At 38.1% G+C, this 72,089-nt stretch overlaps 1 protein-coding gene across 2 annotated transcripts; it reads right to left on the bottom strand.

The window, feature by feature from the left end:
* Window positions 1-27,203: 27,203 nt before the first annotated feature.
* On the bottom strand, window positions 27,204-47,844 carry LOC108980594 (carnosine N-methyltransferase). 2 transcript variants are annotated; one of them, XM_018951567.2, is made up of 18 exons: window positions 47,548-47,844; window positions 46,091-46,163; window positions 36,653-36,696; window positions 36,434-36,476; window positions 36,124-36,345; window positions 35,892-36,008; window positions 34,714-34,785; window positions 31,379-31,423; window positions 31,204-31,283; window positions 31,004-31,068; window positions 30,846-30,912; window positions 30,565-30,678; window positions 29,138-29,211; window positions 28,346-28,443; window positions 28,207-28,266; window positions 28,056-28,124; window positions 27,916-27,969; window positions 27,204-27,475 (listed from the first exon to the last, which is right to left on the bottom strand). In XM_018951567.2, the coding sequence occupies exons 1-18, from the start codon at window positions 47,655-47,657 to the stop codon at window positions 27,407-27,409; spliced, it is 1,476 nt and encodes a 491-aa protein (XP_018807112.1). In that variant the 5' UTR covers window positions 47,658-47,844; the 3' UTR covers window positions 27,204-27,406. The 2 variants fall into 2 exon arrangements, with proteins under 2 accessions (XP_018807112.1, XP_018807113.1); XM_018951568.2 differs by having other exon boundaries at window positions 36,434-36,443; window positions 47,548-47,810.
* Between the last annotated feature and the right edge of the window lie 24,245 nt (window positions 47,845-72,089).

A 72,089-nucleotide genomic window follows, 5' to 3' on the forward strand; every position in this document is an offset into this window, starting at 1 on the left:
GGAACTTGACTTGTGCACTTGACCATTTTCAAAAGACTTGTAACAGAGACTTTAGCTTTTTAGAGAAACTTCTTAACTTTTTCTTAATCACGTGTTCTTAATCAGAACTTGCCATATTAGAACATATCACAAGATTTGTATTGAGTGATCCTTAGCACATAAGATTATATTTTTGTTCAGATGGTGGACACAACACTGTTCCCCTTAGCACCGCGTGTTCCTACGAGTTACCGCACCATCCATGGTCCGTACACTATGATGAATACGTCATAAATAGAGATTCATATTAACTCAACCTTACTTCATCTGGTTACATGCCTTATGCACCCACTAGCATTAGGCGCATCCTCGCTCCGACATCCTTTGAAAAGAATCCATTCGAGCCTGTCGATGGTACTTTGTCAACCCAAGGGTTACCACTCTATTTTTAAGTACTCCAGAGTGGAAAAATGAGTTCTACTAGGACATTCCCCCGCCCTAGCATTTGGGGTCGTGATAAAACTTATAAACTCTTTTTTTTTTTTTTTTTTAAAACACTTTCTTTGAAAACACTTTTCTCCAAATGCATGTGACATAAGATTTATAATATGCGTACTTACACTTGACATATGACACGTGAAATGTCGTGTATGAAATAACTAAGCATAACATATTCATTTCATAGTATCATAACATAAACCATATGAGATATCAAAACACATACACGAAGTCATGGGAACTTGCTTAGGCCGAAACTCGTAGGTACAAAAACATGAAGATTCATCACTTAAACATGTTCCAAACTTCAAGGATATAATATAGAAATTAAGGCATAGTGAAACAAAACATGGAATCATAGGTTTTTGACCAAGGTCCGAAGCTTCCAAGACATGTTCAGACTGAAATATTATGTTGCATAAACCATCAACCTTAACCAAATGAAAACCGAAACTCATAGGTGTATTTCATGGCATTTTTATCACAAATCTGAAGCATATAATTCCTTCTATAGATTCACTCAAGATCATATTAGTATATTAAAAGAAACAACTTTAATGAAGGAAACTTTGCGAGAAAGCACTTATAAAAGCTTTGAAACAGGCATTCAAAAGAGGTATGAAAAACTGTCCGAGAGTGTCTTTTGTATTCTATGAAGGAAAAGTGTAAAGGAGAGTTGCTTTTCATGGGAAGTGGACTGGAGAGCCTCTTACACAAGTTATGGAAAGTGATAGGACTGAAGGAAAGGTTGAGTGTTGGCCTTTTTTTCTCATAAAAATTAGTCCAAGATCTTTTCTCAAGGTAGAGTGTAAGAGTGAAAGAGTGAGGTGGCCTTTTACCTTTGTATTTCAAGAACCTTCTAGGCCCTTCTTGTACAGATCTGGCCAGCCAAGTGGGGGTACAAAACTTAGCCATGAAGCAATCCTATAGTGACCAAATTCGTGGGCCTTAATGGGCCTAAACCGAATGGGCCTAAATTTTCGGGTTTAAAAAGGGTTTGGGTTGCTATCAAGCCCAAATCTAATATCACTTGGCCCAATCAATTTTTCAAGGTTAACAAGGTTGGATAATGATGTTCTAACACAAATTTGAAGGATTAATAGCATGTGGAAGTGATTTAATCAAGTGATTAAACACAATACTAGAAATCGGATTAGAAAGGGTTTGAAGGCCAACTTTAGGGTTTGGGAAGCCATTTAGGGTTTTGGTTTCAACCAAGCATTTGGGCTTTCAATTGGATTCTCACCATTTGGTTGAGCAGATGAAACAAAGTTTTGCTTAGGTGGTATGATCTCACACCTTGATTCCTTCAAATCCAACAAACGTTCCTCATGGTGCCAAGTGTCTAATATTATTCACTAGGTGTGCCTAAGATCTTGCCAAGTGTCCAAATAAAACTTCTATAATCTAATTTGGACATTCCACACTGTAATTTTGAAACACTGCAATTAGTGCACTTACCGAGGTTACTATTCACTCCGAAAAAGTAAATCTTAAACTTCGCACTAAAAATTCCTAAATATTCATATTAACCTACAGTGAAAATATTTTACCGAAATTCAATCTCGAAGTGCCCATAAAAATAATTTCACAATTTCCAACAGACGTTTCGTCCGAAATTATGAAAATAGGCTATTGCACCATAAAATCCTAAATAATTCACTGAGTCTAATGGCATAGACCTTAATACATTCTGACACTTCTAACCACCTCAAATAAATAAAACTCATATTTCTAGCACCATAGTGAGTGATAACACTGACTATGTTGATAGACTAAAACCTATGTAATTTGTCGATTCGTAAAAACTTATGGGGCTTTTACGAGATTCCTAAAGTCTATAGAAATTCTACCAATGAATTTCTAGCGGGCTGTTACAGGAGTATACTCTATGTGAGACACAGCAATTGTGACACCTAGAATACGTGGGGCCACAACAATTGTGGAGTACGTATTAATGCACTCACAACTGGTATAGACACCTCTGTTGTGATGCGGTAATCAGCAGTGACACACGGTTCAAGGGGACCTGTGTAGCACCCGTATGGTCACTTTATGATTATGCATTCATGCTTTTACTGCCATGCATGCATCATTAATCTGTGTGGAAGTTTCCTATTAACTTACTGAGATTTGTAATCAAATCTAACCGTGGTAGTCTCAACTACCATTCTCTCTTAATGGTAGGCGATGTCTCAGGATCAGAGCAAGGAGCAAACACTGGCAGTCTGGAGGAGGTTGACTAGACGCCGTAGATGCATCATGGAGCTTGTACCCTCCATAGTTAGATCTTTGGATAGTATTCCGGCATCGTTAGTCAAGTTACGCGAGTTACTCAACGAACTAGCCCAATAGTGTACTCTGACATTGTAATTATAGAGCCAGGTCTCCGTTGTTTTGAGATTACAGTCTTCTGAGACCTGTGTTGTAATCATGGTTGTTTATTTTGTTAAGTATGCATGGATTATGTTTTAACTATTTGAGATATTATAAGTTTGGTGCATAGTATTGCTTGGAAAAAAAATTGTCCGCTGAGAATATTGCATAATGCTAGATGCATGTTAGGAACATTGCATCTTATATGTCATGAACGGGGGCAGGTAACCTTGTGTTGCATGTCCCGATGCTTCAGATGTCCATCTGATCCCAAGAGGAATCTGGGGGCGTCACACTAGGCGTATGAGAAGATGGGCTAGCCGAAAAACCTTTTGTCTTCCTAGGTTTATTTTGCCCCTTGATTCATCTAGAATGTTTCTAGTAAGTTGACAAGTGGCAATTCTTCTAGGGTAGGTGTGCAAGCCACTTCTTGGTGCCTTCCTACCCTCTTCTCTCCCCTTTATCCCACTATCAAGACTAGATTCTTTGTGTAACTTTCTCATGACACATGGCACTGGTGACTTAAGATTTGGGTCCTGGGCCTAAAGCCATTGGGCCTAGGTTTCTAAATAGGACCGAAAATTACAAGGTAATCTAAGCTCACTCTCCTCTTGGGCTCAAATTACTAAATCAAAGATTCTAAGGCCTTCCAAAGTAACTAAGGCTCCTAAAATGCCATGGCAACCTAGAACGAATTCTAAAGGCCAAGTCTAGACAATCTCGGGTCATCACAAGTACTTCTACTAAAATGCTCATGGCATAATCATTCTGATTGTTAGGGTATCTCCATTTAAAATACTCATGGCATAATCATTCTGGGCGTAATCATTCTGATTGTTCACCTATTTTTGACAAAACAGTTGACAAAATTACTCTGATTGTCAGGGCATTTCACTTTCATGTTAGTTTAGTTCATGTCAAGTATTTCCAATTCATGTTCAGTCCATGTCACGTTCATGTCAGTTCATGTCAAGTTTATGTTAGTTTTAGTTCATGTTAAGTTAAGTTTAGTCAACTCATGTCACGTCCATGTTTAGTCAAAAATTTTAGTCAAGCACATTTCATGTTTAATTAACTAGTTGATTTATGGAACAAGATTCCAAGTTCATGTTCAGTTTTAGTTCACGTCATGTTTAATTCAGTTCAAGTTAAGTTCAAGTCAGTTACAATTCATGTAAGCTTACAAGTTATGTCAGTACATGTCATGCTATTTGCCAAGTCATGTCATGCTCATTTATGTTCACGTACACATTCATGTCTTTTTACTGTCATGCATGCATTTGTAAACCATTAATTTAAGTTGGTTGTTAACTTGTTAAGATTTGTAATCAAATCTTACTTAAAAGTCCCAACTACCATTCCCCCCTGAATGGTAGGCTGTGTTAGGAGGATCAGGAGGACCCACGGAGGATCATCTGGACAAGGTCAATTAGATTGCAACGCAACAATGAAGAACTCGTCACGTCAATCCTCAAATTTTTGGATAGGATTATGCTAACCTGGTCAAGTTGCGCAAGCTACTCCTTAGGCTAACCTAGTAGTTATTATGTTCGTTTTATTAAGTACGTGAGGAGCCTCATCTCCATTACTAGTAACGTTATTGACACTTTGGACAAGTATTGTAAGTTTTGGATGTTAGTTATTATATGTTTATGAAGTATGCTAATGTTAATTTGAGATAGGTTATATTTGGTGTGTAGTATTTCTCAAGAAAGAAAAAAAATTATTAGATGTGAATATTGTATATTGTTTGATGCATGCTAGGTCATTGTATCTTTATCTGTCATGAACTAGGGGTAGATAACCTTGTGTTGCATGTCTCGACACTTTAGAGTCCGCTAGATCTCAAGCGGAATCTGGGGGCATCATAGGTAGAGAGGAAGGTGGGAGTGGGCAGCCATTTGTGTTGGACATGATGCTCTTCTCCACTACCTGGAAGAGTAGCTGGACGACCTATTCCACAAGCTTAAGGGAGAGTAGGAGAAGCTAACACTGAAAACCCATAAGGCCGACCATCTGAGGGAGGAGCAGGACTATGAGTGTGGCGTCAACAAAGATATGGTGAATGATTTGAGTAGAGGAAGGGCTTGCGAGTGTAGGCATTTCGAGAGAGCCATGTAGGTCGAAGCTTTCCATCGTCAACTCCTGGCAAACTTCCAAGCTCATTGTAGCAAAGTAGCCCAAAGGGATGCTTACCTTGAAGATGCCATTTAGGAGCTTAGAACCCTTCGATTAGAGCAATCATTGCACAATGCCACTGTGGCAACTTTACAAGGGGAGCTTGTTGCATCTCAATAGATTGCTTGATTGGAGGTCGAACTGGCATCTTCATTGGAGGAGCTTGTGCGATTGTCCCCCTAGATCATGGTAGCTCACGGTGTCCGCGACCAGGCTTGGTGTGATTGGCTTGCCCTTGGGAGTGAACTGTTGAGGACCCACCTATTGAGCCACATAGGGATCGACCTACGCACCCTTGAATTGGAGTCAATGCGGCCAAATGACATTTTCTATCAATATTTGGACTCCATAGGTGCTAACTCAATGCCCAACGCCTTCCTGTGTCCAGCTGTCAATCCTAAGCCAAACTGAGCCCTTAATTTAGAATTTATTGTACTTCCCTTTGTATTGCTTTTTAGATAATTCTACTTTTTAGTCGATGCTCTTGTTTGAACCATACCCTTCTTATTGCCTTGATCTGGGTTTGTCTCCCTTGCTTGGTCTTTGCCTACTGCCTTTGTGCGAATCTTACCGTTTGATTGCTGAATGCATGTGTTAGCCCTGACAATGAGCTTGCTTGGAAATAATTGGCTTAGGTTGAGTGACGAGGGTTGACACCCTTCAGGAAGTGGTGTGATCCATGGAGATTCGCTTGGTGTGAGTGTAGGGATAACTCGGCTTAGGTTCGGAGAGAGACGAACTCGACTACACTAGTGATGGTTGACACCCTTAAGAAGGTGGTGTCATTTGTGGAGATTCGCAGGGTGTGAGTGTAGCAACCACTCTAGAGACCACTCGGCTTAGGTTCGGTGGGAGACGGACACAACCGCACTAGAGAGGATCGACACCCTTAAGAAAGTAGTGTCATCTGTGAAGATTTTTCAGGTGCAGGTGTAGCAATCACTCGGGTTAGGTTCAATGGGAGATGGACTCGATCGCACTGGCGAAAATTGGCACCCTTAAGAAAGTGGTGTCATTTGTGAGATTCGATGGGTGCGAGTGTAGTGACCACTAGGCTTAGGTTTGGTGGGAGATAGACTCGACTACACTAGCGAGGATCAACACCCTTAAGAAAGTGGTGTCATCCAGGGAGATTCTTTAGGTGCGAGTGTAGCGACCACTCGGCTTAGGTTCGACAGGAGATTTGCCACTACTAACTGGTATGCTTGACAAGGGAAAGTATATGAAAGAATGTCAATTTCTTTACAATACCAAGTTACATCAGAGAACTTACGCAAAATATTTCTTGAGGTGCTCGGCGTTACATGGTCGAGGCAGTTCCTCTCCTTCCCCATCCTTGAGGCGGTATAATCCCCATTTGTGGCTAGCCTCAACCACATACAGTCCCCCCCAACGCGGCCCGAACTTCCCTTCCATCAATATCATTGCTCCCGCTTCTTTCAACTTTCTCCCACTTTAATGTCATGTGCTTGACCTGATATGAACCCGCGGGAAAGGAATCCCTTTGAACCCACAATGAATTTGAAAACTTCCCAAGAAAGCCAAAATCAAGCCAATGGATGGAGAACCTAGACCCGATGAGAACTCGTTTCAAGAACCTAGATTATATTAAAATCTAGACCCGTTGAAGAACCCGTCTCAAGAACCCAGATTACAAAGGAGGAACGCCACAAAGGTTGTGATTTACCTTTGATAAGTTCAAAAGTTCAATTAAGAACAAGAGGAGTAAAACTCAACTCACAATGAATAAATTCATCAAATTTCATAAATTTCATAATCTAATTAGAATGAGGCTACATAGAGTATTTAAAGCAAAACCTATTGAAACCCTAGCCAAAATAAACCCCCATCTTCCAAAAGTGCCCCTGGATGAATAGTGCCGCGGCTACAGTGCCGCGCTACAGTGACTTGGCTACAGTAACACTAACCCTAGTTCAATAAAATAATAACTTTCCCAACATGCCCTTACATAGGTATAAACCCAATTATTCTAAGCAAATAAAATAGGTTCTTGAAATTAATTAAATAAGTTGAAAGCCTTCAAGTGTCCAAAGCCTATAAGTTATGTTGTTGCCCTTTCCATAGTTTATGAAATGAATCAAAGCATAATCTTCATCGTTTAAGCCATTGAACTTGTATTTGGCTCATCTAGAACTTGCAACATATCTTTAAGACTAGGCCCACCTTGGTTCCCATCATTCCCCCTCTCCTCAAAAGGATTCGACCTCGAATCTCCACCTGGATCAAAGGGAAAATGGTTAGTAACATTGAAAATAGTAAAAACAAGATAATTACCTGAAAGATCTATTAGACATGCATTTTCATTAATTTGTTCAAGAGTTTGGAAAAGACCATCCAAGCTACTCCTGTCATCAACAGGTAAAGGTGTTAAATCTAAAGGGGTAAATGGATCAAGTCTATAAACAATTTCAAATGGTGAAAATTTAGTAGTAGCATGAACACTCCAATTATATGTAAACTCAATGAATGGTAAACAATACTCCCACAAATGTTCATGAAGCACATCTAAAGTCTTCCTCGAACCAAAATGACCACTCCAATATGCAAACTCAATGAATGGCAAATGATACTCCCGGAAACGTCCATGTAACAATTCAATGAATGGCAAATGATACTCCCACAAACGTTCAAGAAACAAACCTAAATCTTTCCTTACACCATGGTCACCCAACAAACCACCATGTCCATCACACACAAGCAACTTATGCATAAAACTAGTAGGCACACAAAATCTATTCTCTCTAAACAAGTACCAATCTAGTTTATAGAACTTACCAAATGATGCTTTCTCACATGTTCCATACACACTAGCAAAGTCATCATCATTAGCATGCAATTCCTTCTCATATTCAAGTCTCAACAATTTTGCATCTAAAATGAAGATAAGGACATACCTTCTTGCTAAAGCCTCAACCACAAAATTTTCCATACCTTGTGTGTATTTGAATACATGAGGAAAAGTCTCAATACAATCCTCCCACATAGCATGCATTCTAGTCAACAACTTACCTTGTCCCTTTAAGTGTGTCAAGGACTCATGTTCTTCCAAGAAAGGTCGGGTAGGGATAGTCGCACCTGACACAAAATAAATGTAGTGCTCTATCTCCCTAATAGGTGGCAATCCACTAAACACACCGCTAGGAATCACGACCTTATATCCCTGCAACAAAGAAACAACAACACTAGGCAAAGAGTCATTAAATTCATTAGTATAAAAGCTTGCCTTAGTATAAAAACTCACTTTTGCCTTTTTGTTTCTCTCTGTAATCTCTTTTTCTTTTTCCTCTTGTGCAACTCTTTTTTCTTGACTCTCAGCCACCACTCTCTTTTCTTTTTCACTCTTTCTTTCTCTAGATGTTTCGGCCTCCTCTTTTTTTTTTCTCACTCACTTTTTCTGTTTCACGCTCTCTTTTTCTTCCACTCTCATCTTCACTCTTGCTTTTCAGCTCATTCTCACTTTCACTCTTGCCTGTTTGCTCAATCTCCTTTTCACTTTTTCTTTTTTGATCACTCTCACTTTTACTCTTTCTTTTTTTATCACTCTCATTTTCACTCTTTCTTTTTTTATCAACCCCACTTTTCAGCTTCAATTGATCCCCATGGACATGTGTTGGAGTTAAAGGAGCAAGTTTGATTGTTTTTCCATCCTTTTCAAAACAGTACATGTTCCTTAACCTATCATGGATCACCTTCCTATCATACTGCCATGGCTTCCCCAACAAAATATGACGCACTACATCACAAAGGACCATATCGTGATATTTCCCAATTGAAAAAGAAACTAGCACTTGCTTATTTACCCTAACCTCCCCAAAATCACTCAACCATTGCAACATGTATGGTTTAGGGTGCTTCAAGGTACGTAAATTCAATTTCTCAACTAAAGTAGTGCTAGCCAAATTAATACAACTCCTCAAATCAATGACCATACTACATACCTTGTTGTTGATGTGGCATCTAGTATGAAAAACGTTCTCACTCTACTGCTTTGTATCATTCATCTTAATTTGTGTATTGAGTGTATGCCTAGCAACAAGAGACTCACCATACTCTTCTTTCTCATACCCATTCTCAATACTAGGCTCATGTCGCCTCCTACCTCTCTCACCTTGCAGATTTCTAATCACTGCTTCTTGATTATCCATCCTATAACTCACTTCACCCAACACCAAGTTCAACCGCTCAAACTGTTGTTGCATGGCTTGCAACACAAAAGATGAGTTATCTGCCACACCTTTTGGTGATGAGTCACTTCTATAAGACATCATAATATGCTGTACAAAAAGAATGTTAGTGAAAAACCCCACACACTCTCTTACGTGTTTACACTCGAATAATGGCACTCCACTCGTGTTTCACTCTTAATGGCTTTTTCCCGATAATAGTCTCACACCCTCTTACCTTTTACCTCAATAGTTTTCTCGCTCAAGTTCTTTAAGAACTAGTTGAACTAAATCAAGACAATACAACCTTGTATTATTCCAACCAGTAATATAGATCCAAGAAACAATGAAGGAATAAAATGACATGAGACTCAAGGAATTTATACGAGAGAAAGAGTAATTATAAAACAAGATACAACGAGAAAGATGTAATCAGCTCCTATGATGATAAAAGCTCATTTGTTCAACAAATACTTTTTTTCTCTTTGTTGTAACTATGTAGCAACTTTGAATACGCCACCTTTCTTTTATTCTTCTTCTTCTTTCTGTTTTTTTTTTTTTCGAATTTTTTTTTCTTTTCCTTTCTTTTCTTTTTTTTTTCTTTTCCTTTCCTTTCCTTTCTTTTCTTTTCTCTAATTCAACCATAAACAGCAATCTTCAATTGTGAAAACCAAGCAATTGAATTCAACCACACAAGCATGGACAATGAAATAGAAGAGAATCAATGGAACGACACTCCAAGCAATTCACAAACTTAGAGATGCAGGAAACCCTAGAATTTTGAAACCCTAGGTGATGCAAATTTCAGCCAAACCCAAAACCCTAAGAATTTCGACAGCCTACTTTTTGTTTCTATTTTTTTTTGGCAACCCTAGAACAATGAAGCCCTAGAATTAAATTTAAGGATGCTAAAATTAAAAGATAGAATCAGACCTGATTGGAAACCTTGCTCTGAATACCAAATGATATGAACCCGCGGGAAAGGAATCCCTTTGAACCCACAATGAATTTGAAAACTTCCCAAGAAAGCCAAAATCAAGCCAATGGATGGAGAACCTAGACCCGATGAGAACTCATTTCAAGAACCTAGATTATATTAAAATCTAGACCCGTTGAAGAACCCGTCTCAAGAACCCAGATTACAAAGGAGGAACGCCACAAAGGTTGTGATTTACCTTTGATAAGTTCAAAAGTTCAATTAAGAACAAGAGGAGTAAAACTCAACTCACAATGAATAAATTCATCAAATTTCATAAATTTCATAATCTAATTAGAATGAGGCTACATAGAGTATTTAAAGCAAAACCTATTGAAACCCTAGCCAAAATAAACCCCCATCTTCCAAAAGTGCCCCTGGATGAATGAAGCTAGTGCCGCGGCTTACAGTGCTACAGTTGGCTACAGTAACACTAACCCTAGTTCAATAAAATAATAACTTTCCCAACATGCCCTTACATAGGTATAAACCCAATTATTCTAAGCAAATAAAATAGGTTCTTGAAATTAATTAAATAAGTTGAAAGCCTTCAAGTGTCCAAAGCCTATAAGTTATGTTGTTGCCCTTTCCATAGCTTATGAAATGAATCAAAGCATAACCTTCATCGTTTAAGCCATTGAACTTGTATTTGGCTCATCTGGAACTTGCAACATATCTTTAAGACTAGGCCCACCTTGGTTCCCATCATTTTCACTAAAGTACTGCTCCGTCTTTCTCTCGTGGGTGGCCATCCTTATCTTTGCCCCTTCCCTTTTTTCTTCTAGTAGCCTCCGTCCATTTTATTGAATAATCCACTACAATAACCGCGACCTTCACTCCCACTTTTACCCTAGGGCATTGGTATTACGATGCCAAATCCCCACTGCGCGAAAGGCCATGGCATCGTTATCATTGTCAACTCTTCTGGCGAGCAATGAGGGCAATGACACAGTCATTAAGGGCGTGTGACCAATAGTAGCCTACCTTAAGGACCTATTCTGCCAGGGCCCTTCTGCCAGAGTGATTCTAGCACACACCTTCATGTATTTCTATCATCACGTTTCACGCCTCTTCTATCAAGATGCACTTTAGGAGGGGTGTGGAAAAATCCCACCTGTATAATATTCAGTCCACAAGAGTGAATTGAGCTACTCTGTTCCTTGTCTTTCTAGCCTCCCACTTTTCCGCAGAAAATTCGCCACTAGTTAGGTACTTCACGATACGTAGTGCCCATCAAGAGTCCCTAAAGTTACCCCCAAAACTTTGAGCCCAATTGATTGAGTTTCCAACATCTGAACCTTTACCTCCCAGGCAAGGTCATCTTGTCCATGCCCGAGGCGACTCTCACTAGTTTGTCTGCTTTCCAGTTATCCACAAGTGGTATATGCTTGATGATGAAGCATTGGAAGTGATCAAATACATACTTGTTGCAAATACATCTTCAGTTTCTCTTCTTTTGCCGTGTATTCGCCCATTACTTGACTTAACATGACCTTGGAATTTGCCCCGACAATTACCTCCTTTACCCCTATTGCATTTGTCATGGCATGCCTGCTAGCATTTCCTTGTACTTAGCTTCATTGTTTGTGACTTTGAATGTGAGCTTTATTGCATAATGGATCTTGTTATCAACATCGGTTATGATTTGAATGCCCACCCCGCAACCTACACGGCAAGAGCAACCATTAATGGTGACCTGCCAAGGCCTATCGTTAGGTGGTGCCCATACCTCCTTGGGAAAGTTGGTGAACTCTACCACAAAATCCACCAACATTTGTCCTTTCATAATACTCCAGGGAGGTACTCAATATCGAACTCGCTCAGTTCAATCCACAAGTTCACAAGGCATCCCACCGACATATCAAGCCTCCGTAGCAGCTTTCCCAAGGGGATCTTCGTCAACAACTTGATTGGCTGGGCTTGGAAGCAGGGCCTCAACCGCCAGGCTGTCGTTATTAGCGCAAATGCTAACATATCTACGCGTGGGTAACGAGCTTTGGCCACCTTCAGGGTGCAGCTTGTGTAGTATACAGTCTTTTGGGTGTTCTCACTCTTTATCATTAGAGCGGCCAACACTATGTGTGGGGAGAGACCGACAGATACAAGTATAAGGTTTTCCCTTGCCCAGCTTGACTCAAGAGGAGCGGGTTGGCTAAGTACTCCTTTAGTCATCCGAATGCCTCATCGCATTTGCTGTTCCAGCAGTGAGCTTCTCGCAATACTTGGTAGAAGGGAAAACTCATGTCCATTGATCTGGACATGAACTTGTTGAGGGTTGCTATGCTGCCAGTCAATCTCTCTGCACTTCGTTGAGGTTCCTAGGTGCCTTCATATCGGTAATTGCCTTTATTTTCTCAAGATTGCCCTCGATTCCCCTTTACTAGACCATAAAGCCCAGAAACTTGACCGTATGCACTCCAAAGGCTCACTTCATCGTGTTGAGCTTCATCTTGTACTGCCACAGGAAAGCGAGAGCCCTGTGTAGGTCTACTATGTGGTGTTCGAGCTCCCTACTCTTCACAAGCAAGTCATCCATGTGTTCTTCTATGTTGTGCTTGATTTGGTCTTTAAACATGAGGTTCTCCAACCTTTGCTATGTGTCACTGACATTCTTCAACCCAAAGGGTGTCACTTGGTAACAATACAACCCCTTGTCCGTAAGGTAGGAGGTCTTCTCCTGGTCACCCAGACTCGTCCAAATTTGGTTGTAGCCGGAGTAGGCGAACATGAAGTTCAACATTCGGTGGCCTACTATCAAATCAAGTATGAAGTTGATACAGGTAGAGGCAAGCTGTCCTTTGGGCACACTTTGTTAAGATTGGTGAAGTCGATACACATCCTCCATTTTTCATTTGACTTCTTCACTAAGACCACATTGGAGAGCCATTCTGGGTAATGGGCTTCCCGAATGAGCCTCACAGTCAAGAGGCATTTGACTTCTTCCTTCATCGCTATATATTTCTCAGGGGTGAAGATCCTTCTCTTATGGTGAACCTTCATGGCCACTGAGTCAACACAGAGGCAATGCTCTACGATCTTAGCATCGATATTGGGCATAACCTTAGCCCCCACGGGAACACACCCATGTGCTAGATCAAGAGTTGCTTCAGTCAGCACCTAACCTTAGCCCCCATTCTTGTTCCTATTCTGGTTGTGACCTCGGGGCAATCTAAACCTAGGTTTATGAGCTCCAAAGGTTCTTCAACCCCTCCCTGCTTCAATTTTTGCTCATCTCGCGCCTCAACCCTGTGCTCAATGAGTTCGGGGGGTGGTGGTGATAGCGTTTCTCTGCCTCTGTTACACGTACATCCCTTCCTCCATTCTTAAGTTCTTGCACGTTGCTCTTGTATGCCAATGCCTGCTCGCCATGGACTTCGTCGACGTTGGCTTCCATAGGGAACTTCATTATTAGATGATAGGTGGAAGTGATGGCTCTCAAGTTGTTCAAAGTTGGTCGGCCTATATTCTCGTTGTATGAGGACTGGGTCTTAACTACCACGATACCAACATCGATACCACTAATGAGTCATTGAAAGAGATGGCAATGAGCCTCTGATCCTTTGCTTGCCTTGGTGTATCTCACCCTTCGAGTGTATGCCTTTCGACTATAGGAGGTTGTCTCACCCTTGGAAAATCCTTCTGCTACTATCCAGATTTCACTATGAGGCACAGTGTTCTATATGGAGCTTTGCCACTATCCTCTAGTTCCTAACTCTCCTACTTTGCCACTATCCTCCACTTGAGGTAGACACAATCTTGGGTCTTATGCTCCTCTGCGTTGTGATAGGCGCACAAGCAAGGAAACCTCCTGCCATACTCACTTCGCTCGAGATCCCTTCATGGGCACTCTTTGCTTCCCACTCTCACGTTCAGGCTCACGTGTGTCAATTGGGGGCCTTAGCCCCAAGAGGACACTTCCCCTTCTCTCCTCCTTTTGTATGGATATTTCCTCATCTTTCGTTCCTTCTCGCAGTTCTTGTTGCTTTTGGCCTCCTTTGACCCATGCTCCGTTTGCTCCAATTAAGGATTCCCTTGGGAAAATTAGGGCTTTTAGAGTATCCTCTACATTGATGAAGTCGTTAGCCCTATACATGAACTCCCACAATGTCTTCAACATCATCAAAGTCCTTTTCACCAACTCTGCCATGAACAGGCTCCTAGGCCAGATGCCTCCAGTAGCGCTATAGTGTAATTTTCTCATCCTAATCGTCTCCTGTCATATGCTCCATGTTGAAACTACTAAAGTATACCTTGAGACTCTCATTCTCCTGCTGCTTTGTTTAACATAAGTAGGGAACTGACCATCTCCTCCACTAGATCTCCTCCCCTGTTGATGGAACTCGTTTGCAATGCTCTGAACCAAGCCCTTGCCACTCCCTTGAGGATCAAGGGGAAGGCTTGACATGTGACTTCTCCTTGGAAACTGTGGAGCATCATGTAAGCCTTGAACGTCTCCAAAGCCTCAACAGGATCCCCAGACCGGTCATATGGCTCGATTTGAGGAACCTTGAACTTAGGTGGGAGCGGTGTTGTCATCACCATGTCCATCCTCAGGTCTATCATACTGAGTAATCGACTGATGAAGATGAGCCTACTTGCACATGAGGTTATGCAGATTGTCATGCATTCTTCATTTCTTTGTTATCAAAGGTGGGTTCGCCTTCACCTTCGAACTCTGCTTCATTTTGCCTGTCACGACTGGACCCTGCCTCCAACCATTTTAAAGCTTGGTTATCTTTTTAGAGGTTCTCCATCTCCAAGGCCATCGCTTTTAGCCTTTCCTCCCATCTCTACACACCTCCCATCCATGCTGTCATTCGTTTGTTCGCCCACAGCGACGGCTTCCTGGTTGTAGGTTGCTTTTTTTTTTTTTGAAAGAGCCGGTAGCCACACACATAGTGGCCCTGTCCCAAATTTATTAGTATGTCCTCACTTATGGTGGAGGAATACCATAGTTACAAGCAAAGCATCTGGTAGATTTACAAATAAGCAAATAAAACCCTCCCAAATACAAACCAACAAACATAAAGCAGGTAAACAAACTAAACAAGCCTATAATAAGTGTGACGCCCCCAAATTCCGCTTCGGATCGGACGGACATTTGAAGCATCGAGACATGCCACACAAGGTTACCTGCCCCCGTTCATGACATATAAGATGCAATATTCCTAACATGCATCTAGCATTATGCAATATTCGTAGCGGATAATTTTTCTTTTTAGCAATACTATGCACCAAACCGAAATATCCCAAATACTTAAAACATACTTCATTCATAATGACGTACTAAAAAACTGAGATCACAATAATAGTCCATATGGTTGTGATCAAAAGAGTGCTGGAGATTGAACTCCACAAATACAAGTAATAACTTGAGGTAACTACTGTACTACCATCTACGTCGCACCATCGCTTAATCGATCGTTTCCAGATGGTCGATTCTCGATTCTCCTTCAGATCCTGTAATAAGATCTACCATTCGGGGGGAATGGTAGTTGGGACTACCACAGTGAGATTTGATTACAAATCTCAGCAAGTTAACAAGAAACTTCCACACAGGTTAATGATGCATGCATGGCAGTAAAAGCATGAATGCATAATCAAATCATAAGTAATCATAGCATAACTTGACATACAACATAACATAACTGGCATAACTTAAACTGAAACTGAAGCTTAGCATGAACGTGACTTGAAACATAACATGGATTTGAAACATAGCATGAACGTGAGCTTGGAACATAACATGGACTTGAAACATAGCATGAACATGAACATGCATAATTTGAACTTGAACTTGAGCATGACATAACATAAATGTGAACTTGGAACATAACGTGAACGTGAACATAACATAACATGAACTTGAAACATATTCTTGTCTTATGGGATTACCATGATTGCGTGAACGTAAACTTGAACATAACATAACATGAAACATGACTTGAACTTGGAATCTTATTCAATAGACTTAATCATTAACGTGACCATATGGGTGCTACACAGGTCCCCTTGAGCCGTGTGTCCCTGCCGATTACCGCATCACATCACAGGTGTCTATACCAGCTGTGAGTGCGTTAATACGTACTCCACAGTTGTTGTGGCCCCACGTATTCTACGTGTCACAATTGCTGTGTCTCACGTAGTGTATGCTCCACAGTTGTTGTGGCCCCATACTTCATGCTCCACAGTTGTTGTGGCCCCATGACTTATCTGTTTGTGCCACACTTGCTGTGGACACACATAACATAATGTGTGGCACCATCGGCGTTAGTGCCTGGCGCGCTCCGGTGACCAGCTAATTAGGCCCCATTCGCAACCTGTTGACTGTACTTCGTCAACCCAGGGAATTTCACACCTATTTAGACACTCCAGCGTGAACAAAGGAGTTCCACTAGGATATTACCCCATCCTAGTGCTTAGGGTCGTGATTGACATGAATGACTTAACTGGCAGACATGACATTTCGTAACGTGACGTAACATGAACGTGACATAAAATACAGAAATCTTGACGTAGCGTAACGTGACATGAACGTAAGACGACAAACATGACATACTTTGAAACATAAATGTAACAGACAACATTTCATAACATGGCATACATGTAACAGGCAACATTTCGTAACATAGCATATCATGTAACAGACGACATTTCTTAACATGGCGTAACATGTGACAGTGAATATTACGTCACAAGAAATACATATAACAGATGGCATACTTAACTTAACATACTTGCAATGTATAGCAATACATGACAGAATATATCTTGTGTAACAGATGAATAATTCATGACAGAATAAATTCTGTGTAACAGATAAATATGTAATGACTTGGCATGACACATATGATAACATGCATACATACACTTTAGTTCCCTTACTTATCACTCATACACATTAAACTGATAGTAAGTTAAAAGCTAACTTACCTCGATCTTCGCGCTTCGAGACAAACTCAAGTGCGATCACGAGAAACTGAAAATAGTGATTTCTAAAAATTAGAACTTAATCACTAACAATTAGGAATATGGAGAAATATCAACTTAGAGTAAAATTACCATTTTACCCTCTACATGTGGGAAAATGACCATTTTACCCATAACTTAAGGATTTTGCATCCTAACTCCAAAAATCACCAAAATTTGCATACCTTATGTAAATTTTGTCCTAAGCTCAAATATCAATTCAGAAAAATTTAAAACTAAATACAACCATCAAAACTCTATATGGCCGAAACTTACAAGGCTATTTCCTTTGCTTTTTGTTGTAATTCTTTCAAATCTCAAAACTCATGATTAAACCAAAATTTTTCTTCTACTACACTCATAACATATTCTTAAGAATAATCATGTTTTGAATCATGAACAAAAGTCATCAAAATCACTAAAACCATACTTGGAACTTTTTGGTTTTTCTTCTAAGTTCAAAACAGAATTTGTTTCCAACTTGTTTTGATCAACCTCTTGATCCATGACTTATAAAGATGTGATCTTCAAACCAAAACATCACATGGTTAAAATGATGTTCTAAAACAGATCCAAGCTTCAAACTCAAGATCACATGGGTAAACATCAACCAAAACATAAATTTAGCCAAGAACATCATCACTTTGGCCTAACCGAATATCTCCTTGCATAAAATTTCATATGTTCGAAACTAACATCAAATATCTTCAAAATAACATTCTAACATGTATATAAGATGCTTAGGATCTTCCAATAAAAATATCAAAGTCATTGGAATAAGATTAAACCATAAAAGATTTAAACTTTCTCAAAACAGAAACTGTTTTTCCTCTTCCAGTTTCTAAGTTTCTAGACCTAAGAAAATATTTCACCAAAACTTTTAATCATGCAACAAATCCTCAACCAATAATCATATACACATGTTAACAGTACTCCATAAAAATTTCGGACCAAGATCTATTCATTAGCTTGGTCAAAAACTCCAAAATATAACACACTCTCCAGTTTATCGCCCAGAATGACCTTTCTGGGGTGTAAATAACTTTTTACCTACCAAATGATCTCCAAATGGAACGAATATGGTATCCACGTAAACTAGACTCTAAAATAAAGAACTTTCATGAAGGAAACTTTTCGAGAAAACACTTACAAAAGCTTCGAAACAGGCGTTCAAAAGAGGTAAGAAAAACTGTCCGAGAGTGTCTTTTGTGTTCTATGAAGGAAAAGTGTAAAGGAGAGCTGCTTTTCGTGGGAAGTGGACTGAAGAGCTTCTTACACAAGCTATGTAAAGTGATAGGACTGAAGGAATGGTTGAGTGTTGGCCTTTTCTTCTCATAAAAATCAGACCAAGATCTTTTCTCAAGGTGGAGTGTGAGAGTGAAAGAGTGAGGTGGCCCTTTAGCTTTCTCTTTCAAGAACCTTCTAGGCCCTTCTTGTAAATATCTGGCCAGCCAAGTGGGGGTACAAAACTTAGCCATGAAGCAATCCTATGGTGACCAAATTCGTGGGCCTTAATGGGCCTAAACCGAATGGGCCTAAATTTTGGGGTTTAAAGAGGGTTTGGGTTGCTATCAAGCCCAAATTCAATATCACTTGGTCCAATCAATTTTTCAAGGTTAACAAGGTTGGATAATGATGTTCTAACACAAATTTGAAGGATTAATAAATAGCATGTGGAAGTGATTTAATCAAGTGATTAAACACAATGCTATAAATCGGATTAGAAAAAATGTTTAGAGGCCAACTTTAGGATTTTGGGGAAACTGTTTAGGGTTTCGACTTCAACAAAGCTTTTGGACTTTCAATTGGATTCCCACCATTTAGGGTTTCATTAGGATTGAAAACCTCTTTGGTCTGACACAATTTGGTTGAGCAGATGAAACAAAGTTTTGCTTAAGTGGCATAATCTCACACCTTGATTCCTTCAAATCCAACAATCGTTCCTCATGGTGCTAAGTGTCTAATATTATTCACTAAGTGTGGCTAAGATCTTGCCAAGCGTCCAAATAAAACTTTTCTAATCTAATTTAGACATTCCACACTGTAATTTCGAAACACTGCAATTGGTGCGTTTACCGAGGTTACTATTCACTCCAAAAAAGTGAATCATAAACTTAGCACTAAAAATTCCTAAATATTCATATTAACCTACAGTGAAAATCTTTTACCGAAATTCAACCTCGAACTGCTCCTAAAAAATAATTTCACAATTTCCAACAGACGTTTCGTCCGGATTTATGAAAATAGGCTATTGCGCCATAAAATCCTAAATAATCCACTGAGTCTAATGGCGTAGACCATAATGCATTCTGACACTTCTAACCACCTCAAATAAATGAAACTCATATTTTTAGCACCATAGTGAGTGATAAGACTGACTATGTTGACAGACTAAAACATATGCGATTAGTCGATTCGTAAAAACTTATGGGGTTTTTACGAGATTCCTAAAGTCAATAGAAATTCCACCAATGAATTTCTAGCGGGTTGTTACATTAAGAGCAAGACTAAATAGGCATATATAATAAAACCAATAACCTCTAAACAAGCCTAAAAAAACCACAATCAAAGAACATAAACAAAAAGAGCAACCAACCAAGATAAAACTGACCAAAATTAATGTCTAATAGCCGGCAAACTCGACTTATCAATTCGAAGAATACCCTGTAATAATCTCGGCAACTCTTGGAAATCTTCATAAATAATAACATTACTGCCACTTTCGCCTAACTTAGCCAAGAAATCTGCCGCTTGGTTCCTCTCACGAAATTGATGAACAATTCGAACATTCATCCCTTGCATCTCTTTAATACATTCATCCCAAAAGTCCCATAAATACCATAGAGTGCATTTACCTGCTCGAAACCAGTCCATAACAATTTTGGAGTCACTCTCAATAATTACATTAAAGTAAGATAACCTCTTGCATAACCGAATTTCATCAAACAAAGCCTTTAATTCTGCTCTATTGTTAGAGCCAACACCGTAGTGACTCGTGAATGCTCTTATGAAATTACCATTAGCATCCCTCAAAATACCACCACCCCCTGAAGAACCTGGATTATTGCGAGCACTCCCATCACAATTGATTTTAACCCATCCACAAGGAGGTTTAATCCACCCCACTAACATGCATTTTTGGACAGCAATGCTGGATGGCTCCAAGTTAAGTTCATTCAACAGGTGAGTGTCCTGAGAAGTCAACTTTTTATGCACCTTCAATTTTGTTGCCAAAATTTTAAGCCACGTTTTAACCGACCTCCACACTTGCTCTGTATTAGCTTTCAACCCCTCCATTCTAGCTTCGCATCTGCAGTTCCATAAACACGAAGTAATGATGCACAAAAGCATACCAGTTTGACTACCAGATAAAGAAACCTTCTTAGCCGAAATCATCCATGCCGAGATTCTTGCCTTCCAAGTATGAAATAACAAACATGACACATTCAATAATCTACTCGCACGTTCCCATATCTGAGTTGCAATATGACTCGTGACTAAGACATGATCAATGAACTTCTTGACTTGCGAACTATAGCAATCACACGCTGACGCAAGCAATATACCCTTATTTTGCACTCTCTCATCCACCGCAAGGCTATTGAACCAAGCTCTCCAATTACATATAGATTTTTTTTTGGCAAAATCCTATTCTAGAACCAGTCATGCCATAGCACTATCCTATTTTTTTCGAAAAACCTCCCAAGCGGAAGCTGTAGTGAAATTACCATCGGGAGATGGCTTCCATACACAAACGTCTGAACCACCATGCCCACTAATTCTGGTCTGCATAAATTTCTTCCATGATCTCATCCCCCACAAAATCCTTCAAAATCTCAATATTCCAGGCTTTATCCATCCAACAGTCTTTAATACGAAGTTTCTTATTAGGAATATCAGTAATCCTAACTGAGAGAGGTCCTAACGCCAACCATCTATCATACCAAAAGTATGAATTCCCACACCTCAACAGAACCTGAACATTCTCCATGACTTTCGGAACACTAGCCACAATTGATCTCCAAAATCGTGAATCAGAAGCCTTCATAGTACACGACATAAGATGGTCATCTCTTAAATACTTGGATTTAAAAAAATCTACCCACAAGCCTTCAGATGTCAGAAGCCTGTATACAAATTCCATGTGGAGAGATTTTTGTACTGCTTGTAAATCTTTCAATCCCAAACCTCCTTCCTTAATAGGCTTACAAATTTTTGACCAAGCTTGCCAATGCAATTTCCTCTTTCCCTTCCCCTTCACCCCAGAAAAAATTGGCCAGAGTAGAATTTATCAGATCTATAATGACCCACGGGACATTAACCACATAGAGAATGTGAACAGGCATACTAGATAAAACATGCTGCAATAATATCATTCAAGCACCTTGGGAAAGCAAACTACATTTCTTGCCCGCCACCTTTTTCCTGATCTTCTCAACAAGTGGCTCAACAATACGAGATAACAATCTGCCATAAACTAGAGGTGCACCAAAGTCACCGGAAAGTTTCCTTCCTTAAAACCTGTACTTCTCAACAACTCACGTTTTAGAGACAGATTAATAAATTTAGAAGGAAATAAAGCCGATTTTTCCTTACTAATTTTTTGACTCGATCATCTTTCATACGTCGCAAGAGTGTCAACAAGTCCCTTTATAGACTTTTTCCAGCCATTAGCAAAAATCAAAAGATCATCAGCATATAGTAAATGAGATCATCAGCATATAGTAAATGAGAGATCAAAGGCGCCCCCCATCGGATGAGTGAATTTTCCAATTCAACCTACTTCAAATTTTTTTCTAAGTAACCTTGTCAATACTTCTTCCATAATAATGAACAGGTAAGGCGATAAAGGGTCCCCTTGCCGCAAACCCGTGTTGATTGGAAAAAATCTTTAAAAGTCTCATTCATCATCACAGAACACCACGAAGACTTAACGCATTGACTTATCAAATTACTGAACTGGTTAGAAAAGCCAAATGTATGTTAAACCTCCAAAAGGAAACCCCAATGTACTCTATCATACGCCTTGGTCATATCTATTTTCACCATCACATTACCACCCACATTTTTCCTATGCAAGTAATGAACCGCTTGTAAGCCACATGATACAAACTGATAGGTCAAAATTTATCAAAACTAGATGGATTAGGCACTTTTAGAATTAAAACAATGAAGGAAGAAGAATAAAACCCGGGTAACGACGACTCCCAAAAAAAATCTCTAGCAGCCTCAATAACATCTTCTTTAATGAAATCCCAACAATTCATATAAAAATCTGAGCCGAATCAATCTGGTCCCGGACTATTTTGCTTGGGAATAGAATAGTTCTTTGACTTCCATCTCAGCCAGCTCTAGGCAAAGTATTTTATTATCATCTTTCGTATAACAAGATCAAGAATAGAAGCTAAAGTACCTTGCTTCACTTTGACGGACGTTGTAAGAAATTTTCGAAAATACTGTGCAGCGCCTAGGTGCACTTCTCTAGCATTATCAAGAATCGTTCCATCATCAAGAACCATCCAAGAAATCTGACTCTTCCTTCGCCTCTGGTTTATTACTGAATGGAAGAATTTCGTATTTTGATCACCTTCAATCAACCACTTCTTCTTAGCTATTTGACCCAAACGAATTGCCTCTCTTTTTTCCAAAACATTAATTTCAAGTTTGGTCACCAAGTAATCCTCTTCCACATCTTCGATATAACAAAGTGCAGCTAATTCTCTAAATTTTCCAGCCTCTCCTCAAGAGCTTTTAAGTTGCTATCAACACATCCAAACACATTCTTATTCCAAGCTCGTAAAGCAAGTTTGGTTCTCTTGAGTCTAATAGCTAATTTCAACATCCCGGATCCTGGGTCTGGTCGATGCCAACCTTCTTGAACACAAGACAAAAAGTTCTCATGTAGACACCACATATTCTAAAAACGAAAAGGGGCTGGACCATCAGATAAAAATGGCCTCTCCAAATTCACAGTCATGGGACAAAGGTCTGAAGTTTTGCGACTCAAATACATTAAATGAACCAATATATATTGAGAAGAAAAAACATTATTGATGACCACTCTATCCAACTTCGCCCAGCTCCTAGCCACCCCTTCATGTCCATTACACCAAGACATAGCTTGTCCACTACTCGGGAGAAAAAAAAGCCCACACTTGTCAAAGTAGTCATTGAATTCAGACATAGAAATTAACGGCCTCGGCTAACCACCAATTCTTTCAAAATCCATACGAATAGCATTAAAATCACCCAACACCATCCAAGGGCAATCATTCATCTGTCTATGTTCCAAATCAGCCCATAGTGCCCTTCTTTCAGTATAAGTACATTTGGCGCAAACAAAGGTGAGAAGCAGCCTTTGATTAGCTAACACAGCCATCCAGTAATCATTTGGGCAGTGCAAGACAACACTTGAAAAACCTCCGGTTCCTTCCAAAAAATCCAAAGTTTACCCCTAACAGTTTCATTCGAGCAAAAATAATTAAAAGTAAAGAAATTTCCCATTGCGGCCATACGATTCTCTCCAGCAAAGGGTTCAGCAATCACACAAATGGATACATTATATTCTTAATGAGTAACGACTTCAATCTCTTCTTCGAACTCCCCAACCCTCTAACATTCCAATAGAAAATGGTGTATATCATAAGTTCAATTTCTGAGATCGGGTGTGAACCCACTGAGACTTCCTCACTGTTCTATCTCCATTATTTGTTCAAGGAAAATGAGGTGTGGTTGTAGGTTGCTTGAGAATGCATTGTTACAGGCATGCGAAAAGCATGTTGAATTCCGTCGGATCCCGTAGTTGGCACCAAATCACGACGGCATTTGTTGCACAATGTCCACCTGCTTACACTTGAAATCAAGAAAGCTAGCACGACCCATTCGGCCGGGAGATACCTCCGATGCGTAAGTTAGTGCTCATTGGAGTTTCCATAATCGCTTATATGGAAGAGAGAAAAATGACAGATAGTGATCCACCTGCCTTAGATCTTTTTCTTTTTGCCTTTTCGTATCCCTTGCTCCCCTACGGAGGGGTCTTGTCTGTTGTTTGTTAACAGTCTGGTGGCTGACCTTTTTTACAGACGCTGACCTTCGTTTATGTCCCATGGCTTGGTCGAATGGCTGGCCCTTGGGCATTGTCTCGACTAATTCTTTGTAGGATTTGTTCTGGACGCGCGCTTACTTAAACGTCATGCAATCGCACTAGACAATTGTTAATGAGGCCTCAAATTTAACCTGGTGTTCTTGAGTTTTCTACCTATATTTAACTTTGTACTCCATGGTGGTATCAGATAATACTAGCCTTGAAAATGGTACAATCCCCCATATTCACATATTCATGTTGGAACCTTTGGAACACTTACGGGGTGTACAACTCTATAGCCTGTCTTGACATCTCAAAGTCAACTTGTAAAACATGTGTTGTTTGCTCATTTGAAGTCTGCTTGTAGTTCTTGATGTCACTTATCAAACCAATTAAGACTCAAGCGTAATGTCTCGAAAAGATCATGTTTTGGTTTCAAGTACTGCAACGCGTTGTTCATAGACTCAATGCTTTGGATATATTTCATATCAGCAATAAATATATGTTATACCATAGCCCATTTTTCTTTAACATCAAATATCACACTCAACCATTTATTACTAACAAGACTTTACTTCTTAAGCATATTATCCTATGTAAGTATCCATTCATCTCCATCTTCGTAATCATATGTATATTGCCAAAATCAACTACAAATTACTTTGATGAATGAAATACATGAGTCGTATTTTTGGCAGCATTTTGAATCGAGTTTCATCAAAAAGTAATGCTGCACTAGAGGTAACAATTGCTTATGCATTTTTACGATCGATAAGTTGTTTCAAAGCATATCAAATCACCGAAGTGTTAGTAATAATAATCAACAATTGATCTGGTGTGCCCAAAAAGCATTCATGATAAGATCATTGCCATCAAGTTGTATTGAATAAAAATAAAAGGGATCTTCTAATTTCATCTTGTGAAAATATTCAATCACAATGACCACCCCTTTCGTCAAAACCATCCTCCTAGAGTACTGTACATAAATTTTACAGTCGGAATCCAAAAATCCAAGATTTTTATGACCCCCCTAACTTGCATGCGTAACACATCTATATTTTGTTCGGTTGATATTCCTTATTTCTCAAGATTATTTGCAATAGCTTTTTGAGCAGCTGTAATATTTCTTTCTTATCTTAACATATTCATTGGAGAGCTAGCAAACTCATGATTGTGTTGCTCATGTGTAACATTCCGTCTCTCTAGGGTTAAGAATAACGTTAATTTTAGATTGTTCTAAACTTAATAACGATAATGGAATAACGTTAATTTTGAGTAATCCGCCCCTTCTAATGTCATCCGTAAACTTTCTTATCTTAACGTTTGCGGATTAATCTGCCCCTCTTCTAATGCCAGTCCCTTTATTAACGTTTTTCTTTAACATCAAATATCACACCCATCTTGAGGAGATTGGTTTCTTAAAACTTTTTCAAATTAGTAAGAGAGATACAAAAGAATATTCTTAGTATTTGTTGATGCCTTTTATTTTCACAAACTTTCATCATGTAGACAACTTGAAACTTTTTTAAGCTTAAACTTGATTTTATTCGTTTATTATCATCAAAATTCATAATCAAGTATTGAATCATAGGGCACTTGGGGTGGCTCAACAATCTCTCCTTGACAAATACTTAATAAAACTTTGATATTAGCAATAATGATTAAGCTGCTCCAGAGAATATGCATTGATTTTTCAAACAATTGGTACAAATAAACTTAACCATATGGAAAAAGATAGCGGGCCGCCTAAGTCTTATCGCTCGGTGTGCCCGCTTGACATGGCATGTATATGTCATATTTATTTTTTTATTTTTGAGAAAAAGGAAAAAGCTACGGAAACCAAAACACGTGCATTTGAAACCCAATTAGAAGTTCCCCTCGCCTCCCTTCCTCCCCTTTCACATTATCAAACTCCATTTCCGACAGAAATCTGAAAGTATACCCTCTACAGATCTCCCTCTCTTTTTTCCGATCTCTCACGTGTGGAACGTACACAGTAGGTGAAAAATCTGATTGTATTAATAAGATCTCCCTCTATTCCATTTATTTCTCATATTCATTCTACCAAAAATGAAGAAATTTTTTTTAGAGATATGGGGAGGGAAAAAAACCTAATCATCGCCTGGCCGGTACTCATCTTGCACTTTCTCATCAACCCAGTTTGTCATTTCGTTCATCTTTGAGAACCCAGATGATAAGATCTTGATTCCCATTATAATCTCTCTTTTTTTAGTTGTATTCCATTTTCAGTTGGTTTTCTAGCAACAGATAGATGGCAAAATACATATGCCTTTGTCAGATTGATCACTAGCTTTGATCATGAATCTAAAGAGAAGTGACTATTTTGTTTTTTTGTTTTTTTTTTTAGAAACTGGAGATTGTGTGCGGCTAGTTTACCATAGGTGTACTCTATGATTTTCTTTCAGAAAAGAAAATTGAGATTTCCTTGTTAGATTGGCAGTTGATTCGATGAAGGTGCTGTCCGTGATTCTGGTTCCATAGCTGCTTGGGTTTCAAAAGCTTTTTGTCTGCCGCAGGGACGAAGGCTTCTCATTTCGATTTTTTGTCTTTTTGAGAAATTCTATTTGCAGTCCTGAAGTAAGGACTGCATGTGCAGGCACATGCTTAAATGAGAGAAAACATTATTTTAGGAGGGATAATTTTGTAATTTTACAAAATTTTAAAGTTAAAATAGCCTAAGCCTGCACATGCAGTCCCCAAGTGGGGACTGTACCTAGCATTGCTCTTAACCTAATCATGTGCCAACATGGGCATGCCAGGTCAAGGGGGCATGCCGAGCGGTAATGCTCAGGCGGCCCAACAGCATCTCCCTAACTATATATATATATCCAACTTTAATACCAGGCATGTGCATGAATGCATAAGCTTCGTAGAACTAATAACATTCAATGAATAATTACCAAGCATTAAAGGGATCGCAATATCGGCTAGAAACTTATAAGCAGCAAAACACGTCAGCTTTTAAATATTCCACGTACACATGTAAGTAAAAGTTTTATTCAGCATTAAGAAAAAGGCTTATGACAGCTTATAATATGGCATAAAATTCAGCATCATTCCCACTTTCACATGTACTGCAAAAAATGACAATAAATGTCGCATGAGCTTGTAGAAACGATCCACTTGATAATTTGAAGACATCTATGAAGTTTGTTGCTCCTTTGTTGTCGTTTTCTTTCTCATCGTCCAAAAAGCAGCATAGTAGCGGTTCTGCAAAAGATCAAATGCTGAGATGCCCAAACCATCAAAGCTTTTTAAGATATGGTACGACACCTGTGCATTCTTAAGTCTTATAATGTATAAATTCCAGGTAGCATAGACATGCTAATTAGAGAAAGATGGAACCATTAGAAAATGAGCAAACTCTTAGATATAAATTGGTTTCCACATCCGACCTTAGTATCTCAATGACTTTGATTGTTAAAATTACTTTCTACCAACCACTGGCTATTAAACCACCTCTGGTCGGGCAGCTTTGGACACACCTAAAGTCCTACTTGGGTGTTAAGTTTAACGACTACTGTTTATTTGAACTAAGAAATGTTCATCGATATCACTTCTGAGAGTAGAAACAACATTATATATAATCCACAAGATGGAAAAAAAGAGAACTTTAAAGGGAAACCCAGGGCATAGAATAAGAAGCTTACTTGCATCATTGATCTGGGATTTGTAGTGTAGGTTGTCTCAATGGTCTTTTCCTTCTGCAATCTCAAGCATAATAGATTTTTAGATATGCTGTATTTCACAAATACATAGGCAACAGAACAGGTATGGCTCAAAAGATTACCTCAAAGTGAAATCCATAATGCAACGCTATCCTCTTCACATCTTCCAAACTCAGTTCAATGGACATTTCCTGAAAATATTAATGTTAAGTACACGATCTATCTGTTAGTGCGGGCGTACACTAGTGTCAAATGAGAGGAGAAGAAGCTCACATCTTCTTGCCCGTACATGTCTGCAAAGTGATATAGTAGAGGACCCATATTTATCCAAACCTGTTACACAAATTAACCAAGGTATAAAAACAATGCGAAATAGAAGAAACTTCTGTTCAATACGGACTGAGAGACTTACTCCACCATCTTTCAATATTCTCGATATGATTTCAATGTATTCAATAATGTTGTGAGCCGTATCAATAAAGAAACAGGTTACAACCACATCCCAGACTCCTGCAATGTACCACAACTAGAATAGTGAGCATTATTGGTAGATTTCATGCACCTATAGCAGTAAATATCAGGGACTGGGTGCTACACGCTAGCAATATTTATCCAGGGTACTCTTTGGCACTAAAATAGCAATATATCTATACATATGAAAAAACTTGTCCAACTAACCAATCGCAATCATAAAAGCAAATCATCTCATTACATATATATACTTCCTAGGCACAAATTATTCCTGTTCTCCCACCTACCACTTCAAGAAAAGCAAACACAAATTAATTTCTATTGAAAGGCCAAACAAAATGTCTTCTGCACCATACAGCTTTTAAAGCCCTTATCAATGGCAACACATGCCAGCCCTCGTCCGCTCACCTCCACCACCATCAAAATCACATACCCATATCTCCTAAATCCACCACAAACCATGGAAGTATTAAGTGATGTTATTTAGAATCTTCGAGTATATAACTTTGGGACTTGCTTTGACATTTCTCCTCCAATCTACTAAAACCAACTTGCTTTGGCAGCACTTAGCTTTGTTAATTCAAAGATCTTAGAATTTAAACCAATCACATTTGAACAAAAACCTAAGGTAACATTTACTGCTACCAGATGCCTGAAAATTACAATGTTCATTTGTATTTTCTTACTCCATGTAAAAAAGAGGTCATTCAAAAAAGTCATACTGTTCTCTTACCTACTTGACTTGGATCACTGTAAACCTCAACAAAGTCACCGCCACACATGGAAAAGCCTTCTGTAATTCCTGCACTGCTTGAAAGACCAAACAACGGTTATTATTTCATGGGTTAAGTTATACATGCATACAATGGGCATTGAACCATGCATGCATTATTATGGGGCGGGACTGTGTTTTGAGCTAGAGCTCATCAGTGAAAAGTTGAAAATAATTCAAAAATACAATACAAACAGGACAGAATTACATTAGTAAAACTAATATTACTGATACATAAGCCTGTGTCATGAATGAGAATGCAAAGTATTGCATTATTCCACTAGTCTAAGATAGTGTGGCTGATAATATGGTGCCTATTCAAAGAAAGCCACATTATTAATGTGCACATTTCTTACTCCTCACATCCCAATTTAGAAGTTACTGTCCAAATGTAGAAATATTTATGCTGCCACGAAGCTACCCTTGTCCAAAAAGTACATAAGATCCACATTAGAAATTGTGCCCATCTCTAATTTAGAATAAATGACATGTTAGAAAGTTAGTTGAACTTTCTTCTTTCCTGTAATAGCCATGCCATTTAGAATCAATATACTCATTTTGGGACGAAGGAGTATAACTAAATGTACTAACTTCACATTCAGAGAAATGACTAAAAATATCGCAAGAGCAACTGAAAGTAAAGGAGAAAAGTCAATCTAAGCACAAGCCCGATAAAATGTAAACAGGCAGAAAGTTACATCACTACAGGGGAAAAACATAACAGGCGATATGCATTATAACACCCAGATTTTATAAATTTGAAATAGTTGAATAGGCACGTTTTTTCCCACATTGGGAGGAGTGCACTAAGTTGAACTACCACTATTTAAGTTTATAGGGAGCTCAAATTCTGACCAGTCCTTTACCGGTATCTCACAAATGTGTATAGCGCATGATTATGATACCTCAAATTGTGTGGATTGTGAAGGCGTTCGCGAGCATGTTCTGAGTTCCATATTGGATGTATACCAAGTAGATCTAAGCTATATAAGACCCCAGAAATTATTAGTCCTTTTGACTTATTGATAATGCAGGCAACACATCCCTGGAATGTTGCATGAGTACTGGTGAAAACTTGAACCCAACCACGCCACTAGGATGAATTATGAGATTTGATTGCATAGCAGGACCTCGAGCATTACCAATAAAAGGCACCAACACAGGAAGTTGGACAATGTTTATAGGGAAATGTCTTAACGGTATCAAGTTACAAACATAATACTGACATTGGCAACTCACATCTGTTTGAGCAAGTTCATCTTCTAAAAAGGTTGTATCGGGGGGACAATCAGGATGATGTTCAAACACAATAAGAAAACATAACAAGTCTCAACACATTCGAAAGAAAAACACAAAAACATCGAAGAATGAACAGGCAGTATAGATACCTAGCTGGATGGATGTCTGGTATTAAAACAGGACGAAGTTGGTCACTATCTGAAAGTGAATTGCAATTGCTGTGGACCCAAGGGTATATTGTCCACTCTCCAGTGCTCTGTGAACTAATAATCAAACAACTCCAATTAGAAGAACTTAAAATGCAAAAACCCCTTCTTATAAAAAATATATATGTACTGTACATATATATATATTTATATATACAGAATCTCATCCATGGTTGGAAGATGCATAAGATCAAGATTACAAAGAAATTGTCATAAAATCTTACTGATTAAGAATAAAACTCGAGCATATCATCATGTAGTATGAGAACTCATTTCCCTGGCATATAAAACCTGTTTTATGAAATGAGAAATAGCAGCCTGTGAGTTAAAATGCATGTGAAAGAAAAGCTTCAAATATAGTCAATTTCAATTATGTAAGTACCTTGACATGAAATCTCCAAAGCCAGCCGGCCAAGTCCAGCTCCAGGAACCAAACAGGTAGGAGGACTGTTCAACAAAACTTTTTATTAACTCCCACCCAATTATAAACAATGATTATATCATTAGATTGATCAGGACAAGATGCAATTCTGGTATAAAAGTACTTTGGAGATAATGAAAGCAACAAGAGGAGATAAATACTTGTCCTTCTCACGATTACGGAATAGGGCATCAAGCTCTTCAAGAATAGGCTTGTAGCACTGATCACGTTCCTTCTGCCCCTGTATTAAAAACAAAACGAAGGAACAGGTAGATTTCGGACCAAAATCCCAGATGAAAACAAAACTTAGAAACCAACAAGAAAATCAAGCAATACCTCTGATGCCCAGTCTCTAACTAGATTCCTTACTATACAACGAACCTGACGAAGAAAAAGAAAGGAAATTGTATTACATAAAACTCAAATCTAAAGACAGTTTATCAACAAGCAACCCTCTCAAAGGAGAAGGGGAAAGGATCCCCTTAAGGTGTCCAAATGGTAAAGTAAGCACCATAATTATTTTATCATGGCAAGACAAATCCAGAGATCTCTTATGTGTTAGTAATTGCTACTAGTATGAGCTTATTTTTTTATCAACTGAGACCAAATTATGCTTAAGTATGCTTTTTGCACTATTTGTTGTATTTATAATATATATTAAAGTTGAGTTTGGTTGTTGTAGGTAAAGAAAGTGTTTTTCAGACTCACAGGCAGAAGGCTACATCACTAGTAGTATCTATTGTCTTAAAGCTCAGACAATTCAAAACAAATTGGTTACTTGGCAACTGCCAAAACATAATCACTCCAAGAACTCTCTAGAGTAACATTTAAGATGCATACACAATTAATCTTGATTATAGCAGATATTGACAATAGTAATAAGTGAATAATTGAATTCCCTCACTTAAACAAATTTCTGAAATGCCTTAATCAAAAGATCCATGAAATGCAATGACGCTTTCATATTTCTATTATAATGTTAATCTTTCGTTTCAAACAAATATCCCACTTGTCCATAAACAAGTACTTCAATTAGCTGAATATGGAACCTTTTGCAAATAATATAACTCAAAAGTGAATGGTGTGTATAAGATCATTGCAAAAGTGCTTGCCAATCGACTAAGTGGGGTATTGGGGAAGATCGTTACTAAGCCTCAAAATGCTTTTGTTAAGGGTAGACAGATCCTTGATGCGGCTTTAATTGCCAATGAATGTTTGGACAGTGGATTTAAGGCTGGCAACCCAGGGATTATGTGTAAGCTTGATATAGAAAAGGCGTATGATCATGTTAATTGGGATTTTCTTCTATATTTACTGGGTAGGTGTGGGTTTGGAGAAAGGTGGAGGTCTTGGATCAGTTGGTGTATTTCCACGGTACGTTTCTCTGTGTTGATCAATGGCAGTCCAAAGGGTTTCTTCCCGAGCTCTCGTGGTTTGAGACAAGGAGATCCGTTATCTCCTTTACTTTTCGTAATTGTCATGGAGGCTCTAAGCAGAATGACCTCGGCTTTAGTGACTAATGGGTTTGTTCGTGGTTTCCAGATTGGTTTGCAGAGTAGGGTTATTACTACTATTTCTCATTTGCTGTTTGCAGATGATACGCTTATTTTGTGCGAGCCTGAGCAAGACCAGTTGAGGGCTGTGAAGGCATTGTTGCTCTGTTTTGAAGCAGTGTCTGGTTTAAAAGTGAATTATGATAAATCTGAGTTGGTGCCAATAGGAGAAGTTCAGAATATAAGGGAGTTGGCTAGCATACTGGATTGTAAGATAGCGTCTCTTCCTATGACTTATCTGGGATTACCACTTGGTATAGCACCGAGGGCACGCTCGATTTGGGATCCTGTAATTGAAAAAGTAGAAAGGAGATTGGCAGAGTGGAAGAGAATGTACTTGTCGAAAGGGGGCCGGATTACGTTAATCAAAAGTACACTTTCTAACCTACCCACCTACTTTTTATCGTTATTTCCTTTACCAGCAAGTGTGGCGGGTCGACTTGAGAAGCTTCAGAGGGATTTTCTATTGGGGGGCTAGGAGATGAATTTAAATTCCATTTAGTCAAGTGGGAGATGGTGTGCCGTCCTATCTCTAATGGTGGTTTGGGGATTAGAAACTTGAGATTATTCAATAGGGCGTTACTTGGCAAATGGTTGTTGCGATATACCAAGGAACCAGATGTTTTATGGAAGACCGTGATCGAGAACAAATATGGTGATTTAGGAGAGGGTTGGTGTACTAGAGAAGTTAAGAGGGGCCTATGGAATGGGGCTATGGAAACATATTAGAAGAGGATGGGAGGTTTTCCATCGACACACTAGATTGCAATTGGGGACAGGTTCCAAGATCAGATTTTGAAAGAATGCTTGGTGTAGTAACAATGTGCTACAAGATCTGTTTCCTACTCTTTTCTTGATTGCAAGTGCCAAAGAGGCCACAGTGGCGGAGGTTATGGAAGTCTCAGGTAAGAGCATCTACTAGAACATCAACTTCAACCGAGCGGCACAGGATTGGGAGATGGGGAGTTTTGTAGATTTCTATCGTCTCTTGTACTCTTGCCACCCTAATATCCAGCATGAAGATGATTTGTGGTGGAGTCCTGAAAGGAAAGGAGTTTTCACTGTTCGTTCCTTCTATAAGGTTCTCACAACGTTTCCTGAGATACAGTTTCCATGGAGAAGACTATGGCGTCATAAGGCTCCCCCTAAAACTTCTTTCTTTGTGTGGACAGCGTCTTTGGGTAAGATTTTCACCACGGATAATCTGAGAAAAAGGAGGATAGTCATTGCCAATTGGTGTTGTATGTGTAAAAGTAGGGGTGAGTCAGTGAATCATTTACTTCTACACTGCGAGGTAGCCAAGAATCTTTGGGATGAGTTTAAAAGAATGGACTTAGCATGGGTTATGCCGGAAACTGTTTTGGATGTATTGGCTTGCTGGACCCCAATTCGAGGTGTTAGACAGATTAGAGCGGTCTGGAAGATGATCCCCATCTGTATTATGTGGTGTTTATGGCAAGAGCGCAATGGGAGGACTTTTGAAGATAGAGAGATCCTTGGCGGAGCTAAAACTGTTATTTTTTATGACTCTTTGTACTTGGGCCATTGCTGTGGATTTTAATGGCATGGACCTTCATGACTTCTTAGTTTCTAATGTCCCTACATAATTAGGGCTTTTCTATCTTTGTAATTAACATTTGGTGGTTTTATTTTACTTATAAAAAAAAAATAATTCCAAAAACTTGTCTTTTCCATCAAACAAATGCATTCTAGCACTGCATATTCTCATACAAGCTATTGCATATTGTACCACCTAATTTCCAAAGCCGTGCCCTCGTCTATGAATATTATTGACAACTAGCTCAAATGTCTTTTTCCTAAATATGCATCAATCTATTTACCCACAAATCTATCATATGATTTCTTCCAATTGTTCCAAATATATGTGTGTGTGTGTGTGTGTGTAAATTCTGAAAACGAAACAATTGTTCCATCCATAATTCTAAATTCCAGACTTGTTATAATGTTACAAATGCAATATAGCTACATCAATGGGCCTGAATAATCATCCATAAGACCAAGATATAAAATAACAAAGAAAAGAGAACAAGTGCTTACACAAAATATTAGAAACTGGAAGTACAAGTTCTAATAAATAAAACCAGTTACCCAACATACCTTATCAACATCAACTAAAGGAACATTCAACTGAAATGATGGATCCAACCACTCATGAGACAACGAAGACACCTGAATAAGTGAAATAGCAAGGAAAGCATCAAACAATTTACATATTAGGAGTTTTTTTAAACTAAAAAAAAAGGCTGTGGACCCCTCAGAAGAGGTTGTTCAAATTAACGTACTACACATCTCCAACTTAATATTATGGCTGCGTTTGGATACTGAGCTAAGTTGAGTTCTCTATGAATAGTAATAAGTTGAGATGGTGGAGTGAGTTCTGTGGGGCCCACCTAAGATGGTTTAGATGTGTTTGAATGTTAAGATGAGTTTAGATATATTTATGGGAAGTTGAAAAAGGTTGTGGGTCCCGCGTGTAAAGATGTGTTGAGTTGACAAAGGTTGTGGGTCTCACATGTAAAGATGTTTTAAGTTGATATGAGTTTAATGATTTGAGAGTTGGGTGTTTGGATGTTAGAAGATGTCTAAATATGAACCAAACTCAGTTGAGTTAAGTGCAGTCTAACAATCAAACGAGCCCTAAATATCTGATAAATCCATAACTTATAACGAAATAAAGCTTATAGATAAATATTGGATAGACAATTTGATAAGCAACAACAAGGTTCTCCTTTTTTTAATAGGTAAAACAATAAGTTTCTTTTACTTCAACTCCATCAAATCCTACCATCACTCCTCCTTGTCTCCTATGTTGTGCTTCTTTTCTTTTTTTTTTTTTTGGGGGGGGGGGCCGGGGGGGCTTTTGAAAGAAGTTAAAACACGAGATCATAGAAGTTGATACATTCTCACATCTCAAACTGTAGAATACAGTGGGTAAATTCTAATTTTCTAGAGTAGGAAAAAGTGAGATGTTCACACAGAATTGTACCCTATCCTCGGGTTGATAGATGCGCAACCCAAGGAGGCAATCTAGCAACAATCTATACCAAATAATAACAAATAACGAGTCAAGTCAAAAGAAAAAAAAAATAATGGAAGTGGTGAAATAGCACAACGGATTACCATGTGGCCCTAACTGAAGGCTTAATTTAGAATTTTCTTATCTTGGAGTGATGCAGGAGAATCCAACATTATATATCTTAATAACAATAGATCTCGACAATCTCAAACAAATTTACATAGACATAATAACTTGAAAGGAAATTTAATGACTTTACATTTCCATTGGAATTAGTGATCTCATTTCCACCACATGCATCTATCTGTTCATCATGTTTGAAGCCTGGAGGATGCCTTCCAGTAACCGAGTCGCAATTACCATCAATTTTCATCTCCTGTTGTTATCTACAGGGGTCAAATTTCTAAATGAAAAAGACATAGGTGGAACCAACCCTATAATGAATTTTTACATTTGCTCAAAAATTAATATGGTCATATAAATGCTAAAACCTCAATGGTAACTGTCCCTTTCACTGACTCGCACAAGGCATTGCTTTCTTCCCCAAAACAGGCTTGGTCAGATTTGGTGAAACACAAGCTTCCACTTGTTGATGTGGGATAGGAGCTAACATTCCTTTCTCCCGAGAAGAGATGGTCATTAAGAGCATTTTCAAGATGCCCGTCTTCACAAATATCTACATCTTGACTCATATCAAGCGGAGGTTCAAATGCCTGTAAGGCAGCATATTGGTAAGCAAAGAAAAAAAAAAGAGCGACAAGATACTCTCCTATACCATTTAGATAGGAAGTCAAAACAGACCTGAAGCATGCTGAATATGAAAAATGAATTAGTAGAAATACACCTGCAAAATTCATCAACTTCATAACTTCAGAAGAAAAGGAAAAAAAAAATAAAAGAAAAAATCCACGTGATGCACTTGAGAAAGAATGCATAATCCTTATTGCATTACCAAGTTAGCTCATCTAAAATGCAATCATGGTCATTGAATAATGAAAAACAAAAATACCAAGAAGTTACCGTCTTATTCTTTGAAACTTTAAAGGGTAATGCAACAGTAAAGCCTACAAAAGTAGTGGAAAAAAGTGAATATCAGAACTTCACAAGTTGGGGAATAAAAGATAGCGACTAAGAAAGGAATATATCAGTCATTATTATTAATTTTTTATAAGGCAATTTTTTTAAAAGCATAGAAGGACACAACCTGAGTACGATTGAAGAATACAAGAGAAAGCACCCATTTAGGAAAAAGAGGAAAACCAACAAGTAAAAGATCTAGGAAAGTATATTGGCTGTTATGAGTTTTCTTCCAATCTAGACGATTTTAAGTATATTGGCTTATTGCAGCACCACCTTCATCTCACTCTCTTCAACACTAGGGATGTTGCATTCCTTCCATGTGAAACGTTTGATGTATTTGAAAATCTAAAACTGCCCTTCTCAAACCCCCAACATCTCCATCACCCTTTGAGAGATGACCCAAAGGCCCATAAAGCTTTCATGGGTATTTGGGTGTCGAGTGGACCTATTAAAATGAAGTTCTAGTCTAGCCACATCCTAGTGAAACATGAGATGATCAGTAGTTTTCCCACTCTTCTAGCGCATACAACAACAATCTCTTACTATGGTGCACTTCTTTCTTAAATTATCCAAACAAAGTATTCCTAGTGCAACTGTCTTTCCAAAAATGTCACCTTCGATGGAGCCGTGTTTCTCCAAATGCTATTCCAAGGGAAACAGAACCAATAGTGATATTTGACAGTAAATTTTTATCAACCAGTTTTCAATTTGAGTATTGGTCTTTAGTTTTCTCTCCGTACAACTTAGATTTTGCAAACCAGTATCATGTCGCTGATGGTGGTTGTGGGCTTTTGACGGTGGGATATCTGGTACTGTAGTAAGGAAATGAGTTCTTTTAGTTGTTTAGCTATCGAGTCAAAGGTTTTTAAGGTGAGAAGAGATGGGGGTAAGGTGTGCATCACAGAGAATGGGTGGAAAGGTGTGAGTTGTATGTGGCTGGGGTTAGAAACTACCTAATGGGTGGCTAACACGCTGGAGGAATGTCTGAAGGCTGGGAGCAAAGGGTACTACTTAGCTCGTCGGGAAGGTGACAGAGGCTTCATTGCCCAGCGATGATCAAACTCTCGTGGTTCCTACATGGCTTTGGTGGGGTATGGTGGGCGAGGTTGACAGAGTTTCATACTCATACCTGAAGACAGGCTGGAATGGGGTGGAGGAAGATGGCAGCAGTGTTGAAGGATATGGGGATATGGACAGAGTAGGTGGTCAGGGGAGACCCTCCTTTTCGGTAGCTGCTCAGAGTAGAGGAGGAGTTGGCAGGGGGATGGTTGGGTTGAAAGAGGAAAAGCTTCTAAAGGAGTTGCGCGAAATGCAGAGCTCGTTGGGGGAGTTAACTAATAAAGTGCTTTGGCTAATACGGTGCGTTGAGGGATATGGGGTGGTGGGCGTGGGCTTGGGCGGTGAACTGGGCTTACAGGAATCGAATGGAGGGTTGGGGAAAGGAGAGGCCAACATGGGTAATGGGCTCCAGCCCAAGGAGAGGCCAGCTTAGTTTGGAGGCCCATTTTGGAGGAAGAAGCCACAGGTTGCTAGTGGCTTGTTGACGAGTGGGCCTAAGCCATCATCGCCGGCGAAGCTCAGTCAACTTCGTTGGAGGTCACAGAAGCTCCGATGGAGGTCTCGTCGCTGGAGGTTGTAATATCTGAGCATGGAGGAGGGATTTCCTCAATCTCTCTTGCTCACGAAGACTCGATAACTGCACAGACCACCTCGAAGGAGGTCACTAGCGCACAGACAACTCCGACGAGGTCAGAGGAGACGTTTGGGTAATAGACAACCCAGTCCCCACGAGGATGTCTTGGCCACTGTTGTTGAGCCATTGTCTACTAACCAGGCACAAAAAGTCCTAATAACCTATGAGGAAGCTTCGGAAGGGTTAAAGGTGGCGCCCCCTGTGCCAGCAGTGGAGGAAAGGGAAATTGTGGAAAATGCAGGTTATGTGATGCAGGTTTTTTAGGAATTCTTTTCCTTTCATAAGTTTGAAAAATCTCTTAATGCCACCTTTATTGCTCTCTTTCCTAAGAAATCTGGGGCCACAGAGTTGAAGGCTTTTCGTCCTATCAGCCTTGTAAGTGGGGGGTTTACAAGATAATTTCGAAAGTGCTTGCTAATCGTATGAGTACAGTAATGGAGCAAATTATCTATAACCAAAATGCTTTTGTTCGGGGTAGGCAAATATTTGATTTTGTTCTGGTTGCTAATGAATGTTTACACAGTCGATTAAGGGAGGGCATTCCTGGAGTTCTTTATAAGCTTGATATGGAAAAGGTGTATGATCATTTGAATTGGGAGTTCCTTTTCTATATGCTCAAGAGATGTGGTTTCAGGGAGAGGCGGTGCACGTGGATTAGACATTGTGTCTCTACTGCTCGGTTTTCAGTATTGGTTAATGGAAATCCATATGGTTTTTTCCATAGTGCTCGCTGTTTGAGACTAGAGGACCCGTTATCCCCTTTCCTCTTCGTTATTATCATGGAGGTGTTGGGTCGTATGGTGGAGACTGCTGTAGGAGGGGGTTTTCTCTCTGGTTTTTTGGTGAGAAATGCTAACGATGGATCTATCACACTTGCTCATCTTCTTTTTGCAAATGACACTCTTATTTTTGGTGATGCTGATCGTGGTCAGATTCAAGCCTTAAGGGCTGTGTTACTATGTTTTGAAGCTATTACGGGCCTTAAGATGAATTAGGGTAAGTCAGGAGATGGTTCCGGTGGGGTAGGTGAGGAAAGTTTCTTCCTTACAATTGAAATATCTAGGCCTTCTGTTGGGGGCGTCCATCAAGGCTAAGGCTATTTGGGATGGGGAGGTGGAGAAGATTGAAAAGAGATTGGTGAGTTGGAAGCAGCTATATTTATCAAAAGGGGGGGTAGAATTACATTAATTAAAAGTACACTTTCCAACTTCCCAACTTATTACCTATCTTTATTTCCATTGCCTGCAAGGGTGGCAAACCGGATTGAGAATTTTTTGTGCATTTCTATGGGGTGGAATGGGAGAGGAGACTAAATTCCATCTTGTTAGTTGGAATAGAGTTTGATCTCCTATTTCTAATTGTCTAGGGGTCCATATACTTTGAGAATTTTCAACAAGGCTTTGTTGGGGAAGTGACTTTGGAGGTATCAATCGGAAGGAGAGTCGTTGTGGGGGAGGTTATAGATTGGAAATATGGGAGTGATTGGGGGGTTGGTGTTATAAGGAAGCTAAGGGGGTTTATAGTATGAGTCTTTGGAAGTTTATTAGAAAGGGGTGGGAGAGTTTTGCTAAATATGTTAACTAGGTTGTTGGAGAGGGTTCAAGGATCCGTTTTTGTTTTGATGATTGGTATGGTGATTGGGCCTTTTATAGAGTGTTCCCGACTATTTTCCTTATGTTAGCTGATTAGCATGCATCTGTTTCTGATTTGTTAGTCCGTTCTAATGCATCCTTGCAGTGGGATCTTCGTTTTATTAGAGCAGTACAGGATTGGGAACTTGATGATGTTTCAGATTTTTTCAGCTTTTTATATTCCCAGGGTATTGGGGATAATGAGAGGGATAGATTGTTGTGGAAGCCTACGGGAAGTAAAAAATTTTGGTTTGGTCGTATTATAAGGTGTTGACTGTTCAGCATAGTTCTCCTTTCCCTTGAAAGTATATTTGGAGGTCTAATGTGCCTTCCAAAGTCGCTTTATTTATATGGACAACATCGCTTGGGAACATTTTGACAATCAATAACTTGAAAAAGTTGTTATGGAGTGGTGTTTTATGTGTAAGAAGCATGTGGAATCTGTGGATCACCTACTTTTGCACTGCGAGGTGACAAAGGCTTTGTTGGATGGATTTTTTAGTAGAGTTGGGTTGGCTTGGGTGATGCCTTCGAGAGTTGTGGATCTGATTGCGGTGTGGAAGATGCTTCCTTTGTGTCTTATATGCTGCATTTGGTGGGAATGGAACGAGCATTGTTTTAAAGATAAGGAACGCGCCTTGGAGGAACTTCGGAAATTCTTTGTATACTCTTTATTGCAATGATTTTCTGCTATAGTGATTAATAGAGCTTCAGCTCATGATTTTTTGTTTTCGCTTTCTACTTTATAGAATGTATTTAGGTGCTTTCTTTTGTATACATCCTGTATACATGGGCTTCGCCTATCTCATTCAATGAATAAAATTGTCTCTCTTACTTATCAAAAAAATATATATTTATATATATAATATATATATATATATCAGTTGAAGTTACTGGAGATTTTTTCTAGATGGGAGAACTGGTACTAAAACTTTAAATGAAGGTCGAAGTTGTGGACAGACAAAGTTTAGGATGTAAGTAACAATGGGTAATAGTGCAATTTTCCTTAGACATAAATATGTTGGAATAGTTCCACAGTCACATTCGACTTTGATAATAGGCAGATGTGCAATGTAGACAAACACAATAAGATCATTAGCAATTCTAGTTCAAACACATTTCTCCCCACGAACAAATTATTCTACAGAAAGGCATATCGATGAAAAAAATAAAGCTACTTATTATTATATCCAAACAATGAAGTAAATATATGAAGCATAAACATTAACCATTTATTTTTGTTAATCTTAACTTTCATGATAATAACATTCTTTTTTTCTTTTTTTGATACGAAAGTTACATTGGACAACTTTTTACTCCCAAAAAACTCTAGCCTCCATACTCGTCCCTTCAACCTTCCGCAGCTATCCCACCCTTGCTGTCGGCCTTTCTAAACCCTAGCCTCCATCCTTGTAATCTTGCCACCGTCTCTCTCTCGCACAGACAGAACTCTCGTGTCAACGTCAATACTCACCCACCCATTCTAGTTCGGAGAGTGTCTTTGCACTGCCGGCAAAGACAAGATCGCCGGCCCTTAGCGAAGTCGCCAAGGGTTGTCGTGTTAGACCCCCACGTCGAGTTGCCTCTAGAGGTACCGCACATGCCCTAGTCATGGTGGGGACATGCACCTTGGATAGCCCACAACCATGCCTTGGCTCGTGGGGTGACACGCACGGGACACCCAGCATGCATGTATGCCTTGGCCCGCGCGATGGCACCCACGGGGCGCCCAGCATGTGGGCTAGCGAGCCGCACGCCCATGCGCGCGGCACAACACCGCGCGCCCATGTGGGCGGCATCATGCGCCCCAGCGGGCCGCACGCCCAGGCGCTTCCCAGTGCGCAGGCCCGTGCGCACATCAGTGGGCCGCGTGGCCCTGCGCGCACCGTTGTGCCGCAAGACCATGCGGGCGCCCATGCGCCACACAGTCAGTCCAGCCCGTATGCGCGCGCGCACGCCCAGACTTACCTTGCTGCACGCCCGCGTGCCCATGGCCCTCCTGCCGCACGCCAGCATGCCCATGCCTACACACCAGCGAGGCTAGTGGCACGCCCCATGGCGTGCCATCCAGCGCACGGCTCCAGCCCGTGCCTTGCGGAGTAGGTCAGTGGCATGCCCACCAGGCATGCCATCCAGCGCACGGCTCCAGCCCGTGCCATGCAGCCAACGCCCAAGCCACCAGCTTGGGCCATGCCGAACCACTTAGCCATGGACTAACCAACATGCAACCACTTAGTCCACCATGGGCCCATGCATGTCACACTATGGTTTAGTCCATGACTTCATCTTATTATTTTTATTTTAATTAATTATTAATTATTTACTTTCAAGGGACCTATTGGGGGTTTTCAAGTTGTAACTTATAAATAGAACCCTTATTCATTTCATTCACATCTTTTGGCAAATTCCTAAGAGGAGAGACTTTTGTTTGAGAGATCACAAATCGGTGCTGTAACACTTGGGCTTTTTGGGTGATATTCGTTGATCCCAATGAGAGGATTACACTTTGCAATTCTTTGAATAAGTGTAGTTCATTTATCTTGTTCTTGCAACTTGGTTCAATTCATGAATCCAAGTTGTGTTTATCAATATATGAGGTTTATTCAATTCTTGTGCAACTCGTGAATCAAGTGTTGAATTATCTTATTGTTCTTTTTATTATTTAAGGCATAAGTGTTCTTACTTCTGTTCTTGAGTGATCTTCATATTGTTCTTGGTGTTCTTCATGAATTTCGGCTCTTCAATCCATTTTACTCATAAAAGTCGACTAACCTAGTGTTAGTCTACTTTCCATAAATTGTTGGACTCTTCCAACCCTAGTGGCCGAAACCTCTTTTCCATAGTGAGCAAAGACCATTCGACCAACACTTCCCTAATTGGGAAAAACCCTAGCCGCCCACTCCACTTTCCAAACTATGATTCCTATAATTTAAGAATCCCTAGTTGACCCAAACACTTACCCCATTCGGCCAAATCATTCCATTTGAGTTCCTTGAATTTAGGAACATCCCACCAATCATTCCCCAAGCTTGTTCGGCCAACCCTAGCCGCCCAAGCCTTGCCCTAATTCCTAAATCCTAAACACAAACCCTAGCCGCCCATCACCATACCTCCAAACCCTAAACCTAATCCAAAGTGGCACCAACCCCCATTCTAGCCTATTGTCGTGCACCACTTTTCATCCTTGCTACCATACAGTTTACCAACCTTTCCCACCATTCCATTCATCCATTCTAGCCTAAACACTTGACCAAATTCCATCCAAGTGGTCATCTTGACCACCATTGTTCGAGAATCAAGCAAGAGATGAACGGAGGATCGGTCATCACATCAACCATATTGGCGTGGAGAACATAGTGTTTAGGGACTTGACCGAGGTCCCTAACACGTCGTCCAGCGTTGGCAGGCCTCCAGCAACACGATTTTTTGTTAGATCTGTGTTCCGGCGTTGTGTTCCGTCATCGGCCATCCCTCAGGCAGCTGATCTGTGTTTCCGGCACATCCATCGACACAAACAAGACCGGCGACTCCAGCAAGGGACTTCCGATGCCAGTACCATCTCCGACAACCAAGTTTTTGAGCAGTCTGGTTTTTTTCGCCACACAGATCTGATTTTTCTATAACGATGGGAAGTTTGACCCAGTGAAAGTTGTTTATACAGCTTTGGGAGAGTGTTTATACAATGGGGACTCTTAAACATCTTTTAATAGAATCAAAGGTGTTTATGTTGTCTATGGAGGGTGGAAATTATTGTCGCATCACAGAAAGGGGCAGGAAGGTAACCAAGGAGATGGTGCTCAGTCATGCCAGTGCTTGTTGCTTGGCCAGTCCAGTGGAAGAATGTGTTTTATCGGAGGGAAGGAAAGACTTCTTCAAAACATATAGGGATGGAATCAAAGCTCTGTTTGCTCATAGGAGGTCGAATTATTATGGGCATTTTTTGGAAGTAACTAACTATGGTGGTGGTGGTGGTGGTGGTGGTGGGAGGGGGTGTCATGGTCTCTTAGCGATCCCGAAAGGAGTGGAAGGAATGGGTTGGAAGAGCTATGGAGTTAAAACAAAAACACAATTACCTGGCAGTTGAACAAAAACACAAAAAGGGAGGCATGGAAGGGGAACTTTCAGAGGGACTTTGTCTGAAGAGGGAAGGGGCAAGAAGCCAATTACCTGAAATGGATAGCTGTCAAGGAGAAAACGAGTTGCAGAGGTATCTGCATAGTCTAAAAAAGGAGGTAATGGGTGTGAAGGAGGATTTGAAATTGTTTAGAAAGGAGATAAAGTCTTGGATTTTTAAGATAATCAAAGGTTTGGGCCTGAGCTTGGGCCAACGTATGAGGCCTCTAAAAATAAGAAAAAGGAAGGTTGCTGGGTGTAATAGCATGAGGCCAGACAAAGGGAAGGCCAAACTTGGGCTGGGCCGCATAAGCTCATTTCGCCTTCCAAACCCGAAATGGAGGCCGAAACTCCATTGGCCTGTGTTTGAGAAGGGCTCCACTTATGGGCCGAAGGTTACCAACCCCAAGATAAGGGTCTCCTCTAGCCCAGAACTTCCGTTGGACCCCTAAGCAGGCTTTCCTTCGTCAGTGACAACAGCTCCTACACAGAAATGCACACAAGCTTCTACGGAACACTTGGAGGAGGTTTTTTTGACTTGTCCCTAGTCATAATGGAGGAGAAGGCAACAGGTTGGGTATCTGAGAAGTCCACGACAGGAGCAAAATCTGTGGAAGGCTTGGAGCATGGTGGGAAGACACAGATAACAACGATAGGAACCTTGGCTCTGGTTCCGTCACGTGATCATGGTGTAACACCAATGCCTAAAGTAGGGTCCGTCGAAGTTGCACACACAAGGTTACAAGAGGTGAAGGGACTTGCTACCAACCCAAATCTCCAATGGAGAGTACCATTGGTGTTGTTGAGGAGGCACAGGATTTGAACAAGGGTTTATCGTTGGTACCATTTGGAACTATGTCGGGCGCTACATTAGGGGAAGACGTTGTCCCCTTGGTATCTCTTCTTCCATTAAACAATATAGATGAATCATCTTCGGATTGGACTTTGCAAAAGGTTAATGAGATTCAGCATATTGTGGGAATCTCACGTGGAGGATGTGAAGACCAGTTGAAAGCTCTAACCACTACGATTGAGGCAAGCCACTCGCATGAACAAAATCAAACTTTAAGAAAAGCAGGGAGTTAAAGCGTCTTTTTTTGTGCAATCAACTATAACGCTAAGGGTGGTAGCTCAAGTATAGAGCATAGAGGTTGATGTATGTTGGGAAGTCTTTCACATAGAGGGTATTTTGGGTGGAGGTTGGGCTACGGGAAGCATGGAGTTGGGGTTGGGGTGGGGTTGGGGTTGGGGAGGTGTGATTTATTCTATCTCGGGCTTGATGTATGTTGGGAAGTTTTTTACGGGCTTTTGGGGTAATAGGAACTCTCTAGTATGGGTTAGAAATTTTCTTATATACATCCAATGTACTTGGTTACTCATATTGATATATATAATATTTTTACTTATCTAAAAAAACAAACAATTTTTTTTTTTTTTTATGACGGAGAACCACCCCACAGTAGAGCTCTTAGGACTCTCACCCATGGAACTTAAACCCCCAAGGAGACTAACACAGCAACCCACCACCATGCTTTCCACTTAAATCACAGTTTGATCCCAAGGGAATCGAATCTATGACATGGGGCTCATACACACAAGTTCGCCCTTACCACTTGGGCTATCCACGGGTGGTAGTCCTACTAGGAAAAGGAACAACAACCAGCATATCCAAAAGCAGAAAAAGCAAGGAAACACACCACAATGGATGAATAGTCCATCTAAACTTCTCTAGTGTAGGATATGGAATTATGTAAGTTAAAAAAACAAATATACCTTCAAAATGGGAGTAAATAACACTACTTCGATCAAAAATTTAAGCACATAGCAAAATGTAGCTTAGCAGAACTTTGTCTTTTATACTAAGTGAGATAATGACAATTCCATCCCTAAGCATTTCACTTGCAACTTGAAACTACCACCTTGGAAGGGAAGAGCAAATACCTTATGGGCAGGTGGTAGCCTTTTGTAAGATCTTTCATATCTTTTGACATCTTCTTCTGCAGCATCTGGATAGCTGTAAGAGAAGTCCATGTAGGAAAGCACAAGTATTAAGACTAAGGAGAGAGATCACGTGCACCATCACAAGCAGTAATGACAGCTAAAAGAAGATAAAGTTCTGCGATTGGATAATAGACAAAAGGCAAACCAACACAATCAAATACATGCATGAGTTTATTTTAATGCAACTGTGAATAAGAGTTTAATAAAAAAGAAAATAATGGAAGAAAATGGCAGATTTGATGAAGCAAATATGTCTTGGATATGAAGATAAAAGTTGAATGAACGTTATCTGGTAAAGCATCAATCCCAGCTAATGACTTTAAGATAAATCATCAATAAATAAAAAATTTATATATGTTCCATTACTATCTAGAGGCTGTAACAACAGCAGGGGTTAAAAGATTAGAAAGCTCAAAAACATTTGACATATAAACACTTAGATTATTTTTTTGTTCCTTTTCAAAAATATATAGAAGAAAGATTTGGAAGGAAAGAAGGAAAATTCTAAACAGAAGATACATCAACATTTTTTTTTTTTGATAAGTCAAGAAAAATGATAAAGAAGATACTTCAATTCTCAGTTATTTATATTACCAACTGCCCACTTTATCCAGTCATTCTTATGTTTTGATTTTAAAACATAGTTTCTCATGCTAATATATTAATTTGGATAACCGTGTCTTTATTTGTCCGCAGAACACAAGTTTTTCATTAATTAAACAAAGTCTTTTTTCGAGCTTAATAAATATCTCTGAAGACTCTGGACTTACAACTACTATACCAACTAGGAATTCAAAGCAAAGAGCACCCAGGACTCTTAGAAGCTAGTAGATAACTCCAGACTAAATTCTCTTCCCTACTAATAATTTTTTTATAGGTAAAGAAATGTTTTATTGATGAGGGAAATAGGCATAGCTCAAGCCCACGAGTCTATTCCCTAAGAATACTAACGCCGATTCATATAAAAGAGGCTCCCGACTCTTCAACCAATGACCCAAAAAGATACTTCCGTCTGGCACAATCTTGAAATACCAGATGCATCACTTATCAAAGAAACAGTCCTAGAAACCACTATTTTTCAATTGGAAAATTCACGGGGACTTCAATTATATTTTTCAATTCCAAATAACTGAAAAAAATAACTCCGAGTTCCCTTTGCCCAATATTCCTTAAATCGATTCAACTCCCCAGGATACAAGAATCATCCCAAAGTTAGCCTTAAACTTTCCCATGAGCACAAGAAGCTTATAATCGTACAACGACGTCGGCTTAGTGGAGACTAAGAAACAAAGGAAAAGCAGAGTAAAAGAAACCATACTCCCGTTAGATTTCAAACCTAAACAATAATAATTAATCAATTGAAGAAGATGACGAAGAGATTAGAGAAATAGGCGTACTTGAGGTAGGCGCTGATGATGCGCCTGAGGGATTTGACTTCAAGGGCTTCTTCAAGCTTCCGACGACGACGCTGTTCCCCATCGTCCTCCTCTACTCGCGGCATTGACATTTCTATCTCAGACACCTTTCTTTGCTTTTTTTCCTATCAATCGAAGGAACTCTCACCTGCCTTGTGTGTTCACCTGTACTATCTTTGTCAGTTCTCCACTTCTTTTCTGAGAGTCGTCTATGTATCACGAACAAAGCACGAACCGGTACGGAATTAGATTTTGGGTTTGGCAAGTGATGCTTTGGTCACTGTCAAAGGCCGTGGTAATTGCCCATTAGATTGAAAACTATAAAATTTAACGTATCAACATTATTCAACCACTATTAATGTTTTTATAATAATAAAAAATAATTTAAAAGCGATGAAAAGCATAACAATGTAAAGAGTGATAATTGACCAATATATAGTAGTATCACTTAAGAAATTATATGTTCTCACAATTTTGAGGTTAAATTGTATACTAACAATTCACACGTCACAAAAATAAGGAACTCAATTGTGTACTTAAACTGACGTAATTTTGTGTAATCTGTTAGATTTATTTTATAACAAAATAAATTTTATAATTTAAAAAATCACATCAAACTATATCAATTTTTGATATTATTTTTATGTATTTCCTCTACAATTATAGTATTTCCGTAAAAATATCTCTATGAATTAGACATAGTATTATGAAACTGAGAATGTTTGTGGCTTTAAAGGTTTGATTGCATTGATTGACTCATTGAGCATGTTTATTTGCTTCCTGATTTATTAATTGATTTTTTAAAAAAAAAATAGAATAAATCTGCTTCACACACTACTGTGTGAAGCAGCCCCAGCACACTTAACGCTTAACGTGCTGGGGTGAAAAAAAAAGAAAAAAAAAAACTATGTGAAGTGTGTGGAGAGTGTGATGAATAGTAGAGTGTGATATAGCAATACTCAAAAAAATATACCCGGAAACGGAAGGGTTGACCTACGAAAATGAAAAGAAAATCTTTATTACAATCCTATATGTTGGAAGGGAAATACCATAGTAGAAATGTTGTGAAATCTCAAAATGACTTTACGAATTAAGAGACTAGTCAGATTTTAATCCGTCAATATAGTCGAATCTCGATCTATTATAGTGACATAGTTGTCTTTTTATTTAATTAAGACACTTAGGAGTATAAGTTTGTGAAACAGATTGCACCATTAGCCATAAATGAATATTTAGGATTTTACGATGTAATAAAAAGTTTCAAGTTTTCTAGATGAATAGCGAACGGGAGTGCCTCTATATTTCATTAAGGCACTTAGGAGTCCAAATTTCGCAAAACAAATTGTACCACTAGACTCATGGAAAATACTCTACTAGGAATTAGACATAGACAAATTTCGATATTTTTTGGATGAATAGTAACACCCAAGAGAGCATCACGTGGCAACTAGGGGTGTAATTGGTCCAATTCGGTCCGGGGGAGGTCTTGGACCGAAAATTTCGGTTCATCATTTTTGTTAGACCCGACTGTTAGCTATTGGTCCACTTCGGTCCATGAACATTTTTTTCCATTGTCTTACATCTTGATAATTACTTTTAACCAAGAAAAACTTTATTTGAATCAAACCCTAGCCGAAACCCCATTTAAACCCCCAAATGAACCCACTCGATTAAGCCCATTTTCGGCCCACCGAAACCACCATCTAGCCCTTTTTTCACCTTATTTTGGCTACCACTATGCCATCCAAGGGTCACTCATCTACCCTTCATGTCAGTCCCTCTCTTATATCACACACTCCTTGCATTTCACTCCACACTTAGACACTCTTCCCTTAGTTTCCTAGAGCAAACTGAGAGAGGTGAGAGGCAATTTCTAGGCAGCTTCTTATTTGCTCCATTCCAGCTCTTTGTGAGTATTTTCTATGGCTCAAACGTCTTGTATTTTGTTCCATTTTGAGTCTATTTAACGTGGGTATATGTTGGAAGATTTTACATGGAGTTTTGATTGGTGAAAGTTAAGTACGATGATGCAAAGGTCTTGCTCGTGACAGTTTTGATATTTGTGTGTTTGATGAAATTTTTGCCATGTCATCATGCAAGACTTAATGCCTAGATCAAGTTAGAACTTGAATGTGAGGTATATGGTTTTATTACTTGAAGAGTTATTGCATAAAAATCTAGGATGTAATCACTTTAATTCAAGTCCAATGCAAGCTATACTCAATTGTAGTGTATTAGTGCAAGCCGATTGTTTTATGAAGTGGTTTGAATGACGAACAAGTTGGGAGAATGTTTATGGACTTTTGGAGTGCTTGGAGTTGATTTGGAAAGTGTTAGACCAAGAACATCAATGGTTTGTTCTATTTGATCTAAACTTGGTGTTTTGGCATTTTCCTAGATGTGATGAGTTTGAGTTTTCATAAAATGTGTAAATTGGTATCTTAGCATAATTTTAGAACTAAGGATGTGATTTTTTAGAGTTGATAAATTTAGTTTATGCCAGTTAGTATGTTAGAAGGTCAAGTTGCATCAAAAAAAAAGTTTTTGGCCTATAAGTGAATCGACCCTAGCATGTTTCTTATATTTTTATTTTTTTAAAAAAAAAAAAATTGAGTTGATATTTAAACTTAAGACAAAGTTTATACAAAAAATGTAAAATTTGGTAAGTTCTGGAGTTCATATGCAAAATCCTTATTTTATGGAAAAATATTTAATTTCCCACAACTAGAGGGAGTAACTTTGCAATTTTAGCCATAAATTAGTAAGTTTTATGTTTATAAGTATTTAATGAAATAATCTAACCTTAGATACCTCGTTTCAGTTCACGCATTTTTACACTCGCTTTTACGTTACATGACATAACTGTAATTTGTGTATATACGTTGGTAGGACTGCCATTATAGTCATGTCACTTATGCTTAATGTGTAACACCCGAACTCAGAAATTGTATGGTTGGGCTATGTATATATATATATATATATATATATATATTTTCATTTTGAGCTTTTGGCCATTTCTTTAACCTTGGATAAAACCTATCAGTTTATAAGCAATTCCTCACACGCACGACTCTAGCACTCCCACGCACGTATGCTTCTCTTCTCCTCAGCTTTAGGGTTTTGTTTTTATTTTTGTGTTTCCAATCACCCACATATTCATACGTTAACTCCAGTTCACACACGTTTCCATTTACGGCAACCACTCACACATATAGATAGAACTCGTACGTCGAAGATGGAAGTGATTTCTAACCTAGACTAGAGTGCCACTACACCATCCAAAACTCAAGCCGCCTCCCCATTTAGTATCAACGCAACCCGTGCATGCACAATATCTCCTTGGATCGCAGCTCCACTTCGTCGTTGCACCCCCTTCTCAACCACCGTGGTACAACTCCCACTGCCTAGCCACCCTGTCTCCTCCACGGTCAAACAAGCACCGAAGATGCCTCTATTTTAGTCCCTGTAAACAGAGCAGGTTTCTTCTCTGCTTGCCGCCATTTGACGCAGCCCAGCCGTGTTGTACCACCAACCACTGCCATGCCCCTTCCATAAACCGCAGCAACCCACTTACTCGGCCAGGCCACCACAAGCCGCCAGTTCCGTCCATTGACCCATATCCCTCAGCAATTCAATACGCACCAAAGTCGAAGGACCTCTGTTTTTGCTTCCCGAAACAGAGCCACCACTTGCAGCCATTCCCTGCTCTTTCTAGTTGTCATCAACTATGGCAAGTGTATATAGAAACTGCTAGAGAAGACTTCCTGTCACCCCAATCCGCCGCACGCCGCCTCAGGCCCCGGTAAGCTCACACCGTTTCTTTTTATTTTTTTTCTTTTTCCTCTCGGTTTCTCTCTGTCTCTCACCGTGTGCTTCTCTCGATCATCTCTCTCTCCCTCTCTATCATTTTTTCAACTGCCCAGGCACCGCCCACACCGCCGTCGACCTTAGTCAGCTCCCTGCACTGTCACACACTCCCTTCTCAGTGAGTATCTCGCGCCCCTATCCTCGCCGATTGTTGCACCGAGATTGCATGAAGCGTTTCCTTTAAAGTTTACGTAAACTTAGATTTTATATAGTACTTGAATATGGAATTACAGATTTACCCTTATTATTGGATTGGGTTCAATTTAAAATTTTTGTTTATATTAAATCTGTTTTTACGTGGTTTCTGCGGGTAGTATAAGAAATTTTGCAAAAAATAAATAGGATTTTCAAATAGTACTAATGGTAGCATATTATTTTTACAGTAAGTGTGAAATTTTATTTTGAACATTTTAATTATAATCACAGAAAATCACTTAAGTATTTTAACTTGTTATTAAGTAAAGTTTTATTTTTAGAGTAAACAATATTGGTGTAATGTTATTTTTACACTTTATATATGATTTAGTCTATTTGAAAAATATAGTTATGGTTATTTTTAAAATATTTTGGGATAATTATATTATCCAGTATTAAACTTTATAGTTGGTTTTCAATAATAAATAGGTTTGACTTTTATATGTTTTAGTCATAGTTATTAAATCAACAGTGATGATTTTAGAAAGTGATGGTTTGAAATTCTAGGTTTTGAGGATTTTAATAGGTTATTTTAGAAGCGTCTGATTGAATATTGAAATGTGTGATTAAATGAAAATTTACGAGAATTACGTGATTATTTTATAGGTGACGATTAATTATTGTTCGACATTTTGAGAAAAATTCTGAAAAAGCTAAGAATTCAGGTAAGCGGGGTTCCTATGCTAGACTTTGCAATAAAATAAAATGAGTTGAGATTATTTTTGGAAACTATACAATTTGATTTTTGAAAAGAAATTTAAACTACCTCAATTATTTGTTCTGCATTACTAATGAGATTTTGTTTAAGAAGAAAGTATTTTCTATAATGACTGGTGTAGACATGAGCTTGTTTTTGACATTCTATTTCTGAACTTTGAAAAAGAGAGCAAATATGAAATTTGTGCATAAATTATGTTGTGATATGATTTTGTTCTGTTCTGAAGATTTTGTTCAGTACTCTGTTTGGATAAGACGTGATTTCTGAAAACCTTTGGCATGAGTCTCTGATTCTGAATTTGATTCTGTTTCTGCTCTGTTCAGTTACGGCCCTGCCACGGGTGATAATAGTGGCATACGGCCTAACCACGGGTTACAATAGTGGATACGGCCCAACCACGGGTAATAATAGTGGATATAGCCCATCCACGGGTAATAATAGTGGATACGGCCCTGCCACGAGTTATAGTAGTGGTCTCTGTTTTGAGTGCACACATTGGTGACAGAGTGTTTTATGTTCTGCTTGGCTATTCGCAAATGCACAACCCTACCACGGGGGTTATACATGGCCTCTGTTCTGATATGATGTTCTGATGATGATCATCATCATTATCATTTATGTTATACCAAAGAATATTTTGAATGAAATTATTTCTAAATCTTCACTCTGATATTTTGATAACATGTTCTGCTTCCGCACTCTGAAAATGAAAATGTTTTATTCTGCATTCTGATTTCTGTAAATGTTCATGTTGATACACTGATATATTTCTCTGTTTACTATGTTGGTGATAACTCACCCCTTATCTCCATATATTTTTCAGATAATTTTGATGGTTCAGCTGGAGAACAAGAGTAGAAAGTTTAGCAAGGTGTAATGATCGTAATGGAATAAGTGCCTGAGGGTACAAATGCTTATTTGAGAGTCGTAGTTAGTAAACTGATTTATTTTTCGGGTATTTGATTTGAAGAGTTGAGGATGTTTTCGAGTTTTTGGAAAATTTCTAATTTATGTTATTGGGGATTTCTTTATTGTCGTCAAGGAGGAACTTAGATTTTTAGATTGATTAAGTGGAGTAATATTTTATGGGATTTTCTGGATTTTATAGTTGTGTTATTTAAGTTAATTTTAAGTATTAAGAGCTAACTCTCCGGACCTCCGAGAACGGGGCGTTACAGTTGGTATCAGAGACAAGTTTGAATTCTGCATACTATAAATCTTGGAGGTTTAGATTTCTGTGTGTTCATAGAATGTAAAAATTTCAGTATCGGAACTTGAGGACTATAAGGATGATTATGTGGATATTTAAAGTTTTAGATTTTGCAAACTTGATGATTGAGCTTTGGAATTTTGAAGTTTTGGAATTTTAGATCTGACAAGCTACTTTGGGGGGACTATAGGAGATAATGTTTATAAGATTAATTTAAGCTTTAGAAATTTTTTTAGGTTTAGATTCTAATGGCGTACGTGAGTTTAGAGCGATGTCGGATTCATAATTATAGATGGTAGGAATAACTATATGAGTTGGTTAAATATATGGCTAAGGATGGATAAAACATGTTCAAGATTTTAGTGATACATTTATTTAATTTTAACTTGTTTTAAATATTTTAACTGGTATTTATATTTTGTTTATATATATTTTGTTTTCTTTCTCTAGAATGTTTAACTGAGTTTAAGATCTCAGGATGGCTGCTTGTCATCGAGTTCGAAACTTTGGAGATTTGAGATTCTTCAGATTTTATGGACTAAATATTTGGAGGTTTGAGGTTTAGAGATGGTACATACTTTAAAAAAAATGATTTTGAGGAGATTTAAAGTCGTAGGATTTTGCGGGTTTCAGGATATGATTTTTGATGATATGTATGGTTTTAGCGCTTGCGGACCTATGGAATGAGTTCCACAAAATCTGAGGTTTTAGACTTTGCATAATTTAAGGAAACAATTCTTATGACAAGTTTTAATTTGAGATTTTAATTTCGGTAGGCATATTTTATGAACTATAGGAAATAATTCTGACAGATTTTAAGGTTTAGATTTTAGGTTGACTTCGTGGAACTAGTTTTGATTAGGAACTGAAGATTTAGACTTGTGATATTGATGTATTAGAGCCTACATACACGTTGAGAGACTTTGCAAAATTAAATCTGAAAAGTGTATGGACTGGTTAAATGTGGAGGTTAGTTCTTTTCAGATATACTAGAATTGAGATACGATGTGTAAGACTACAAGTTGTTAGAGTGCGCAGTGGAAGCATGGTTTTGGTGATATGATAGTGAGTTTATTTTGTTTTTCATTGAGGTTTTATTTTAGGTGGAGAATTTGAAATTTATTTTTTTGGGTTTTTAATTGTATTATTGTGGTTCATATTTTAGACTTGAAATGGTAGTGTGCGAGATCGTGAATGGCTAGGGAAAATATGGGAAAATGTGATTGACAATATTGGAGGGTTAGAATTTGGAATATTGGGTTCGACAATTTTGAAACATTAATTAGGTCCGATAATATGATTGACGCTTGGTGTAGGCATGAAATGGTTGTAGCAGATAAATATTTAGGCTTTGTTTGTAGTACTAGCAAATTTCGAGGACGAAATTCTTTTAAGGGGGGAGAATGTAACACCCGGACTCAGACATTGTGTGGTTGGGCTATGTGTATATATATATATATATATATATTTTCATTTTGAGCTTTTGGCCATTTCTTTAACCTTTAATAAAACCTATCAGTTTATAAACAGTTCCTCACACGCACGACTCTAGCACTCCCACGCATGTACGCTTCTCTTCTCCTCAGCTTTAGGGATTTGTTTTTATTTTTTTAATTTTGTGTTTCCAATCACCCACGTATTCACACGTTAACTCCAGTTCACACACGTTTCCATTTACAGCAACCGCTCACATATATAGATAGAACTCGTACGTCGAAGATGGAAGTGATTTCTAACCTAGACTAGAGTGCCACTACACCATCCAGAACTCAAGCCGCCTCCGCATTCAGTATCGACGCAACCCGTACATGCACAATATCTCCTCGGATCGCATCTCCACTTCGTCGTTGCACCCCCTTCTCAACCACAGTGGTACAACTCCCACTGCCCAGCCACCCTGTCTCCTCCACGGTCAAACAAGCACCGAAGATGCCTCTATTTTAGTCCCTATAAACAGAGCAGGTTTCTTCTCTGCTTGCAGCCGTTTGACGCAGTCATGCAACCCAGCCGTGTTGTACCACCAGCCACTGCCACGCCCCTTCCATAAACCGCAGCAACCCACTTACTCGGCCAGGCCACCACAAGCCACCAGTTCCGTCCGTTGACCCATATCCCTCAGCCATTCAATACAGAAGCGCAGCCTCACCAAAGCCGAAGGACCTCTGTTTTTGCTTCCTGAAACAGAGCCACCACTTGCAACCATTCCCTGCTCTTTCTAGCTGTCATCAACCACGTCAAGTGTATACAGAAACTAGGGCTGATATCGGTCCGGTCCGGTCCGGTCTTGGGCCATAATGTGGACCGGACCGGACCTATTCGGTCTACATTTTCTCCACCCTGGACCGGACCGACTCACATATAGGTCCGGTCCGGTCCGGTCCATTTCGGTCCGGTCCGGTCTAGGGTCGGTCCAGTCGGTCTGGACATGCCTAAAATGGGCCATTCAGCCCATCTAAATGTGATTTTTTTTTCCAATTTCAATTATTTTCGGCCCATTTCAAATTTGGTATATTTTTTTAACTAAAACTATTTAAAAAACTTGATTTTGAAAAATACAATGATAAAAAAAAAGTTAAAAGTTAAAACTAATCTATATAAAATAAAAAAAACCCAAAAAAAAAAAAAATAATAATACAGATTTTGCCAAGGATTGCTACCCACTGATTTTGTATGTTAATATATATGGAGTATCAACAAAAAATAATAATAATACAGATTTTGCCAAGGATTACTATACTAATACTATATATTATATAATAATACATTAGTAATTTAGTACTAGACTATTAGTATATTTTTTTCTAATACCATATTAGAGTCTATTACTATACTAATAGTATATATTATATAATAATACATTAGTAATTTAGTACTAGAAGTAGACTATTAGTATATTTTTTTCTAATACCATATTAGAGTCTATTACTATACTAATACTATATATTATATAATAATACATTAGTAATTTAGTACTAGACTATTAGTATATTTTTTTCTAATACCATATTAGAGTCTATTACTATACTAATACTATATATTATATAATAATACATTAATACTATAAACTTATAGTGATTAGTTATTATCAATCATGATCAATATAAGTTATAACTTATAACTATATAATAGATTAATAGTATTAGTATTGGACTATTAGTAATATAGTATAGGCTATAGCTATATGTTAGTAATATACTAATATTAGTTATAGTGATTTAGTATAAGTTATAACTATATTACTATAACTATAAGTCTATAAGTCTATAACTATTAACTATTGTCTTAGACTCTTACTCTATGTTAGACTATTACTAATTTACTAATATACTATTAGTATATATTTTTATTAATACCATATTAGACTTTAGAGTCTAGAAGTAGACTCTAGACTATTAATATAATACTTGTATTAGTATAAATATTAATAATTTAGTATTACTATAAAATTATAAATATTACTATTAGTATAAACTTATAAATGTGTATTAGTTAATAATTACTTAATGATGAATTAGTGATAGGATTAGGTTAATTAGTCAAATGAAAATTATATACTTAATATATATAAATTATTAAATTATATATATATATTTAATTCGGTCCGGTCCGGTCCGGTGGATTAATTTGGACCGGACCGGACCGGAACAACTCTCGGTCCGGTCCGGTCCGGACCGAATTGGCCGGTCCGGTCGGTTTTCCCGGTCCGGACCGCCCGATTATCACCCCTAACAGAAACTGCCGGCGAAGACTTCCTATCACCCCAATCCGCCGCACGCTGCCTCAACCCCGGTAAGCTCACGCCATTTCTTTTTATTTTTTTTCTTTTTCCTCTCGGTTTCTCTCCGTCTCTCACCGTGTGCTTCTCTCGATCATCTCTCTCTCCCTCTCTATCATTTTTTCAACTGCCCAAGCGCCGTCACACACTCCCTTCTCAGTGAGTATCTCGCGCCCTTGTCCTCGTCGATTGTTGCACTGAGATTGCATGAAGCATTTCCTTTAAAGTTTACGTAAACTTAGATTTTGTATAGTATTTGAATATGGAATTACAGTTTTACCCTTATCATTGGATGGGTTCAATTTGAAATTTTTATTTATATTAAATCTGTTTTTACGTTGTTTCTGCGGGTAGTATAAGAAATTTTGCAAAAAATAAATAGGATTTTCAATTGGTACTAATGGTAGCATATTATTTTTACAGTAAGTGTGAAATTTTATTTTGAACATTTTAATTATAGTCACAGAAAATCACTTAAGTATTTTAACTTGTTATTAAGTAAAGTTTTATTTTTAGGGTAAACAATATTGGTGTAATGTTATTTTTACACTTTATATATGATTTAGTCTATTTGAAAAATATAGTTGTGGTTATTTTTAAAATATTTTGGGATAATTATACTATCCAATATTAAACTTTATAGTTGGTTTTCAATAATAAATAGGTTTGACTTTTATATGTTTTAGTCATAGGTATTAAATCAACAGTGATGATTTTAGAAAGTGATGGTTTGAAATTCTAGGTTTTGAGGATTTTAATAGGTTATTTTAGAAGGGTAGGATTGAATATCGAAATGTTTGATTAAATAGAAATTTACGAGAATTACGTGATTATTTTATAGGTGACGATTAATTATTGTTCGACATTTTGAGAAAAATTTTGAAAAATGTAAGAAGTCCAGATAAGCGGGGTTCCTATGCTAGACTTTGCATTAAAATAAAATGAGCTGAGATTATTTTTGGAAACTATACAATTTGATTTTTGAAAAGAAATTTGTACTACCTCAATTATTTGTTCTGTATTACTCATGAGATTATGTTTAAGAATAAAGTATTTTCTATCATGACTGGTGTAGACATGAGCTTGTTTTTTACATTCTGTTTCTGAACTTTGAAAAAAAGAGCGAATATGAAATTTGTGCATAAATTATGTTGTGATATGATTTTATTCTGTTCTGAAGATTTTGTTCAGTACTCTGTTTGGATAAGACGTGATTTCTGAAAACCTTTGGCATGACTTTCTGATTCTGAATTTGATTATGTTTTTGCTCTGTTCAGTTACGGCCCTGCCACGGGTAATAATAGTGGCATACGGCCCAATCACGGGTTACAATAGTGGATATGGCCCAACCACGGGTTATAATAGTGGATACGGCCCAACCATGGGTAATAATAGTGGATATGGCTCTGTCACGGGTTATAGTAGTGGTCTTTATTTTGAGTGCACACCTTGGTGACAGAGTGTTTTATGTTCTGCTTGGCTATCTGCAGATGCACAACCCTACCACGGGGGTTATACATGGCCTCTGTTTTGATATGATGTTCTAATGATGATGATGATCATTTATGCTATGCCAAGGAATATTTTGAATGAAATTATTTCTAAATTTTTGCTTTGATATTTTGATAATATGTTTTGCTTCCGCACTCTGAAAATGAAAATGTTTTGTTCTGCATTCTGATTTCTGTAAATGCTCATGTTTATACACTAATATATTTCTCTGTTTACTTAGTTGTTGATAACTCACCCCTCATCTCCATATATTTTTCAGATAATTTTGATGGTTCAGCTGGAGAACAAGAGTAGAAAGTTTAGCAAGGTATGATGATCGTAATGGAATAAGTGTCTGAGGGTACAAATGCTTATTTGAGGGTCGTAGTTAGTAAACTAATTTATTTTTCGGGTATTTGATTTGATGAGTTGATGATGTTTTCGAGTTTTTGGAGAATTTCTAATTTATGTTGTTAGGGATTTCTTTATTGTCGTCATGGAGGAAATTAGATTTTTGGATTGATTAAGTGGAGTAATATTTTATGGGATTTTCTAGATTTTATAGTTGTATTATTTAAGTTAATTTTAAGTATTAAGAGCTAACTCTCCGGACCTCCGGGAACGGGACGTTACATAATGTAATTATTATAATATTTTATACCATGTCATCATTTATCTATCATTTATTATTATTGCATGTTTATCTATTACATGAATGTTATGTCATCGTTACATACAACGAATGTCGTGCCATTTGTTACATGTTATTCTATTATATGTCATGAATGCCATGTGATCTGTTACATGTCATGAATGTCATGTCATTTATTACATGAGCATGTCATGAGTAAGGTCTAAGTCATGCATGAGTCTTTTATTTTATCATGACCCCAAGTGCTAGGATGATGATTTATCATAGTGGAACTCTTTTGTTTATGCTGGAGTGCTTAAACTAATTTGTGGAATCTCTTGGATTGACAAAGTACTGTCAATAGGTTTCAAATAAGACTTAAGTAACTGGTTGTCAGTGTGAAGTTAGGAACCCAATGCCAATGGTGCCAACTACATGTTTAACAATTTTTATCAATTCAGTTATCATGAGGTAATCACAGTTGGCGCAGATGCTTGTGATGTGATGCGGTACAGGTTGGAGCACACAACCATTGGGGAGCCGTGGAGCATTCACATTTCACTTTAAGTAACCATGTATATGTAATTAGATCATGTTCATGTCAAGTTATGCTACGTTCAGGGAAGTTTCCTAAACCCCAAATCAGATTGGGTCTCACTTGGTTAAGGAATCAAGAAACAAAGACTCCAAAGACCACTAGGACACTACTCAGCCATATTTGAGTCTTTAGAATAAATATGGAATTTGACATCCACCCACACCTTGCCTACACCCAATTTCTTCTAGATGGACTCTTGACATGTCAACTTAAGTGTGTATACAAGACACCACCTCATGTTAAGCCACCTAGCCACATGTCAAATGGCTTAACCCTTAGCTAAGCAAACTAGCAATTGGGTACCCCTAGCTAAGAACCAATGGTTTGAGTCTAGTGCAAGACAAAATCTCCTGAAGAGTGCTAAGCAAATTGAAGTCCTTAGAGGTGCAACTAGACCTGCAAAAAGAAATAGAGAAGAAGTCACCTTAAGATCCAACCAAAAGGGTTACTATAGCCTAGGCCTAGCTGATTCACTATGGCGCCCCCAGTCCCGCTTGAGATTGGACAGTGATTGAGACGCTGAGACATGTAACACAAGGCTACACACCTCTCGTACATGACAGATAAATGTTATGCACCTAAATACACTAGCAATATGCAATAACGTAGCAGCGAAAAAATAGTAAAAGTCAAATAATCTAAGCAATGCAATAAGCAATTGTAAAGTATATGGCACCATACTAATATTATATCTCAAACATTGTCCAAATGTAAACATGAGCCATAAAGGCGTAATATCCCAAAATCATAAGGCATAGTTAAAACTCCCAAAACATGGAACCTCCTCAAAACATAGCTTCACAAAAGTTGAGGTCTAAAACCATAAGTACTATTTTCCTTTTTATTTTTTTTTCCTACCAAAAGAACTTAAGTTCCCATACTCTTCAAGAAGATTCGGACTTCACACATTTTTCCAAAGCCTTATCTTTGTCCCGGTTGTTACACTGCTCGAACTTCGCAATGAATTCAAGTATACCAGTGATCTCCTGGTCAATGGCCTCGAGTCGCTCTAGGATGGAGGGCTCAGGCCGATTCACAACCATCTTAGGCACAATCCTCTCTGGAGGAGGAGGTGTCGTTCTCTTCTTCTTGGTCATGGTCATCGTTTACTAAACCTGTTACAACTTCTATCATTTCGGTTGAGTAATGGTAGTAGAAACTACCACAATGAGATTTCAAGAAATCTCAGCAAGTAATCACACAACATACCACAGTTAACATAAGCATACAAAATGTATATCATGAAACGCGTGCATGGACATGTACTTGACTTATGCCTTTGACCAGAACTTGACTTATGCGCCTGATCATTTTCAAAAGACTTGTAACAGAGACTTAAGCTTTTCATAAAGACTTCATATCTTTTTCTTATTAACGTGAACTTATTCAGAACTTACCTTATCAGAACATATCACAAGATTTGCATCGAGTGATCCTTATCATATCACAAGATTTTCATCAAGTGATCCTTATCTTATGAGCTCTTATCCTGGTTTAGAGGGTGGACACAACACGGTTCCCCTTTACACCGCATATTCCTACTAGTTACCACACCATCAACGGTCCGTACACCGTGATGAATACGTCACAAACAGAAATTCTTATTAACTCGACCTTACTTCGTCGGGTTACATGCCTTATGCACCCACTAGCGTTAGGCGCTTCCTCGCTCTGATATCCTTTGTAAAGAATCCAGTCGAAGGTATTTTGTTGACCCAGGGGTTACCACTCTATTCTTAAACACTTTAGAGTGGATAGAGGAGTTCCACTAGGACATTTCCCTGCCCTAGCACTTGGGGTCGTGATAAAACTTATAAACTTTTTCTTTGAAAACAATTTCTTTGGAAACACTTTTTTGAAAACACTTCTTTGAAAATACTTTTCCCCAAATGCATGTGACATGAGACTTATAACATGCTTACTTATACTTGACATATGACATATGAAATGCCATGTATGCAATAACCAAGCATAACATGTTCATTTCATAGCATGATAACATAAACCATAAGAGATATCAAAACATATACATGGAACCATGAGAACTTGCTTAGGCCGAAACTAAAGGTACAAAAACATGAAGATTCATCACTTAAACATGTTCCAAACCTCAAGCATATAATATAGAAATCAAGACACAGTAAAACAAAACATGAAATCATAGGTTTTTGGCCAAGTCTGAAACTTCCAAAGCATGTTCAAACCGAAACATCATGTTGCAAAAACTATCAACCTCAATCAAGTAAAAACTGAAACTTATAGGAACATTTCATAGCATTTTCATCATAAATTTGAAACATATAATCCATTCCTTAGAGTTATTCAAGATCATATTAATACATTCAAACAAACAATCAAGAGATAGCAAACAAGGCAATCAAAATCATGAAAGAATTTACACAAATATACAAGCATTAACCAAGAGTAAGTTGAGTGTATACTTCTAAAAATCCACGTAAAGAAATACTAACAAGTTGTAAATCCGAACATACTATATTAGAGAAAGTATCTAAAACCCTACGTCATGTTCTTGAGTGTGTGTGTGTGTGCGCATTTCTAGGGCATCACTTGGTCTTAAACCATTCGGCTTCTAGAGTTTTTGGGCTAAAACCCCTTCATTTCACTCATGAAGTAAAACAAAACCTAATATAAGCAAAGATATATGGGGTGGTTGAAAACATGGAGGATGAACTCCCCCTTACTAATCGGCTTCAAGGGTTTCTTAAAAACCCTAAGTCATTTTTCCAAGAAAACGTTAGAAAGTGTGTGTTCTAGCTTTCTCAAAGTCTAATGTGATTTGATTCTCATTTTCGGATTGAGAAATGACATGTGTGTGTGCAAGACTTAGAGGAAGCCGATCCTTACCTTACAAATCCTTGGTGGTGCCAAAATCCCTTATCTTGCAAGGATCCTCATTGTTTGGTTGGAAAGAAAATACAAGAAAGTGAGGGAACTTTCAAATGAACATGGGAGAATTGTGTGGAGAGAGTGAGAGCTCATGCAATTCCAAAACAATGGCAAGGGAAAAGCCCCTTGGCATGAACCCTTCCCTTTTTATAGGATACCCTTCACTTCCCTCATTGGTTGCATCCAAAATCCTTAGATGGATGACAAGTGGCAAGATTTCTTCTTCACCCTTTCCCTTTTTGCCGAAATACCTCTTGGAGTTCCCCACTTGGATTGCATTGGGAAGGGACATTTTGGGGGGTGGCATATAGGGTTTCTCCTCCTTGGCCAAAATTCGTTCTCTCCCCTTTATGCCCTTCCTTTCCTTAAACAAGTAAATTTTTTTTCAACGGTAGCTTGGTAAAACAATACATGCCTTTTCTTTTTCCCAACAAGTAATCTTTGGTATGGATGACAAGTGGCATTGGGAGTGTGCTCTAGCCCTAGCCGTCCTCTCCATCTCCCTTTTCCAAGATGTTACTTCATCTTCCAAAATACACTAAGTGACAAGTGGTAAATGAATAAAATGCTTGGGATTGTGCTAGTCGAAACCCTAAGGGCAAACTTGTCCTTGATACAAAAGTCTCTTCACATAATCTTCTAGAAACTTAGTGCATGCTTGACACTTGGAAAAAGTTGACTAGATTCGAAATCCTATGTGCCTCCCTTCGGTTTCCTAAGCAAAACTTCTGGACAAAACAATGGGCTAGGGGTGCAAGCCATTCTTGGTGCTTTCCTACACCTCTCTTTCCCCCTAAACCCACTATCAAGACTAGGTTCAAGGTGTAACATTCTCATGACACATGACACTAGTGACTTAGAGTTGGATCATGAGCTTAAACCATTGGACCTGGATTTTTAAATAGGGCCAAAAATTACATAGTAAACTAGGGACACTCTCCTCTTGGGCTCAAGTTACCACATCAAAGGTTCTAAGTCCTTCAAAAGTAACTAAGGTTCCTAAAATGCCATGGCAACCTAGAACGAGTTCTAAGGGCCAAGTCTAGGCAAACTCGGGTCATCACATTCACCCTAGGGAGTTTGCTTCCAAACTTCCCACTATTCCCTCACTCACTTTGTAGCCTCCAAGTAAGGATGAAATCTACAAATCTTCATCTCCAAATGACACATAACCATGGTTTGAAACCATGAAAGAAGAAGAAGGAATCAAAGAAAATTAGAGGGAGAGTCAAATGGAACTCATAGGCTTCAACACCTCACCACGCCATCTCCAAGTTTCTTCCATCCCTTGGACAAGTGTCTCATCTCATCTCCCTCTTTCTATCTCTCTTGATTTTATGAAAGAAGGAAGATTAAGTAAATCACCATGGAATCTAGGAAAAAACCATCATCTATTGTGGGTTGGAGGAAGCAAAATCGAATAACACTTGAGCCAAACCATGAACTATTCATGATATTTACTTCTCCCCACGGCCAATAGATCATAGCCCTAGATCTCCCACAACATCCATAGAACATCTTTGAAGAAGGTCTTCGCCAACCAAGCCATATCACCATGGTTAAAGGCAATTGGCTAACCTCATTGTAAGTAACCCTAGCCTCCAAGAATGCCTATAAATACAACTCCAAAACCTCACTTTCTCTTCACTACATCCACAAGAATTCCTTAGCAATATAGTGAGTGAGTGTTCTAAGGTGAGAAGATAGGAGCCTAGCTGTGCCATTACAGGGAAGCCCATCAGTGAGTTCATCACCTTGTCTTGAGTTTTGTTTAAAAAAGCATGCACACACTCATGTATAGCCTACGTTCAAAGATTCACACACACACACACACATGCTTTGGGAATATGAAGATCAACATGAGTTCACACACTATCTTGGGTTGATCATCACTACCATCTTGCGGGAACCATGTTTCAAAATCTAAGCACTTGCACCTGTGTAGATAAACACCACTAACATGAACACCAACAAAGCATTCATGTATAAAAGTTGATTTTGAGCATGAATTACCTTGCATTTATCTCATGAATATTTAGTTCTATGAGGCATGTGATGTTTTATAAACTTTTACGTATCCAAGCATTCTTAGAAATCAACATGTTCAAAGTTATGATGATTCATGCAAAGTTTGATTTCTTGAACAAAAGCACATGCCATTCAATATGTTCGACCCTAAATGCTAGGATGAGAAAGTATCCTAGTGGAACTCTTTTACCCACTCTGGAGTGAGTAAAAATGGAATGGTAACTCCTGGGTTCACGAAGAACAGTCAACGGGCAATAGCTGGATTCTGTTTAAAGGATTCCAGGGTGATTGTCATATGGAAGTGGTACCTAGGGCTGGTGGGTACACCTATGAATGAAAGTTTAACTATGCAGATATAATGATTAAATCCAATAGGTACTCACAATACAAAATGGGGAGTTGTGCTGTTACCATATGTTAAGTAAGATGTTTTGAAAAAGAAAAGCAAAAGAAAAGAAAAGAAATGCAAAACTTTATTTTTTTTTAGTAAGTGTTCTCAGTAAGAAATGTGTGTTATATTTATCTGAAAGTTTTTTAGTTTCTACAAAGAAATTTGAATGAAACAGGGAAAGTATGTTTTCTGCATTTATGCATTTCCTGTTTATTATTTATCATGTTTGTGTTATCTCAATGTATGTTGGTTACTAACTTACTGAGATTTGCATGAAATTTCACCCCTTAATTTTTCTAAACTGCCATTCCAATCCATTGGAATGGCAGAAGTTGTAGTAGGACCACATGATGGATATAGATGTGAGTCACTTGATCAGGATGATAGAGAATGATTTGGACCTGGATCGGCAGTTAGAGATGATGTTCATGTTTTTAGAGATGGCCCTGCGTATTATTCAGCGCATCAAACAGATGCTCTGAATAAGAGTCTTTATGAAGCCCCTTCCAAACCAAGACGTGAATAAGGAGATATATGTATTCTCCATTTGCTAAGTTTAAGTTTAGTGTGTAAATGTCTTGAACAGTTCTAAGAGATTGAGCAATGATTATAAAATGTTTATGAAGTTATATTTTTAGATATTCTGGTGCAAATTTTTATAAGTTTGACTTTCTGCTGCGATTATTGCATACTGCTAGATTATCAATAGACTGCATTGCATGTCATGAATTGGGATGTGCGACTGTGTGTTGCATATCTTGACTCTTCAAATCTCTGCCAAAACACAAGCTGAGGTTGGGGGTATCACAAATACTGCATATTGTTAGATGCATGCTAGGTACACCGCCTCTTTAAATATTATGAATAAGAGTATGTGACCTTGTATTGCATGTCCCGACACTTCATGCTCTCCATCAAATCCCAAGCAGAGCTTACGAGCGTAACAGTCGACGAAACTCTTGCCGAGGGCCAAAAATAATACTTACTACAGAAATTACTGGCCTTGGATTGGTTGGGGCGTATAGGCCTTGGGTTGAGTAAAGAATCAGTGGCCCTTAAACAGAGTGAGGAGCCGTGACAATTTGAGGTGCTAATAAACAAACTGCAGAAATTATTGCAAGAGTAGGAAATCAATCAATGGAGGAACAAAATGAACTAAACGATGACCAAACATATTAACGTATTATTCTTGTAAATCACTAAATTTTTATTAGACTGTATTTTGTAGGATATAATTTTTTATTTTTTATTTTTTGTCAACAATGCTATAACGGATATAAATAAAATAGTGATGGTTATGAGGCCATGTTTATGTGATGTTAACGAGTCCATGTTGTTTCAAGTTGAACACAATTTTGTAATATTTGTAGATGTATGCTTCCACTGTGACTAACAGTAATTAAAGAACATGTTAGATTTATTTATAAAAGTAAATAGCATGAAATGACCATTTATAGACATAATTGTGAACCCTAACATAATTGCTGATGACTGAGAGTCTGAGATGGACACCCCTTGAGAGCTAGGATGGAGTTGAGAGAACCCCCTTTCTTGGTAAGAATCAAATTATACTTTTACCATATTCAATTTTTTATTATCAATTTTTTTTTCATTTATTGATTGCAACTTTCTATCTTTATTTCAGGCATGACCAATGGACCATTGAGATTTGAGTGAAATCCATGTTTAATATTTATATAGTTATCTTTCAAGGCTAAGTCAATGTTGTTATTACGTTATAAATGAGATTGTTATAACTTATGGCTACAACATAAATGTTATTTAGTTTTTAAACTATTGTATTTAAGCTTTTTTTTGTTTTTTTGTTTATCTTTTCAGTATTTTCTTTTTACAGGTTTGGACTTGAGTTTTGGTGATCATATTTATGTAGTTATATTTATGTAGTTACATTACATTGTCCTTGATCCGAGCAAAGACTAAAACAAGGACCCACAACATGATACTCTTATTAGTTTTATATTTATTTTTAGATCAAGTCATAGACATACCTGCCTCTGTTAATAGTGCTATGTAATGTAATGAATCAAATTAATTTTTGCATATAATTTATTTAACAAAAGAAATTGACCACATTATTATATTAATATATTTGGAGATAATATTACAGGATTGATGTTGGTTGATATTATATCATTTATCATGTCAATTAGAGATCGAACCTGATTAGACCACCAAGGGCCAAAAATACAAATTAATTAGAGAGCAAAAATACAAAAAAAATGGGTCCCAAGATGCCTTAAATTGATTGATTGCTCTCTCAGTACTCTGATATATTAAGTAATGTAAATGTAGCAGTAGGACACTAGGACCACTTAAATTCAATTATGAAGATTTCGACGAGAATCTACCAACCCTTTTGTTGAACCCATATTCATGGACACAGGTATGCCGTATGAATGTCATCATCTCCCCAAAAGTCAATGTTTAATATTTAAGTAGTTATATTTCTTTTTTACCCAATAGATGGTCAGAGCTTCGACCTCCGATCGGAGTCAGACTCTGATTTCGTTCGGAGTCGAAGTAAAAATTTCTCTTCGACTCCTATTAGAGTCGGAGTTCAGAAACGGCAACTTCGACTCCGTCAGAGTAGGAGCTCAACCCTAAATGTAAGTGTCTTACAAACACCTCATATCACCCCTCTAGATGCTTAAGTGTCTTCCTTGTCCATTCCTCTTGCACTTGGTCACTTTTCAAACCTTTTCTTGGAGAGAAAACAAGAGTAGCTCTCAGATAGTTTTTCTGGCTTACATTGCTCGACTATTTGAAGTTGTTGTAAGTATTTTCTCACAAAGTACCATTCTCATAAGTTGTTCCTTTTTTAGTCTAGTTTCTATTGGTAAAATTTCATGGTCATTTTATTGGTGAAAACGTTCATGGTCATTTTATTGGTGAAAAGTTTTTTTAAGCATGAAAATGTCATTTCTCACATATAGGGGTAAAATGGTAATTTTGCTAGGAGTCAGTGATTTGATATTTTTAAGTATATTAGTGAGGAGTTTATAACCTTTAGAAATATCTCATTACAGTTATCGTTATTGCGCGCTTTATTTCATCACGCTACAATCATTATAAGTTTGCCTCCAACTTACTTTCAGAGTATCTGTGTGTATGGTGGGAAGATAAATTATCATTTTTGTTATTTATGTATATGTACATGTTTTGTTATGCCATGATTTACTTCTAATACATATTTATCTTTTGCACGTTATGCATATAATGCCATGCTTAACTGTTGCATGTCATGATTATGCCATATTTATCTGTTACACATCATGTTATGTCATATCACTAGTATCATGTTTAATTAAACAATTATTATGGGAACAAGATTCCAAGTTCATGTTCAGTTTCAAGTTCAGTTCAGATTCAGTTCACGTCATGTTCAGTTCACGTCAGTTCAGGTCATGCCATTTCTTGTCTTGTTAATTGCCAAGTCATGTCATGTTCATGCACTCACGTTAGCATTCATGTTTTTACTGTCATGCATGCATCTGTATACTGCTAGTTAAAGTTATTTGTTGACTTGTTGAGATTTGTAATTGTGACGCCCTCAAATTTCGCTTGGGATCGGACGGACATTTGAAGTGTCGAGACATGCAACACAAGGTTACCTGCCCCCGTTCATGACATATAAGATGCAATATTCCTAACATGCATCTAGCATTATGCAATATTCACAGCGGATACTTTTTTTTTCTTTAGCAATACTATGCACCAAACCGAAATATCCCAAATACTTAAACATACTTCATATATAATGACGTACTAAACAACTGAGATCACAATAATAGTCCATATGGTTGTGATCAAAAGAGTGCTAAAGATTGAACTCCACAAATACAAGTAGTAATCTGAGGTAACTACTGTACTAACACCTACATTGCATCGTCGCTTAGTCGACTGTTTCCAATTGGTCGATTCTCGATTCTCCTTCAGATCCTGTAATAAGATCTACCATTCGGGGGGAATGGTAGTTGGGACTACCACAGTGAGATTTGATTACAAATCTCAGCAAGTTAACAAGAAACTTCCACATAGGTTAATGATGCATGCATGGCAGTAAAAGCATGAATGCATAATCAAATCATAAGTAATTATAACATATCTTGACATACAACATAACATAACCGGCATAACTTAAACTGAAGCTGAAACTTAGCATGAACGTGACTTGAAACATAACATGGACTTGAAACATAGCATGAATGTGAGCTTGAACTTGAAACATAACATGAACCTGAGCATGACATAACATAAATGTGAACTTGGAACATAACGTAAACGTGAACATATCATAACATGAAATTGAAACATATTCTTGTCTCATGGGATTACCATGATTGCGTGAACGTAAACTTGAACAAAACATAACGTGAAACATGACTTGAACGTGAAATGCATGAATTTGGAATCTTATTCAATAGACTTAATCATTAAAGTGACCATATGGGTGCTACACAGGTCCCCTTGAGCCGTGTGTCCCTGCCGATTACCGTATCACATCACAGGTTTCTATACCAACTATAAGTGCGTTAATACGTACTCCACAGTTGTTGTGGCCCTACGTATTCTACGTGTCACAATTACTGTGTCTCACATAGTGTATGCTCCACAGTTGTTGTTACCCCATACTTTATGCTCCACAGTTGTTGTGGCTCCATGACTTATTTGTTTGTGCCACACATGCTGTAGACACACGTAACATAATGTGTGGCACCATCGGCGTTAGTGCCTGGCACGCTCCGGTGACCAGCAAATTAGGCCCCATTCGCAATCTGTTGACTGTACTTCGTCAACCCAGGGAATTTCACACCTATTTAAACACTCTAGCGTGAACAAAGGAGTTCCACTAGGATATTACCCCATCCTAGCGCTTAGGGTCGTGATTGACATGAATAACTTAACTGGCATACATGACATTTCGTAACGTGACGTAACATGAACGTGACATAAAAGACAGAAGTCCTGACGTAGCATAACGTGACATGAACGTAAAATGACAGACATGACATACTTCGAGACATAAATGTAATAGAGAATATTTCATAACATGGCATACCATATAACAAACAATATTTCTTAACATGGCGTAACATGTGACAGTGAATATTACGTGACATGAAATACATGTAACAAATGGCATACTTAACATGACATACTTGCAATGTATAGCAATACGTGACAGAATATCTTGTGTAACAGATGAATAATTCATGACATAATAAATTATGTGTAACAGATAAATATGTAATGACTTGGCATGGCACATAGGATAACATGCATACATACAATTTAGTTCCCTTACTGATCACTCATACACATTAAATTGATAGTAAGTTAAAAGCTAACTTACCTCGATCTTCACGCTTCGAGACAAAAATCAAGTGTGATCACGAGAAACTGAAAATAGTGATTTCTAAAAATTAGAACTTAAACACTAACAATTAGGAATATGGAGAAATATAAACTTAGAGTAAAATTACCATTTTACCCTCTACATGTGGAAAAATGACCATTTTACCCCTAACTTAAGGATTTTGCATTCTAACTCCAAAAATCACCAAAATTTACATACCTTATGTAAATTTTGTCCTAAGCTCAAATATCAATTCAAAAAAATTTAAAACTAAACACAACCATTAAAACTCTATATGGCCGAAACTTACAAGGCTATTTCCTTTGATTTTGTTGTAATTCTTTCAAATTTCAAAACTCATGATTAAACCAAAATTTTTCTTCTACTATACTCATAACATATTCCTAAGAATAATCATGTTTTGAATCATGAACAAAAGTCATCAAAATCACTAAAACCATACTTGAACTTTTTGGTTTCTCTTCTAAGTTCAAAACAGATTTTTGTTTCTAACTTGTTTTGATCAACCTCTTGATCCATGACTTATAAAGGTGTGATCTTCAAACCGAAAGCTCACATGGTTTAAAAAGGTGTCCTAAACAGATCCAAGCTTCAAACTCAAGATCACATGGTTAAACATCAACCAAAACAAAAATTTAGCCAAGAACATCATCACTTTGGCCTAACCAAATATCTCCTTGCATAAAATTTAATATCTTCAAAACTAACATCAAATATCTTCAAAATAACTCCTTGCATAAAATATAATATCTTCGAAAATAACATCAAATATCTACAAAATAACATTCTAACATGTATATAAGAGGCTTAGGATCTTCCAATAAAAATATCAAAGCCATTGGAATAAGATTAAACCATAAAAGATTTAAACTTTCTCAAAATAGAAACTGTTTTTCCTCTTCCAGTTTCTAAGTTTCTATACCTAAGAAAATATTTCACCAAAACATTTAATCATGTAACAAATCCTCAACCAATAATCATATACACATGTTAACAGTACTCCATGAAAATTTTGGACCAAGATCTATTCATTAGCTTGGTCAAAAACTCCAAAATATAACACACTCTCCAATTTATCACCCAGAATGACCTTTCTAGGGTATAAACAACTTTTGACCAACCAAATGATCTTCAAATAGAACGAATAAGATATCCACGTAAACTATACTCCAAAAGAAACAACTTTAATGAAGGAAAATTTGTGAGAAAACACTTACAAAAGCTTCGAAACAGTCGTTCAAAAGAGGTAAGAAAAACTGTCCGAGAGTGTCTTTTGTGTTCTATGAAGGAAAAGTGTAAAGGAGAGTTGCTTTTC

Source organism: Juglans regia, chromosome 10, assembly GCF_001411555.2.
Source record: "Juglans regia cultivar Chandler chromosome 10, Walnut 2.0, whole genome shotgun sequence".
Classification (NCBI taxonomy): domain Eukaryota; kingdom Viridiplantae; phylum Streptophyta; class Magnoliopsida; order Fagales; family Juglandaceae; genus Juglans; species Juglans regia.

What these genes read in the sequence shown, in the direction of transcription:
- LOC108980594 (XM_018951567.2), bottom strand. Translation starts at nt 47,657, where the DNA reads ATGTCAATGCCGCGAGTAGAGGAGGACGATGGGGAACAGCGTCGTCGT. An exon ending in TCATATTCAGCATGCTTCAG is followed by an intron (nt 36,346 to 36,433) that starts GTCTGTTTTGAC and finishes GCTGCCTTACAG; the next exon opens with GCATTTGAACCTCCGCTTGA. An exon ending in TTAGAGACTGGGCATCAGAG is followed by an intron (nt 31,284 to 31,378) that starts GTATTGCTTGAT and finishes TTTTTAATACAG; the next exon opens with GGGCAGAAGGAACGTGATCA.